At 36.8% G+C, this 72,089-nt stretch overlaps 2 protein-coding genes across 8 annotated transcripts; both read right to left on the bottom strand.

Annotated features, from left to right (window-relative positions):
* Positions 1-18,296: 18,296 nt before the first annotated feature.
* Positions 18,297-31,207, bottom strand: LOC121250480 (ribose-phosphate pyrophosphokinase 4-like). 2 transcript variants are annotated; one of them, XM_041149611.1, is made up of 7 exons: positions 30,980-31,204; positions 29,631-29,946; positions 20,955-21,050; positions 20,780-20,848; positions 19,843-19,971; positions 18,761-18,857; positions 18,297-18,680 (listed from the first exon to the last, which is right to left on the bottom strand). In XM_041149611.1, the coding sequence occupies exons 1-7, from the start codon at positions 31,105-31,107 to the stop codon at positions 18,547-18,549; spliced, it is 969 nt and encodes a 322-aa protein (XP_041005545.1). In that variant the 5' UTR covers positions 31,108-31,204; the 3' UTR covers positions 18,297-18,546. The 2 variants fall into 2 exon arrangements, with proteins under 2 accessions (XP_041005545.1, XP_041005547.1); XM_041149613.1 differs by lacking the exon at positions 20,780-20,848 and having other exon boundaries at positions 30,980-31,207.
* A 9,433-nt stretch (positions 31,208-40,640) lies between these two features.
* LOC121250160 (zinc finger BED domain-containing protein RICESLEEPER 2-like) lies at positions 40,641-57,109 on the bottom strand. 6 transcript variants are annotated; one of them, XM_041149139.1, is made up of 4 exons: positions 56,737-57,100; positions 52,444-52,600; positions 41,570-42,805; positions 40,641-41,452 (listed from the first exon to the last, which is right to left on the bottom strand). In XM_041149139.1, exons 3-4 carry the CDS (start codon positions 42,776-42,778, stop codon positions 40,808-40,810), a joined length of 1,854 nt encoding a protein of 617 aa, XP_041005073.1. In that variant the 5' UTR covers positions 42,779-42,805; positions 52,444-52,600; positions 56,737-57,100; the 3' UTR covers positions 40,641-40,807. The 6 variants fall into 6 exon arrangements, with proteins under 6 accessions (XP_041005073.1, XP_041005071.1, XP_041005070.1 ...); XM_041149137.1 differs by having other exon boundaries at positions 40,641-42,805; positions 56,732-57,099; XM_041149136.1 differs by having other exon boundaries at positions 40,641-42,805; positions 52,444-52,618; positions 56,737-57,099.
* Between the last annotated feature and the right edge of the window lie 14,980 nt (positions 57,110-72,089).

Raw genomic sequence — 72,089 nt, 5'->3', positions numbered from 1 at the left:
ATTAAACGGCATCCGAAGCAAACAGGAATTGAAAGGACGTTAATAAAGGCAGTCTCAAGATCAACGTGGAATCAACAAGTAGATCGAGACACCCACGTGCATATAATGTATGAGATGTGACAGGGGTCTTGCTCAACATCCAACACGGAGCAAAGTGGTGCTGCGCGGTAAGTATGCAGCAAAGTGGTGTCGCGCAGTAAACACGCAACAAAGTGGTGTCGCGCGGTAAGCAAGTAGCAAAGTGGTGCGGCAATATAAACACGCAGCAAAGTGGTGTTGTGAGGTAAAAGCTCAGCAAAGTGACTCAACGTAGTAAAAGCACAGCAAAGTGATGCTGCGAGGTAAACACACAGCAAGTGGTGTTGCGCTGTAAATATTTAGCAACAAAACTTAGCAAAGATCCCTATCAACAAGAAAGAGGTAGGCTCGAATTTCCCTCAAACAAGAAATAGACTACGCTTGAACATGGGTTCAATAATGGAGAACAACCAACTGCAACAAACAAAAAAAGAAGAAAAATCAAAGGCTTCAAATCAACCAAATTCAAACAAATCAGAGGCACATTCTTTTGTGGAGATTATCAAAATTACATCCAAAATCGATTGCAAGAATGGAAACAGAAAAACAAAAAGAAAAAGTTGAAGGCTAAGAATGAACATCACGGAAGGCCAAAGGCATGTCATCTACGCCCCAGGTCAACATTTCTTCATGAGCAGACTTATTCGGAACAAGTTCTCGAAGATTTAAGGTGTGAAGGTCGATCTTAGGATCTTTAAGTAGCACCTATCGGAGACGCTCAAGACCTTCCCTGTACCCATAAATCCAGGATTTATCACGCAAGGCATGAGCTTTTCTGAGTTGGGAATCAAGAAGGTCCTCATGAAGCCGAGCCTCTTCTAAAGAAGACACCAGATGGGAAACCCTGACCCGAGCTGAAGCTCTTATTTTGTCTCCTTGTTTGGCGATCCCCAGATATTTTTGGAACATCCGGCAACGAACTTCAATAACACTCATCTTTTCCTTCGCTAATGTCTCTATGACTTACTTGCTCTGCTTCAGCTCTTCTTGCAGAGGTTCTAACTCACACTCCAGCCTCTGCACTTCAGCTTGGACGCTATCCCTTTTAGCTAGGAGGAGCTCAGAGTGGACTTGGAGATCTTCAATCTCCTTCTGGGCAGACCCCAACGATTGGACCTTAGAAGTAATCTCTGTATTGCTTTCTTCGATCTCCTGGTCCCTCAACTGAATCTCCTTATCCTTAAGCTTGATTTCCAAAGCCATTTTCTCAAGCTTATGATCTAAAGCCTTTTATTTTCGTACTATCTCTTCAATTTTCTTTCGTTGGGCATAGTTTTTCTGACAATGGGACTCATTCTCCTCCCTCAAAGAATTATTCTCCACGGTCAAGTTTTGGAGATCTTCGCCCATTTTCATCCCTTGCAGGTGCATAAGGGTGTTCAAAGCCTTCTGAGCTCTAAAGTCCTCTTTAAGAGCCTCCCACTCTCTAAAAACCATATCAGCAAGTTGGTATGCGACCTGAGAGGAAAGCAAAAGGTAAAATTAGGGGGCAGAAGGGCAAAAAGTGAAAATCAGCATACAGAGAAGAAACACTTACATTAGCGAACAAGGGCCTGAACTTTCGGGCCTGCGCTTCAAAAGATTCTGCCCGTGACTTCTTAAAACCTGGCCCGGGCTCCAACGAAGAAGAAGAAGGTTCTACGCGTACCAACAGCAAAATAACCTTAGTAGGTATGGAAGGCAGGCCGGATTCCTCCTCATGTCGAAGAGGAACTTCGACTTTGGGGGCTTGGAAGGGCATGAACAAAGAGCTTGGCCGTTCCTCAGCCTGAACCGAACTCTCACCCTGAGTGGTCCCAGAGCAGGGAGAACCGTTCCTAGATGAAGGGGAAGCAGATGAGGGACTATCCTCTACCATAACAACGTCTTCATAGAATGGAGGAGTGGTATTGGCTTGAGGAATTGAGCATTCCTGTAATGAGTAAAGCAACTCGGTATAAGATACAATGTATGGACTCCTCACAGCGCGGAGTCATGCAAACAAGTGTAAAAAGGGTGGGGGATTCAATTGAAGATGCAAGAAGCAAATACCTGAAATATTGGAAGAAAATGGGTAATTTCTGGGATTATTGGGGGGACCGACTCAAAAGGCAGTTCCAACACTAAGGAGGAGACCAAAACTTCAGAAGGAATCGGTTCCATAGTCTCCTTGGAACACGATTCCCCAGTCTGAGGCGGTTCCACAGGCTCCTTGAAACATGGTTCCACAGTCTCAGGAGGAGTTGCCTCCTTATCCCTAATAGGGGTAACCTCCATGTCCATTCCCACGGGCAGGACTGGAGGAGTGGTGAAAATTGTTGAAATAGGGACCACAGGTAAACTGGGGGAGTCAAACCTGAGGACTCCGTAGGCAAAATAGGCGAGTTAGTCAAACACTCCCCAAAGGAAGCTTCAACCTTAGCGAGACTTTCATCGAATGGAGTTGGCAACCTGCGCGGTGGAACCTCCTCTTGACTAAGAACCTCTTCAAAGGAGGAGAAAGCTCCCATTGCTGGACCAGAACCCCGAGATGCCGGTTGGTCAAAAGTCAAAGAAAAGAGAAAGGCAATGGTAATGTCAGCCTCATCTCCCTTAGCAGGACCTAAGAAAGAGGGCAAAATTATGTTATCTTTGGTTTAAACGAACGCAATAAAATTGAGGAAGGATCATAGAAATCTCAAGAAATTACCTCTCGGGTGGTTACCTACTGGAGCAACTCGATGAGAACTACTCTCTTTAGCAGCTCGATGCAAACTGCTCTCTTTAGTAGCTCAACGAGAGCTGCTTTCCTTAGCAGTTCGATGGGAACTGCTCTCTTTAGCAGTTCGATGCGGACTACTCTCTTTATCAGCACAGTAAGAGCTAGACTTTGGAGCCGCTCGATGGGAGTCCCTCTTCTCTTTATGGGAAACACTCGGAGGAGGGGGATGTGAGGGTTTCGAAGGAGCAGCTAGGGAAGACGTAGGTTGAATGGGCACAGAAAGCACCTTCATCTATGCGAGACCTCTTTACGTGATTGTCTTCAGTCGAAGGAACTATGCAGCACTTCTCCCTTGGAGGAGAAGGAGGAACTTTTAAGAAGTCCTGACCTAGCACATGTGCACGGTGGGGAAGAAAAATGTAACGAAGAATGTTCTCATCACTCAACAACGAATCCGACTCTGCAAGGGTTGGATTAGCCGCTGCCTAGGACATTACGGAAACAATCCTAAACTCTTCTATCTCCGATAACTTAATAGAGAGAGATTTTGTAGTCGGAACCTTACCCAAGACAGATCGGAAAGGAAACTCCTCATATTCATGCTCTTCTTCTAGGAACTCCCAGTCAAAGCCTCTTACAAAAAACAATCGCCAGTGCCAATCTTTTATTGAGGAATAATGCCTATCCAGAGTAGTGAAACATTTTTTCGGGCTATCTGTTGATGCGGTACACAGATAGAAACTCATGAGCAGTAAGATCGAGGTAGTCTTCTGAGTCACCCAGAATGATTCGAAAGGTCGGGGCCATAATGAAACGCCAGGCGTTGGGGTTGAGTTGCGCTGGGGCTAGTTTCAATAAATCCAGAATATCACGCACCGGGCAGCAAAATGGCAAGTGCAGTCCGCTGGAAAACATGTGGGGATAAAGGGCCACCTTTGTCGCCAGTCCATCCTCACCCACCATCGAAACGTGAGGACTAGGGATTTCAAGAACTGTTTCTAGAGGGATATGGTACTCTCTGCAGAATGTACGAAGTTCATTACTAGTCATGGCCGACGTCCAACCCTTCTTGGCAAAATATCTTAAGCGGGGATCTTTCTCGCCTCGTTTGATCATCATGAAAGTATGCAAAAAGCTTAGAGTATTGTTTTTCATAAAAACAAAGGAAGGCGAAACGGAAATGACAAGAAGAAAAGAGAAAAAGAAATGAGGGGAAGAAATGAATAAAAACAAATGCGATGGAATGGCTAGGTGTCTGAAACGATGGCACGAAGTATGAAGGGATACATCCGCCATGGAGAAATAGAATGATGCTTAACCACCACACGTGTGCGTGAAACAGACCAATCCCAAGCAACGTTGAAGTTCACTCCAGGGAACAGCTTTAGTTAATAGAGGCAAAGTGAATGATTATTCATTAATGGTAGAGATCGATTCGCATCCCTCAGATATGGGGGAAGACAGATAAGTGCATGCAAACCCGTTCACCTCCCATCCGTTCGCTCAGGTTAGAAATCTTCATAGGGTATAGTGCCAAAAAAAAAACAACTTCATCTTTTAATTTCCAGCCCACAAGTGTGCTAAAAATTCGTGGGATACTGTGAAGGGGGAAAAATCCTTGGATTAGGGCTAAAGGTAGGGCCCAGGTTAGAACCCAGATCTTGGGTTTTAAGCTGGATCGGGCTGGACATAAGGCCTAGATTAAGGCCCAGGTGCATAATATGGCCTGAGTTGAACGATAGCACCTAGGTCAAGGCACTGGTATAAAACCCAGGTTGGATCTTACTTACATCTTAAGCCCAAGCAAGGCTTAAGAGGGAAGGAGCATAGCATTCAATGCCAAATGAGAAAACTTGCGACATTCATACCCAGCATTAATGAGATGGAAAGGGCCCAAGGCAGAATATACGCAGCATTCAATGCAAACCAAGGCTCGAACAACACTCAGTGGCACTAAGCACTTCATAGCTCGGTGAACTGACGGCAAAGGGATAGCTCGGCTAGATGATAACATAAATATATGATCTCCTGCTATACAACGCTCCACTAGTGTGGAAACCAGGTCGGCAAGTACAAATAACACAACCAACAACACAGGTGGGTAATCTAACATAATCGTCGTCAATATACTTCATCTTCAACCCATACTGACTTAAGTATTGGAGCATCAACGGACCATGAGGTCCCCCTTTTGTCACTATGCATGTGATCATACGAGCATTGACCGAGTGGAATTGCCCAGGCTTGTGAAACACGACATCAACAAAAGTGATATTATAAGTATTAAGAAAACATTATCAGAATATTATTAATTTAATTATTTACTCATTTACTCGTATAAAGAAACCTGGGCCATGGGAGAAGTGATTATCAATTTAAAATTGTGAACTTATTATTTTTATACTAACTACATAGAAAACGAAGCGACTAAGGAATAACATAAAATGCTTCGTTTGGTTACACAATTCAGATGAGATGAGATGATATCTTTTGTTGAAAGTTGAATAAAATATTATTATAATATATTTTTTAATATTAATATTATTTTAGGATCTGAAAAAGTTGAATTGTTTATTATATTTTGTGTGTGAGTTTAGAAAAATTGTAATGATGAGATGAGATGAAATGAATTTGTATATCCAAACCGTAAGAATGCTATGTAAGTAGAGATCCATAAATTAGACTTGTAAGCTTTTATTGAAGTATTTATTTGTTCTGGGATTTAATTATAGATGTTGAGCCATAAAATAATATAATTAATGAAAGGATATATGTAGGGGTGTGCATCCGAATTGGATTTTTTTTCGGTCTGGTCCGGAACTCGGAAACCTGGATGAATCCGAGTGGTTATCCGCTCAGATTGGACCCTGGTTGGTAGAAATTCTACCTACCTGAACCCAATTACAGATCCGGTTATTTATCCGATTATCCAAAGTCGGGTTCTTTTTTTAAACAGATTTTTTGTTTCAAAACGACATCATCTTGAACTCGGGATTAATTCCCCAGTCGAAGTCAGTTTCCTCTCTCTTGAGTCACTCTCACTCTCAGTCTCCTCTCTATCTCTCCTTGAAACCCTAGCATCCCTAAACGAGATCCATCGCCACCGGGACCCCGGTCTTGTCCCTAACACTAAGGTCCACTAGCTTGCCTTGGTGAAGATGATGACCGAGTGATCTTGCTATCTTGCTTGGCTTTCACCAAAGGAATGGTGTTTGAGTAAGTGAATGATGAAGATGATGCACTTGGATAGGCTAAGTGTTTAGGCTAAGGCAAATCAATGTGGGTGGCTAGACTTGTTCTTGAGTGAGGTGCCAAGATGATAGAGGCTAGGGTTGAATGGAAGAGATGAGGTTAGGGTTTGTTCTTGGAGAGTGGCGCCAAGTTGATGGAGTGGGAGCGTTCTAAGAGTTTATTAGGGTTGTTTGATGCAATGGAGATGGCTTGGGGGTTGCCCTTGATGTTTGGGCCACTTGGATGGAGATTAGGGTTGGTATAGTGAAGTGTAGCTAGGGTTTTGTGAGGTGGCTAGGGTAGATTTCAAGATTTGGATGAGTTGGCTTAGGGTTGGAGTTTAGGACGATACTAGGGTTTGGGAATGAGATGGAAGAGTGAGGCTAGGGTTTGGTGGCTAAGGTGGGCGGATTGAGATTGACTTGGTCTTAGGAAGATTGGCTAGATTTGGTTAGTTTAGGAGTAGATATGGGAAGTTTGTAAGATGGAAGGAATCTTTGAGTGAAGAGGGAAATTTGAATTTGAATTAAGATAACAAGTCAATAGTTGACTTAGAGAGATTGTAGGAAGAGTGATTTAAGGAATTGAAGATGATTTGCAATTCCTTAAATTAAGGGATTTGAATTTGAATTTGAATATGGTTTTGAATGTGAATTTGAATATGGTAAGAGGATGGAGAGATTTTAGGGATTTGATTGGGATGAATCAACTTTTCTAAAATTAAGGAAGTTGACTCAAGAGGGACTCTTGATAGATGGCTAGGTCAATGGATACGAGGGATGAAGGGCAGTTATGGGAATGTGATCTATTATGGAAAGTAGGGCAACGCGGTTGGTCGAGTATGGTAAGTGGGGAAGATGGCTAGGGTTTGATGGAGATTGTGGCTAGGTATTTCCGCTAGGGCAAGTTGGATGGTGGGAAGGCTTTATGTAAAGTGTGTCAATGTATGGAAAGGATGACAAACAAGATGGTGGTCGAGTATGTGATATGGAATGGATGAAATGAGCAATAGAATGAATGAACACCAAGAACAAATGAAGAACACGATGAACAAGTGATAAAGAATCAAGAACAAAGTGAACAAAAGATAGATAATTCAACTATGATTCACGTATTGCACATAGATGAAATAAACCTCTTTATTGATGAACTTGAAAATAACAAAGAGAACAACAACTTGGATTCACAAATTGCACCAAGTTGCAAGAACAAGATAGATTGAACCACACCTATTCATGAATTGCAAGGTGTGATCCTCTCTTAGGGGATTCACGTATTGCACCCCAAAAAGCCCAAGTGCCTTAGCACCGAATGGTGATCTCAAGAACAAAACAGTCTACCCATTAGGGAATTTGCCAAAAAATGTAAATCCAAAGACTAAGGGTCCTATTTATAAGGATTACAACTTGGAAACCTCCAATAGATCTCTTGAAAAATAAATAATTAAATAAAAATAAATAATAAAAAATAACATAGTTGGCATGGGCCAAGATGACCCATGGCATGCATGAGCCCATGGGTGGGCTAGGCTAGCCCATGGTATGGGCCATGGGCATGGCTAGTGGCTTGGCCATGGGCCACAACACATGGGTTCCTACCAGACTAGTAGTGGCCGCCATCCTTTAACATCACCGTAAGCCCTAGATTTCTCTCTCTCTCTCTCTCTCTCTCTCTCTCTCTCTCTCTCTCTCTCTCTCTCTCCGTTGTTCTTCAAACTACAAGTTCTCAACGATAGTCTATTTCACAGTTGATTTTCGACAGTTCTCCAGGTCTTGTCACTCTGTTCTCACACCCCCTTGTGAAGTCCGATTGAGTGGTTTCTTGAGAAATCCTAGATTTCTAATTTGAGCTTCAAATAGGAACCCTACTTGCAAAGGTGATTTCTTGTCATTTCTTGTTATTTGCAAGTGATTTATGGTGATTGGAGGAGTGATTTGGATAACACTTTCCTCTCCCGTTGGTCGTTGCCCACTTTGGCTAGATTTGAGTATCTGTGTTTGTAGATCGAAGTTTCTGTATTTGTAGATCTGCCTTTTTAGGTTTCTTTATTTTTAAAATCTTCCAGCAAAAACTTAGTGTTTTTTCATGAAGTCCGATTGAGTGGTTTCTTGAGGAAGTACAAATGGTTTGCTTTTGCTTGGAGAGTAAGAAGTTTAGTTTTTGCTTTTGTTCTTAGATAGAAGGCAAATTTTTTTTCTAAAGAGTTTTAGTGTTCATGTAATGAAGCCCAAGTAGTTGGGCCATGCTGATGGAAGAAATTGAAGTCTGAAATAAAGGGGCCAAGGGCCCATACACGAAACGGAGCATTTTGGAGCAATTGAAGGCAGAAATCGTGGGATTCCAGCTTTTTTGCTACTGGTTCACTATCCTGCACCTCTTGAGAATCGAAATAAAGTTCTTCTCCCTTATCATCCAGCTCCTCCTCACAACCTTGGAGCACATACACTTTAGGGGATTTGCACACGTGATTAGGGTTCAACTTCTCTTCACAATGGTAACACAGTCCCCTCTTTCTCTTCTCATCCATCTGAGATAAAAGGATTTTCCTTCTTGCCCTATACAACTTCTGTCCAGGCCCCTGAAATTGGGTAAAATGAGACCCAACCCCAGAACCTGAGCTAGATAAGGGTGGTTGTCTGTCCCGCCAACCTTTCACTGATTTTTTGGAACTGGTCAGGTACTCTTCTTGGATCTTAGCGAGGCCAAATGCTACATTAAGAGTCAAGGGATTGAACATCTGCACGGGAAGGCGGATTTCATCCTTCAACCCACTAAGAAAACAACTTAGCTTGTGTGCTTCAGGAAGTCCTTTCAATCTATTAGAGAGAGACTCAAAATGGGCTTTATAATGTACTACTGTGGGCACTTGTTTGAGTCATGTGAGGGTTTCCATGGGGTCGTTGTATGCCTTAGGTCCAAATCGTAGTAACAAAGCTTTAGAAAATGTATCCCATGTATTAAACTGACCCGTTTCAACTGCATCTTGGTACCATAGGGCATCCCCCTCCATGTAATATGATGCCATTAACAGTTTCTGTGCAGGTGGTGTTTGGTGACAGTCAAAATAATAGGAGGCTTTGAAAATCATTACACTACAAGCAGTACATTACGTCGATTTCTTCCTTCAGCATGGCTCCTATAATGACATTCTTCATATGCTATTACAGTCCATTTAAATCAGTACACTACAAGCAGTACATTATAGTTCATTTTACAAATAAAGTCCGATCCTTTCAAAATATAGATGGTGGCCTGGCTGCTAACAAGCTGTTTATCATAATCGAACCTTGGTTTTAGAAATATGTTTAGAAAAATTCTACAACCTCACTAAGTGATGATTGCTGCCAAAGAATATATGGAGTTTTCAAATAATCATGTCTACAATTATTTCTGATGTAGAGTCTTACCCAGTCCTTTCCTCTTCTTTTTCATCCATGGAGCTGATTTTGTTTCTCATTTCATCTTCATAGTGAAGTTACAAGGAAGAAACATGATACATTGAAAGGGGGAAAAAAACAGTGGGATCAACTATTGATGCAACAGCACATTCATGGAGTCTTGTTGGGGCTCATAATTCTGTTTATTTTATCTTTTGCTTGCTATAAACCTTGTTCATTTTTCCCTTATATTACAACATGCATTGGAGGCTGTTATATGGGAAAGTGAGTACTTCCAGCCTCTTGTATTGCTTTTAAGGCTTCTGATCCTAACTATTCTGCATTGCTTCTTCAAAGAAACATAAAGGCCGGTAAAAAAAGCCTTCTAAAAATTGTTAAACAAATACAAAAAAAAAAAAAAAAAATCCTAAAAACCATAAAAGAAAAAATAGATATCTCGTAGAATAATAAACATAAAAGTGTTAAGTAGATAAGAAAAAGCCAGAAAAACCATTAAAAATATATATATATATATATATATATATATATATATATATATGCCAAATCCAGATATCTGCCCAAATTTTGGTTGGGTTTACCTGGGCAGACATTCACCCACTTTTCAAAAGGCAGTGCTAGAGCCACCGCTAGTGGTTTTGGACACTGCCCACTGAGAAGGCTATTTTTATTTCTTTTATGCATTTTTTTAATCTCCTTACACATTTAAAAAAAAATACAACATCATTAAAAAATACTTACTTAATCACAGAGTAAAACAAAAAAAATAAAAATACAAAAAGGGTATCAATAGATGCTCAGAACCCAAAATAGAGACCCCAAGCATTTACCCTTTTCAAAGCCCGAATGTGAAACTCGATATTTCTTGATACCCGAATCCGTGTTCGGATGCACACCCTTAGATATATGTATATTTGGTTAAATTGTTGATTGATTGTGAAGTTAATAGACTGAAAGCCTTATCACATCCCTATGTGCTAGGAAGGGCAAAATCTCAGTGGAAGTTCTTGACTATCTTAGAGTGAGTAAAAATGAAGTGATGCCCCTCAATTTGATGATATATAAATCAACTACCTTGGACGGGGTGTACGGACTTCAAGCCGAGAACTATGTTAAAATGAGCTCCGGGCCGATAACAAAGACACTAAAATGATTTGCAGGGATTGTGGCAATGTGGCTTAAAGTAAAGTAAAAGTAGGAAAGAAAGAAAGGACGTGAATGAAATAATGATTTATAATATAAGTGTTTACGATAAAGGAAAATATTTGAGACTTGAGGTGAATGTAAAGGGTTGGTCTATCTCATCATCTTATATAATTATTACAATTTTTTCAAATTTTTATATAAAATATAATAAACAATTTAACTTTTTCAAATCTTAAAATAAAAAATTATATTATATCAATATTTTATTCAACATTCAACAAAATATTTTATCTCATCTCATATGAACTGCGTAACTAAACGAGATCAAGTGATGTTTATGAATATCAAGACAATAACCTCAATATTTAGGATTTGTTTGACAACAAAATAGTTCTCAAGTATTCTAATAAATTTTCAAATATTCCTTCCCAAACATCACTCAATCACAAAAATATTTGTCAATTTCAAATTTTTCATTTTTCATTTTTCATTTCATCATTACCTAATCATTACAATTTTTTCAAATTCTCAAATAAAACACAAAAAGTAATACTATTTTTTCAAATTTCAAAACAAAAATAATATTTAAAAATAATATTCAAATAATTTTTTAACTTTATAATATTTTTATTTAATTTTTTCTCTCTCATTTTTTAAGACTCAATAAAATATTTTAAATTAAATAATTTTACTACTATTTACAAATATATTAAGATATTCTAAATATCGCATATACAATTTGAGGGGTAATGCAAACGTGGCTTAAAAAAAAAAAAAAAATTGAACAAGAAGGAAATGAATAAAATAATGATTTATGATATAAATGTTTATGATAATGGAAAATTTTTGACACTTGAGGTGAATATTACATGTTTATGCTTATTACTCATTCGATAAAATTGTGCTTCCCTGTAGTTAAGCATATTTTTATTTAGTTAATGTTTATGCTTAAAAATTGGAAAAAATGAAACCCAGTGCACACATGTAGAATTCATTGATCTGAATACTAAAATGCAAATCTTTGGAGTCCCACCTGCAGTAGTACCGGATTCCGGTTTGGGCATACCTGAGTTTTCGAGTCGGAATTCGGATGAACAGTTCTATGTAGTACTGATAAAATAGAACAACAGATTTTATCGTAAGTACTGTTCACTCTACTGTGGAAGGGGATAACAAGAGGAGGTTGACCCTGAAGATTAATATGTAATCTAAAATGTGAAGTCATTTACGGACTTGTAGAAACGGTGTGGAGTGGTAACCTATTTGAGAACATTGCATTGTCAATATTTACGTCTGTCCGATTTTGAAACTTAGATAAGTTAAGGGACAATGATAGACTCACCGAGAGAGTCTACTAATTTTCTTTACCGAAATGTATTTTTTAGCATTTGTATTTGTTTATTTTTTAGTATTGTGTTTGTTTATTTAAAAAAAATACACAAAAAAATGCTGTAAAAAAAATTTGGAAAAAATGTTTAACACTGTCGTACAAAAGCTCGGTAGCTTTTGTCGGTAGATGTAGCAGCGTCCTAAGTTTAAGTGCTTGGATTGTATGTATTTGATACTAATAACTCATGTTGGCTTAACTTGTATTGGAAATATTAATATTTGTATATGTACAATTTATATTACTTATGGTATTAGTTTTATTTTTCTGCTACAATCCACTTTGTAGACTGTTGAAGACGTGTTTCACCTCTTGGCACTCTCGATCTCCTGCAACCAAAGGATAAGAAGGCTTGGGGTAGAGAATAGAAACCTTCGATACCTAAGTCAATAGTTGTAGGAGTAATCTCAAAACTAATTAATGTTCTGCCTTGTTTACATACCTGGTCCCTTTATATAGACCTTTTGCCTTCTTCTGATCCTTCGATTTTAAGTACCTTATCTATCATTTGAAACTTGAATTCTCGTCCCTCAGAGTTATCTACCTGTTATGAGTGAATAGATACCCTTAATCGTGCCAAGATATTTGGTAGGAATTCTCTTTATCAGTTTAGCTTGAACCATATCGAGTTAGATGAGTATCTAGGCCTCAGGTGTTTTGCTAGACCGTGGAGGGCCAGGCTTAGGTAAATGCCCTACGGGCCTTTGGGAGTATTGGAGCCCTTCCATAGACATTTGAATAATTCTATTGGAACTGAAAGCTTAATTAAATAGTTCATATATAGGGATGTAAATTCAAACTGAAAAATTGGAAAATCGGTCCAGATCGGACCAGACCGGTTTTGAATCGGTCCGGTCTGGGACCGGTGCTTAGAATGTGAAAACCGGCCAATTCCGGTCCGGTTCCGATTTTAGGATTTTTCGGATTGGACCGGATCGGTTGATAAAAAATATATATAAAAAATAATATTTGTATTATTGTATATATAAGTTTTATATATTATGTGTAATTATAAATTTTTATGTGAAATTTTTATATATAATATATATAATTATATATATTCATATATTAAATAATTTCTTATTATAATTTATAAATTATTACATAAAATGTTAATACTAAATCACTAAAAGTTTATAACTAATACTAATATTAAATATATAGTTTATAACTAATACTAATATATAACTTATAACTATACCAATAATCTAATATTAATACTATTATATAGTCTAACATATTAATAAAAGTATAAAACATATTTTTTTAAATCAGTTTTTTTTTCTTTTTTTTTATAAACAAATTTTTAATGACAAATTGTGAAACTTATATTTTAAAAAAAACCAAAAAATCGGACTGGACCGGACCGGAAACCGATAAAACTGGAAGTACCGATTTAGGAGGGTAACCGGTGCGTAATAAGTTTTAAAAAATATAAAACTGGTACATATCGGTTCGGTCCTAAATTTTGTCTAAAATCAGACCGAACCGGACCGGTTACAAGTTATGTGTCCATCTAAAGATAACGTAAGTCAACGGATGACTGCGTTGAATAAGAGTTATACAACCACGGTTTAACGGGTGCAGACCAAGTTTGCAAGAAAATTCAATTGGGATAAAGCTACAGCCACCGATGTTTTACACCGTTTTTGAGTCCCGCTTGACGTGTCCACGCCACTATGGCATTTTCCTTCCTCTTTTTTTTTTTTTTTTTCTCATTTGCTTCTTCCTTCCTTTTTTTCATTTGAGTCCTGCACCCGTTTCCATTTCTTTCCTCTGCAGTCTGCACCCATTCTGCATTGCCACATACAGATTTCTCAACCACAACAAGTCTCAACAGCAAGTTCTATAATTTTCATGCAAAATATTTACAACAGAGGTCCACCGAAATATTTACTGCAAAATATTTACAACAGTCATCCCTAACAACAAGTTCTATAACGATGCCAGAAATGATAGGATGCGGAAATGGGTGCGGAAAGAAACCAACTGTCGCCAGAAATATTTTGTGATAAAGAAGAAAGAAATCAAGAAATATTTTGCGGAAATAAACCAACCGTCGCCAGAAATAATAAACAAGAATGGTCCACCAAAATAATTCTAGAAAAACAATAAATCAATACCAGTAATAAAGAAGAAAGAAATCAAGAAATCTAGTGTGCGGAAATGGAGAAATCTACCGTGAAGGAGACCAAATTGCAGAGGTTTTATTTCCCGGGGTTGAAATGGGTCACTTGTGCCGGTCGGAGATGGGTCTCTTGTGCCGGTCGGAATGGGTCTCTTGGGGCAGTCAATTGGGAAAAAGAAATGGGTCTCTACTTGTTTGGGGAAAATGAAATGGGCAATCAATCGGGATTTGGGGGAGATGGGTCTCTTGTGCACTTGTTTGGGGCAATGCAGAATGGGTGCAGAGGAAAGAAATGGAAACGGGCGCGAGAAGGAAAAAAGGAAGAAAGAAGCAAATGAAAAAAAAATAAAAAAAAAAAGGAAATGCTACAGTGGCGTGCACACGTCAAGCGGACTCAAAAACGGTGCAAAACAACGGTGGCTGTAGCTTTATCCAATTGAATTTGCAGTCTTGGACCTTGGTACAAAGTGAAGGCGTGAAAGCATTGAAGTTAATTTGAAATCTTCTTGAAAAAAGGTTTACACACATAGGAGTCAAGGGCCTAGGCTTTTAGAATCTCACGTATTAATTATGAGTGCTATTACGCGTACTTAAAAAAAAAAAAAAATCTTCTTGCAAATAATTTTACATATTAAATCGCATATCAATATAAAATGTAAGGTATTCGTTTAATGAAATAATATGAATTGAAGATGAAAATAATTTTCATGAGACATAAAACTTTATTCTTTTCTCAAAAAAAAAAATTCTTTTATTTTTCTTTATAATAAAAAAGAAAACTTAAGAAAAACGTATAACGTGAGTGCATTGAAAAAGTGAAATAAAAAGTAAACGGTAAAGTAAGAAATTGGAAAGCAAACGTAAAGTTAAAGTTAACGGAAACTAAAAGAAACGGAAAAATGCCATAACCCATCATCCCACCCAACAACGCCTCTTCTGACAAAGAAAATGAAGAAAAGATTTTAGTGAATTAAAATTTCAGATTTTATTGGAAACATGACGAAAATGAAAAATAAAATAAAATAAAATTTCAGATTTTCCTAATTTTTTAAATAATGCTAAAATAGAATTGTTAGATTTAGTTATATCCTTATAAAAAAAAATGATAGATAGGAAATTGAGTCAATTCTAAGAATCTATTATATTAAATCACAATAAAAAGAAATTACAGTTGAACCAGATTTGAGTTTATACTCTAAAAATAGTCAACAGTATAATTGGAACCCTTTAAAATCAATACATAACGCACTAATAATAACAGCAATCTGAATTCTTAACACAAAAAATCACCCAAAAATTAGTTCAATTGTTGAGTACGTGATACCTTGATAATAACAGAACCTGAATCCTCAACACACTAAGTCACCCAAAAATAAGTGCAATTGTTGAGTACATGACACATTAATAATTGCAGTAATCTCCACTCAGAATACATGATATGACAATTACATATATAGTATTTTTCACTACATAACAGGGGCATCATTATGTATCCAAGTGTCCACCACCTTGACTTCCGAAATCATGAGGCCAACATGCAAATATTACAAAACACACAAGATAAAATAAGTACCAAAATGAGTGGGCCAACTTGAAAATAAGGTGTTTAACAATATTAATATCAGTCTCATGTTATGAACGAAAAAAATACACATATTCACATTTGACTATAGTGTTTACCAATATTAGGATTTACATCTTCACTCCATATGTTGCTCATCATCTTGTATGGCAGAAGCTGCACCAAGATGTGTACTCGCTTGACTCCAGATATAGTGATCCTAAAAACAAAGAACAATTACATCTTATTAGTGATCCTAAAACTAAATAATAGTGATTCTAAAACTAAAAAATAGTGATATTAAAATATACTCTGGAAAGACTTAGCTGATGTTGTGTTTGATACATTGCATGTTGCATTGAAGGTGCGTAAAGGTTTGCTTCCTCAACGGGCTTTGGTTTAGACTGCATAGGCACACAAAGTTATAAACCATATAGATTATATTAGTCTACAGAAAATGAAATACAATGAAAGCCAACCTTTTTTTTTTTTTGCCTTCGATTTATTAACAGTCTTTTCCACAACGAAAGGCAAGTAGGTTGTGTCGAATGTGATTACGTCTCCAAAATATTCGTATGCAATCCTACTTCGTGCATCTACCCAAAATACATTTATGAGATGACAATCATCATCTACATCTATTACATAATAAAAACGATCATTCTTCTTTTGCATTCTCACAAAGTACTTTCGAAGTGTTTCGGCACCTCCTTCACCAAGTCGAAGCGGCCTTACTTTATCAATGAAATTGCGACAATTTTTTTCTCCAAATATAAGATTCTCATACCCACCAGCTTCAACTACCAAAGGTTGAGAATTTTTGCTAACGCCTATACCAGCCTTGTCTAGATTTTCCAGCCTTTTGTTTGTAGTTGAATCAATTTTCTAGTTGCATCTAAAAAATGTAGATTTGTTTGGACTCAATACATGTGCATGTTCAAGCACAACAATAGAAAGTATATATTTTCCATCGAGACAGAGAGTTGCATTAATTTTTATCTTACATCCCACTCTCTCAATTGGTCTTGGCCTGAGGGGATTAGAACTTGTAGATTTTGCCTTGCATTGTCGAATGCAAGCTAGCGTAAAGTATTTTAATCCCCCATCATCTCCAGGTCTAAAGCTTTGTTTTGACACCCCAAAACCCATCGATCTATCATATTTTGTATAATATAATCTGATTTCCATTTTCCGATGAAAAAGTCATTCCAACCATTGGTTCTTCCACCTTTTCATTTTGTTATGTGTTAGTATTTACATCACCATTATTACCATCCATGTTTATCACTTGGTCAATGTTCAAGTTCTCTACATGACCAAATGTTCAATATAAATATACTACGCCAGAGATTTCAAATAGAGCAACAAATCACAAAATTTCTAGTGATTACAGACAACCTTTCATACTGCTAATAACATTAAAAACAAATGCAACAATCTACCAAAAGGTAATTAGTGTTTGATAAAAATAAAATGCACAAAGGTTCATAGCACTAATAATGTATAAAAATCCATAAAATACACTACTAAATACATCTTGTAAAAGTTGGGACAAAGGAAAAATTTCACACACAAACACCCCCATTCAGATTTGTTACTAAAAATTAACAATCACCAACACCAACAATAACATTGTCTAAATCAATTCAAATAAACCCCACAAACAAAAACCCTCTTCCAGACTTGCTCAATTTAGCAAATTAATCTAAATAAATGCCTAGACTATAAGAGGAAAAAAATTTCTTACCATCGGTATAAATGTTTATGAGTGGAGAGATTGAAACTCAAAATGGGAAAAATATATTGTTTGTGGACAACAGTTTGAAGAGGTGCACTGTGGTTGGAGGCGATTGAAGAGGTGCATTGGTTTCGGATTTTCGTTAAGTACAAAATGAAAAGGTGGAAGAAATCTGAAAGGGCAGCTTTGATGGGTCCTCTTCAATTCTTTTTAACTTTTTTCCTTTTGCTTTCATTTCTCACTTTTCCGTTCCTTTTAAGAAAACGTGTAGGGTTTTAAGGTAGCTATCACTTTTCCATTTGCTATCATGTGGTGTTTTAAGTGTACGTTTTTTCTTGAAGTACAAAAATCATTTCTCTTGGATACAAATACTCAGAAGTGTATTCCTGTGTGACGTAGGCAGGGTGTTCATTTTGATATTATGTTGCATGATTGTGTTGTTGCATGATTGTGCTTCAATTTTTATGATTCTATTATCTATATTTGAATATTGATTATAGATGAACTATGATGATATTATTTTTGTAATTTACGTTCTGGATTTAAATTATCTTTGGTATTTGGATTGTGGTAGCTTAGTTAGGCTAAAAAATTAATACTGTAGAAATATAAAACAGATGAAACATAAAAATTGAGAAAAACGAATTACGAAAAAGAGATACAAGAATGCCCAAAAATAGGAAAAGACTAATGTTGAATTCGGAAAGACTCATACTGAATGTTGAATTCGGCCAAACTCCGAAATAGACTCCAACTCCGACAATTCCAATAAGAGGCAAAGTGGGCTCATAATCGGAGTCGAAGTCAAAGTCCCAAATGATGTCTGCCTCTGATTTGAGTTGGAGTCCGGAGTGGGGAATCCAACTCTAGAGCCCAGCCCTACAAGGACATAACTGGGTTTTACTTTATTTTTTTATTTTTTTTAGTCCAAAATAAGCAGTACACCAAGGTCTAGAAGCAAATCAGTACTCTTGTTTTTCGCATTACTAAGAAAAAAGCAAGCTTTATTTGCCTTGGCTTTGAGAGTGACAACCAAGCAAACATCTCAGAAACATGTTTTCTGTTACTAATAGGCTTTATTATTCGGCTTCTTGCTTACCGTTCTGCCAAAAAATATCATTCATCAACCGAGTTAAATTTCATCAGAATTGCCATAGATGTATTTCTTCGCACTATATCTGAAGTCAGTTACAACGATCTTATCAAATCTGTAGAGCATCGGCAATTGATGCCGCAAGACTCAACACTTCAAAAGGAGCTTTATTTGCTATGGCTTTGACAGTAAGTGGGCAAGAATCTGTTATCCAAAAGTAGGCAAACGCCTTTTCCGACACTTCTGAAATTGAAAGTAAAATGGCAATGAAAATCATAGCAGTTCAAAAGAGAAGCATGGGATCGGAACAGGAAAGTACGTACCATCCTTGTGAATGAATCGCTCCCATGAGCGCTTAGGAAACACTCCATGGGTCACGTAAGCGCTCACCTTTGCTGCACCATGGGCTGCCAAAAGTTTCTGGCAGAATCAAGGGGGGAGGGGGGGAAAAAGACAAATGTTATGCCCCAGGATTGCTAAAACATGCATAAAGGAATGTACATTTCCATCATACTGCCCAATATGTATCCATGTTGAACATAGTGAGTTAAAAGAAACAATTGGAACCCACTTTGATTACCTCTGTGGGAAGATGAACATATTCATAAAGAACGACATACAAAGTTCAACTTCAATGTAACAATAAAACATCTCAAAACCCCAAGGGATTGGCCTAAGTGGTGAAGACATTGGTCTTGGGGTATCACTCCTTTCAAGGTTTAAGATTCAACACCTCATGGGTGCAAGCAATCCTTTGGGACCACACCTCCTGGTGAAAAGCCAGCGATTTAACTAGTTACGTATAGGAAAGCTTTTGAGCGTGCGGTGCACAGGACCGGGATTTAATCTGCAGGGGTGGGTTCGAAGGTTCGAAGGGCCCTGCCTTAGAGAGGTTTCCCGACATAAAAATAAATAAAATAAAAATAAAACATCTCAAACTGTAACATAGGAACTTAAATAGAAAGGAAAAACATATCTCAAAAAAAGTTAGTATAGTCTGAAGTATGTATAAGGATGCTTGACTGAGTAAATCAATGAGTTATAACTACAGGGTTTTAACAGTTATTTTTTATTAAAAAGCGGACACACACAATCCCACTTTCTGTGTTATCCCATATTTCGATGAATCAGTGTTCACTTATCCGTATTGTTTCACGTCCTTATCAGTCCCACATGCTTGAATTTACATGGGTTACGTGTGCTATATAAAAGAATTCAGGTTTGGTGCTGATGAGAGATTTTGATGCTTCAATCAGAATGACAATATATTAGAAATACAATAAAATGACTTAAAATCTTGAGTGAACATAAACTTATCCAAGTCCTGAAGCACATCCTCAAAAGACTATGAATACAAAGGAATGAAAAGAAAATGCCTATATAACTAGGGCTAACTGAAGGATACCTGGCACTCAATCAGGGTGCCTCCTGATTGGACTAAATCATCAACAATGACTACATGACAACCAGCAGGATTTCCTTCCTTGAGCCGAACTATCCTCTTATCACCCTCACGAACCTTCGTGCACACCACCTCAATACAACAACATAAGAGGGCAGCATATAATACAAGCATTGGATTATAAATTTGATGAAACTTTTTGGTCAAAAACCTACCATGCTATGGGGTACTTAGATTTAGGACACTGCAATCGTTTTTAGAAATAACCCTCTATGTATGAGTTAATTAGGAAGATGTCCTTCCGTCAATTTTTCTGTCCATTAATGCTAATTAAAATACATATCATTTTCACAGATTACCATGTGGCAACTTTCATTTCTTTTAAAGATTAAAATGAATTTTTTAAAAAATAAATAAATACATTTCTTAATAAATAAATAAATGCATTTCTTAATAAATAAATAAATATCTTTTATATTTTAAAAAAATTACAACTGTTTTTTGTATAAAAAAGACCACCCGTGGTGGCTGCCACCATGGGGTGGCCAAGCATCGGGTGGCCAATGGTTGAGTTTGCCTCTTTCTTTGTTTTCAAACAATTTTAACATTCTTAAATACAAAATCCATTTTTACTTTACCATGATTTAAAAAATAATTTAATTTTTTAAAATGATTTTTTATAAAATAATAAAATAACTTTTTCTTAACAGAGTTTAAATTTCCATGTAGTTCTATAGAATGCCACAAGTTTTTGGTTAACTTCGGTGGACGGAAAATTGACGTAGGGTCCTATTTATAATTAACACATACCATAGAGGTCATTTCTCAACAAAAGAAAACACAAATCGCACATGGCCCTAAATCTAATTACTCCATGGCATAAGGGGTGTATGACCAAAATTTCCTAAACTTAATCATCACTTTATTTGAGGAAAAAAACCATGGGGAAAAGATCCAACAGCTTGTGGAATCGCTTCCAAGCTCCATCATCAGGAAATGCAACTACAATCTGGATGGGGTGTATTATTAGAATGGGGAGATATAGTAGAGAATTTACAGGCTAGAATGTATTGCAAGAGCTGCTATGAAATCAAGAACTAAGCATAAGCACTCACATTGTCAGCATCTGGAAGCTGGTGCAGACGCTGCTTTAAAAGAGGAATGCCAGTCTCAAACAATGGCAAAACATGGTCCCCAAAATAAAATCTTTCCTGTATAATAATGGAAATGAGCACACGTGGATGTTATTGTCGCCCTTATCTCACCTAGAACTAATATCAAAGACAAGCCTAAAGGGTGCAGAACAAGAGAAGTAATATTCCCCGGTACACTGAAGCTTAGTTCAACCATAGTGGAGAAAACATATTTTGTAATCTACAATTAGTGGCAAACACTTCTGCACATTGGAAACAGAGGATCTATCTAACAACACATTTTCATTTTGGGTAAAATGCATCAACATTGCCTGCATATTTTATTATATTCTGTCAAGGCCCTATGTTCTTGATAATAAGGTGTGTCCATACAATGACATTGATGATTACTTACATGGACCATTACATGATTTATGGATTAGTAAAATAAACCTGTTGTTTTATCTATGTTATCAATATAAAGAATGTTAAAAATGAAACAGAAAAGGCATAATCCAAAGATAGCCCAAGCCGCATATAAGCCTTTTATACTCCAAAAAGACTAATCAATGTTGCAATTGATAACTCATATAGAGCAGGTACATTATAAAGGTAATCATGAGCGCTAAGTCCAGCATTGCCTGCTTGCTAGGTAGAAATGGACTTCATAAGTGATACTAGGGAAGCTTCAAATTGATTAGTCTTTTATGGCATAGATGTGGTTAGCATTTTACCTAGGTCCCTGAACAATTTAAAGCCTAGTTCTAACCTAGTAAGAAACCAATGTGGGACTCAACACTCGATGCACCATTATCATATTCATTCACCTCTATCATACTTCTTCCACCCAATGTGAGATTTAATAAGTGAGAGTATCGCAAAATGTAAAAGAAATATGGAGGGATGGAGGGATAGGAAAATCAGACTTCAACCAATCAAATGCACCACAATATATATACTTTCAAATGCAATGAAGGAAAATCTTGTATTTCTGAATATTAAATTAAAACATTGTTAAAGCCCCTAGGAGATGCAAACAAAATCAAATCAACGAATAAACTTCCAAATCTATTTTTTTTTTTCATTAAAAACTCAGAATGAATAACAGAATCTAAACAAAATACTAAATAACATAAATATTTTGTGTAACTCATTAAATTACACACGCATTCGTATGTGTGTGTGTAAAGACTAGAATATTATCGTTTAAGTACCAACACCGCAAGAGTATACACAACATCATTTTAATACTAGTCTTCTCCCTTTCACTTTCTCTGTCTCTTCAACCCCACTCTATCTCTGTCTCTCCCACTCTCCATCTCTTTTTCTTTTTTTTTTTTTTTTTTTTTTTTTTTTTTTTTTTTTTTCTATCTTATATCTGTTTATCTTATAAATGTCACTACAATAAAAAAATGAAGGGTGACTAGTTTAATAAGTGCTATTTTTTCAGCCCATAATATGTGATATCCACACGGTTGACAGCAATCACCAAAACTATGGATAAAAGGACTCATTAGAACAATAAAAGATTGACAAGTGTGATTAGAAAAATCAAAAGCCCATTGGCCTTGATAGAACACCTCAATACACAGGAGCTGTTAATGCAATTCACCCTTGCATTTTTTCTTTGTATACAACTTATTGGTGAACTTGGTAGAAGTAACTGCACAGTTAACAAGAACTTTCAATTTTCAAGAATTTATAGATGTCAAATGCAAGAGGGAGTCTTGTAAAGGCAGATACCGCCCCAACTCTAACAAAACTCTAAATTAGATGGTCAATAAAGGATGATGATATCAAGCTACCAAAGGTGCATAATTTGCAAATCTGCCAGGATGTACTAGTCACAGCAACACAATGCAGGAAATATCTCAATACTGGTAGTGTAATGCATATCAATAAAAACTGGGAATCAACCTGGACATCTCAGGTTTGAGTGACAACCACTATAATATGGGTAACTCCTAAATTAGGATTGATGATTATTAACTACCATAAGTTTCAATAATGTAACGACACGACCCAATAATTCTAAGGTCGAGATATTAATAATTTTTATTAGGCCTAAATTATATTTAATGGGTCATATTAGATAAGCCCACGAGCGATAAATTATTGAAATTGATTAGGAGTTTTAATTAGGCTCAATAACTAGGTTAAATCCCATTTATTAATTATTGAATGAGTCAGACTCATTTTAGAATTTAAATATCAGTCATTAGAAATTTATTTCAATTTAAAATCATCACTGATTGAAGTCTCCTACGCAGTCTCAGTCACTACCAATCCTACATTGAATGAACTACTAGATCATGTTTTTAAATTCAAACTCTCTTCTTGAATGATCATGACCGAGTCCAACTCGAACTCGAACTTGTCGGCATCCTATTCCAATAGGGATACAACTCTACAGGTCATCTTCACATTAAAACTCTTTAACCAAGTCCAACTCAAACTGCTCGTCACCCCCTCCCAAATCTCTCTATAAATATCTCTATTCTGTGTTATTTGGAAAAAAACTATAAACCTCCCAATTCAGCACCGTGATCGATTTTGTGTCAAAAATTTTAAGAAACAACACTACAAGGTAAGTAGCTTGATCATAAATTAGGATTAGAATACGTTAGCTAATTATATATATTATTATTAAAACTAGTTCTTTCGAAGCCAGTGTTTACGTACTATGCATGTCATGATATTTGCAAGCGCACCATTTATCATGTTTCATTTTGCATATTATAGTTATGTATGTATTATGCATTTCATGCATCTCACGTTGCATAAGACAAGTAAGCTTTCATAAGATCAAATGTAAGATAAACTCATAATAGTTAATCAGATGGCCATTCAGATGCATGGTACCAATGTAGTTTCAGGGTGGGCGTGCAAGCCACGGACTCAAGTGTGGTCCACTGTAGTACGCCAGAGTACTGCACAGTCGGCTTCCTTTGCTGCGCCAGAGGAAGTTAGTGCACAACCTTGCACATAGGGTTAAGTGTGTTGGCCAGCTAGATCAGCCAGATAAGTCAGATCAATCAGTTAATTCAGATAAATCAGTCACGCATAGCATAAACATCAGTATGATCTGTCATAATTTTAAGTTCTCAACATGAAATATTTTATGAAAAATCTTATGTTAAGTATGTTTATGTTATGATGGGTATCTTACTGAGTCATCGACTCATTTTAGTTTGTTTTTATGTTTTTAAACCACCCCAGGTCAAGATAATTATGACGATAAAGCTGTAAGTTGAGACTTAGTCCAGGGAGGCATGACAGTGGCCTAGATCATGTACAGAGATTTTAAGTTATGATTTTTATGGCAAGGGCTTTGAGAAATTTTAATAAATGCTTTTACGCACTCTCTTTTATGATCTCAGTATTTTAATAAAGAATTATTTTATTTATAGAATCTTTGTACCTGGCGCTTCCTTTAGAATAAAAGAAAACATTTTTAAGTCAATGTTCAGTTGTAGCACTTCAGCTCCTGCGAATTTTTAAGAGTGACTTTATTATTAATTATGGGGAGCGAGGTGTTACAAATGATCTCCATTCAGAACTTTATGTTTATTGTGCAGCCAGTAGACTTGGTAGGACCCCATGTTTTGTGGCCCATGGCCAAGCCACTAGCCATCTCATAACAAGGCTGGACAGCCCCACAACAGCCCCATGGGCATGCCACGGGGCCTGCCAAGACATGCCCAGGATGCCCAGTGAGGCTAGTGACTAGGCCAGCCCGTGCAGCAAGCCCAGCCTGCCCAGCGCGCTCAGCACGCGCATGTTAAAACCCCTAGAAAAGTAGCCTCGGGACAAGCCTCGACACTGCCCTTGGAAGGCAATGACAGCACCATGGCTAGCCTACACGCATGCCTTGGCCCGTGCCGTGACACGCACGAGGCGCCCAGCATGCATGCATGCCTTGGCCCACGCGTTGACACGCACGGGATGCCCAGCATGCAGGCCAGCGAGGTTAGTGCCTGCGCGCAGCCCCTGCGCGCACCCCTGTGCACGCCCCTGCGCTCGCCCACACCCCTGCGCCCGCGCCTGCTCCTGCGCGCATGCCTGCGCGCACCCACGCGCAAGCCTACCCACGCACACGCCCCAGCATGCAGCCCACGCCGCACAGCAGCCAGGCTAGTGGCATGCCCTCACAGGCATGCCATCCAGCGCACAGCTCCAGCCCGTGCCTTGCAGGCTAGGCCAGTGGCATGCCCACCAGGCATGCCATCTAGCACATGGCTCCAGCCCATGCCTTGCAGCCCAACGCCCAGGCCACCAGCTTGGGCCATGCAGCACGCAAACATGGCTCACCATTAGCAGGCCTTGCATGGCACCAGGCCATGCCCACCAGCAGGCCCGTGCATGGCAACATGCCATGACCATCAGCAAGCCATGTTGTGCCACCTAGCCATGGACCAACCCGAAGACCGCCATGCACCATCCTAGCCACCATTGGCTCATGCATGCCACGACCAACATGGTCCATGCCTTTATGTTATTTCTTTTTATTTAATTTATTTTTATTTATTTATTTCCAAGGGACCTATTGGGGGTTTCCAACTTGTAACTCTTATAAATAGGACCCTTAGTCTTTTCTTTTCCATCTTTTGACAAATTCCTTTTGGACGGCTTTGTTCTTGAGATCATACTTTTCGGTGCTTAGCACTTGGGCTCTTTGAGGTGTAATTCGTGAATCCCTAAGGAGAGAATCACACTTTGCAATTCGTGAATAAGTGTGGTTCGGTTTATTAATCTTATGAGTATTATTCATTCAATCTCTTGTCTTCCATTTTCTCTCCATTGTTATTCTTATTTTATGTGCATTGCTTGTGAGTTGTTCTTGAGTTATTCTTGAGAATACATTGTGTTCTTCGGATTGTTCATTGGCAAATTCCATCATTTAGTTCATTTGATCCCTCCAAACACTATTGTCGCCCACTATAGTGTTTGCCTTTGGTCCACCTTCCATACATAGCCTTGCCGCCTCCCTCATAAAACCCTAGCCTAGTGCCCACTCACTTACTCGGCATTCCTATATTTACCCTTCTACCATCCTAGTTTGCCCTAGCCGAAACTTCCTCACATTTGAACCCAAGTTCCAATTTCGGCCAACACTTACCTTAATTGACTCAACCCTAGCGCCCATCTCTTATTCCATATTGGGGTTCCTATAATTTAGGAACCCTAGTTAACCAAATCTTCCCCATAACCGGCCATATCCTTCCTTATTGGAGTTCCAAGATTTTAGGAACCCTTCCTAAAATCTCTCATCAATCAATCAAACCCTACCTTGTTGCCGTCCACCCTAGCCGCCCAACACCTAGCCCTAATTCCATCTTCCTTCATCCAAACCTAAACCTAAACCCTAAGGCCCAGTTTGGATTCGCAACTCATCTCAACTCATTTCACTACTATTCATTACTATTCATCAACTTTAACTTACAAATCTCACTACTATTCACAACCCATCTCACTACTATTCACAACCCATCTCAACTCATCTCAACTCATCTTCGAATCCAAACGATACCTAAGTGGCGCCAACCCTAGTTTCATCTATTGTCGTGCGCCTCCATCAACCCTTGCAACCCTCACATGCCATCATCAATCCCACCAACCCACACGGCCACTCAAGCCTAAACACCTAACCTCACTCTACCAAAATTGCCATCTTGTGACATTTGTTCAAGAACCAAGCAAGAGAGGAACGGGCTCTCGGTCATCACAAGGAGATCATAGGCAAAGAGATCATAGTGTTTAGGGACTTGACTGAGGTTCCTAACAGCGCAGCCCAGCGCGCGCAGCCCAACGTCCAGCGCCCCACGCGCATGCCTAGCAGGCGTGCGCCCCTGCCTGGGCCATGCCAGCCCGCCCAGGCAGCAGCCTTAGCGCCCAGGCCCCTGCCTGGGCCATGCCAGCCATGCCAGCGCCTAGACCATGCCAGGGCCCTGTCAACCACATGCCTACAGCCATGCCAACTATGTCAGCCATGCCCATGACCCATGCCATGGGCCAGCCTAGCCCACCCATGGGCTCATGCATGCCATGGGTCAACTTGGCCTATGCCAACTATGTTATTTTTTATTTAATTATTTATTTTCTAAGGGACCTATTGGGGGTTTCCAAGTAATCTTTATAAATAAGACCCTTAGACTTTGCATTCACATCTTTTGACAAATTCCCTAGTGGGTAGACTATTTTATTCTTGAGATCACCATTCGGTGCTAAGGCACTTGGGCTCTTTGGGGTGCAATACGTGAATCCCCTAAGAGAGGATCACACCTTGCAATTCGTGAATAGGTGTAGTTCAATCTATCTATCTTGTTCTTTTTATCTTTAGGGTGCAATTCGTGAATCCCTAAGGATCCATTAATCTTATGAGTATTTTCCATTCCATCTCTTGTCTTCCATTTTCTATCCTTTGATCTTATTATTTTATGTGCATTGTTCTTGAATTGTTCTTGAGTTGTTCTTGAGAATTCATAGTGTTCATCCACTCTTCACTGCCTTCATCCACGCATTCATCCATTTGATCCATTCCATATCACATACTCGACCACCACCTTGTTTGTCATCCTTTCCATAAATTGACACACTTTACATAAAGCCTTCCCACCATCCAACTTGCCCAAGCCGAAATACCTAGCCACCATCTTCCATCAAACCCTAGCCATATTCCCCACTTACCATACTCGACCAACCCTAGTGTTGCCCTACTTTCCATAATAGTTCACATTCCCATAATTGCCCGTCATCCCTCGTATCCATTGACCTAGCCAATCCCATATTTCCTACCAACTTCCATAATGCCCACTTACCATATCCAACCATACCAAAGTCGCCCATCATAAGACCCTAGCCCTACCATCCACTTACCAAATTCGGCCATCCTAAAGTCATCCATCCATCAAGAGTCCCTCTTGAGTCAACTTCCTTAATTTTAGGAAAGTTGATTCATCCCAATCACATCCCTAAAATCTCTCCATCCTCTTACCATATTCAAATTCAAATTCAAATTCAAATCCCAACCCAAATCCCTTAATTTAAGGAATTGTCAATCCACTTCAATTCCTTAAATCACTCTTCCTACAATCTCTCTAAGTCAATAGTCTCTAAGTCAACTATTGACTTGTCATCTTAATTCAAATTCAAATTCCCCTCTTCACTCAAAGATTCATTCCATCTTACAAACTTCCCATATCTACTCCTAAACCAACCAAATCTTGCCAATCTTCCTAAGACCAAGTCAATCCCAATCCGCCCACCTTAGCCACCAAACCCTAGCATCATTCTTCCATCTCATTCCCAAACCCTAGCATCATCCTAAACTCTAACCCTAAGCCAACTCTTCGAAATCTCGAAATCCACCCTAGCCACCTCACAAAACCCTAGCTACACTTCACCTTACCAACCCTAATCACCATCCAAGTGGCCCAAACATCAAGGGCAACCCCCAAGCCATCCCCATTGCATCAAACAACCCTAATCAACTCTTAGAACACTCCCACTCCATCAACTTGGCGTCACTCTCCAAGAACAAACCCTAACCTCATCTCTTCCATTCAACACTAGCCTCCATCATCTTGGCACCTCACTCAAGAACAAGTCTAGCCACCCACATTGATTTGCCTTAGCCTAAACACTTAGCCTACCCAAGTGCATCATTTTCATCATTCCATTACTCAAACACCATTCCTTTGGTAAAAGCCAAGCAAGATAGCAAGATCACTCGGTCATCATCTTCACCAAGGCAAGCTCGTGGACCTTAGTGTTAGGGACAAGACCGGGGTCCCTAACAAGACTCTAGCATTTAGGTTCACGTTATCATGACCGAGAATCTGAAATTGATCCTTCCATTTCTCAAACTAGCTAGGTGTTAGCTAGGTGTTTGTCAAACTAGCTTCCACAAGGAAAAAAAGAAAAGAAAAAGAAATTGCAAGCTTGGATTTTAACCAAAAAACCCAGATCAACAGATGATTCTAACACTGAATTACCTACTTCTAAAATTTTTAATTCAGTGTAGGTCACATTATCTAAATTATATCTTCAAATATATCCTGTATTAAACAGAGTTTAGTTAAAGACACAAATTCTCCAGATGCATAATAAAAATAATGAAACATTGGATTAAATAAAAATTCTTAAATAAGTAAAAAAGCTAGTGATAACATCAAACATGAATACCTAGGTATTCTGAAATATATATCACCATCCTAATGTTCACTTTTTCTCTCTAGGTTCTAACTACTAAGCCATCAGCCTATGATCCCACCTCAAGCCATCTTAACCCTCGGCCAAAAGAAAGGCATTCCTTAAAACCATAAAGAACTGCAGTCTAATTATCCAATTCTTACAGAAGGAAAGGGAAAAGAAATTGCTCCAGATGAAAAATTAAAAAAGAAAAAGAAAAAAACAGTCCATATACACAAAAGGAGAAAGAATAGATAATAATAAGCATGCAAATATCATTTATTAAGGCAACAAAATAACTTGAAACAATCTTATTAGCGTCACATAATTTATAGTAAGTTCGAAAAGGATGCCGCTTTTACAAAAGAATAAAATTAAAAAAAGTCAACAAATTTATGTGATTCTAAAAGCGCATCGAAGCACCAGGACAATAGAAGCAAATCTAACTACTTCCAGAATAAAGAGTACCTGCAAAGCATGAATATCATAGATGACTAGACTAGTAGGGCCACCTCTTGAAATGGGTATATTTGTCAACATCCTTGATAAGGTAAATGCAGTTGCCACATCCCCTTCATCTTCCATTCGCTCAAAGGAGCCGGTTGGAAAGAAGGGCAACACCAATGTGAAGGAAGCGACAAACAGCCGTGGGAGTAAATATGTAACGGAGAGCTGCTCAAAGATTACTCCAGTGGAGCTGAAGGATGCAAGAAAGGCAACATGTTGACCTCGCAGATCTTGAGCGTTGTTAATATAAAGGTTTGGAAATCCATCATCAAAATTCCTGTAGATGACTAGAATTTAATCAGTTCTCCAATGCATCCTTATGTAAAATTAGCTCTAATTGCCCCCACAATTCAACTAAAGATAAATTTTAAATTACACACAAAAAAAAAAAAAAGAAAAAAGACTAGGAAATTTTGTTTAACTATTTATAAAGTAGAAAATTATTTTCCTTTTCTACCTATCAAAAGAAAAGACTAATTTTTTTAAAGTCCTACGCAGATTTAGGAGCAACCACCGACATTTTATCATCTCTTCGTCAACGAAACAACATTTTAAGTTGCAATGATTATTTGTATCAATTCTTGCAGGCCCAACTTCAATGTTTTGTGCAAAGCCAGTGGCAACCCAGCCTCATATTAGGTACAGATCATCAATCTCAGATTCCCACAAACCGTTAGATATGGAAACAAAGACACAAGTGTGAAACGGAGAAAAGCACCAAAGGTATATCGAATAATAAATTTTGAATAGAGGTGGCATGCATGCTAGTGTAATAATCTTGATCAAGATTAATACACTAGCATGCATGCTCCATAAGAGCAGTTTGCGTAGATAGACCAGGTCATCATATCAATACTTGCAAAATTGCTTAGACTAATTGCTTGTATTGTGCAAATACAAGGATCGTGTTAACCATAGTATGCGTAACACTACAAAGGTCGAAACCATGGAAATTGATCAAAGTAGACGACGATATATAACTAATTAGGGAAGTGATTCCAACTTAAAATTTAAAAATGTAAAGCACAATAGCTCAATTACCCTTCATTCTTATTTTTCTTTTTCTTCACAATGTCAGATTTTCCGCAACAAAGTCAATGTCCATTCTCATAGTAATTCTATCTTCTTATTCATTTTCCTCTGTTTTTTCCTATTCATCTCCTCTTTCATTGTATAGCTAAATTTATTAGAAAAAAACTACCCATCTCAGGTTTACAACAAAATAAAGAGATCAGGCACAGTACCAACAAGAAAAAGTGAAAAACGTGAAGATGTGATCTTAGAACTTGAAAAAGAAAGAATAAAGTGACCTCCATTTGATGGTTTGGAGAGTGATACTGTTCGACTGAGCGGCGACGTTCCGGGCAAGGTCCTCGCACTCTGGACAGTAGAAAAGGTGCACTTGCTTATTCTTCGTCTGAGACTGAGACAAAGCCATTAGCGTCCAAACCCCGCACTGTCGTAGTCTTTGCAAAAGGGGTTAGGGACATCGATATATTCTCGAGAGATGTTTGCATATTTATCATCCATGTACACTAATATTTGAAACTTTCTTATTAGCACAGTATAACTCCCCGGGTGCAAATCGGTCGGTTTGGTCTAATTATATTTTTTATTTTATTTTATTTTAAAAAAAATTAATTAATAAAAAATTTTAATTTAAAATATTAAATTAAAATTAAGTGACTTATTAATTTAGATTATCTAACTAACTCAATAAAAAAATATTTTATATAATCAATGATAATAAATTAGATGAAAATTATATTATTAATTTATATAATTAATATATAATTAGCTAATTGATATTATGTATTAGTTAATTGATAAAATATTAACAAGTGTTAATAATATATTTAAAATTTTATATTATTAATGGTGATATGTTAGAAAAAAATTACCTAATAAATTGTACAATTATTGCATAAATAATATATATAATATATTTTTCTTATTTTTCATTTGGTCCAGTCCGGGATGGAAAAATCTTAGACTGGGATCAGACCGAAACTTTTCAGTCCTCTAAAATATGGATCGAGATCTACCGGTTTCAGTCTGGTCCGGTTCGGACAGACCGTTTATCACCTCTAAATATAAGAATGACAACTCTTATGGGTTGAGAACAATGACAGGTTGAGGCGTGAGAAAAAAATAAGAGTTGTGCCACATCCATCGAGAGTATAGCCCGATGATGAGTCTTGATTAAATAATTATATTTTATTTTTTATTTTTTATTTTTAAACATTTAAAAAAATTCACAATATCATTAAAAATATTTTTTTAATCATTAAATAAAAATAAAATTATATTTGGACTTATCCTCAATACAACTAGCATTTTCCATAAAATAAAGAAAAGATACATTGGAGTCACCGCATGCTTCTCATGACTGATTTGAGACTAGAGACATGAATCGTATAAGTTATCAAATTGATTAAAATCTTTCTTCATTATTTTTAATTATATTATCTTTAACTTTATAACAATCTTATATTTTTAAAAGATGATAAAAAATCATATTCCTAATATTATAACGAGTGTTACTGATTTTTATATTTGTTATTTTCTCTTAAGATCTTTTATATTGTTCATCAAGATTTTTAATTCAAGTCTTAAATTATAATCTAGACATTTTAACTCATATATATCACAAAAATCAGTACTATGAGTATAATAATTATCCATCATAAACCAATAGCTATGATACCAAAGGTGTAAATTCCAAGTAATTATAAATAGATAGTAATAATAATATAATATTAATAAGAATAATATGCGGTCAAACCAGCTATATGCATAATATCAAATAGAGCAGCCGTACATACTAGTTCACATGTCCTTTATTGTGTTAGTTTATTTTTAGTGACAGTTGATACTGTTCTAAATTCAAACTCAACTCGTATTAGAATAAAATATTAAACTAAGAAGATCACATAACTCAAACGGCCTCAATTACACTTTCACAATATTTACTTAAAAAGACAGTAAGAGAACAGATGCAAAAGATTCTAGCCCAATCCGTTAGATAGAGAAATATAGCATCCACACGAAATTTTATAAAAGTAAATTAATAAATTATATTTAATTTATTATATATTAAATTATAAAATTCATTTTATAATAAAACATAAGTTATCATATCAAGCAACTAGTTTATAAATTAACGTAATTTTGTTACACAAATTATTTTATCCCATCTCATCTAATCATTACATTTTTTTTAAGTTCTCACATAAAATATAATAAATAATTCAACTTTTTTAAATCTTAAAATAAAAAATTATATTTTAATAATATTTTATTTAACATTCAACTTTTTATAACACTTGAAAAAAAAAACTTTTTGCTTATGGAATGCCACTTTTGCATTTTAGATATAATAATACAAAGAAAAATTCTACTTATCATCTATGCACTACACACCACACATGATTTTTTTTCCTTTATCAAATATGTGGTATATGGATAATAAGTAGAAGAACTCTTTTACTTTAGCAAGAATAATAATAATAATAAATGTGGTGTGTTGTTTAAGAATGATGAGTAGAATGGCTCTTAACCATTAAGTTTGTGAAGAATAAACTAAATTTGATGATTGTGTTACATCGCTCCTCACGGTTAAGAATAAAGTCACTTTTAAAAACTTTCAAGAATCGAAGTATTACTATTGACCTTGGCTTAAAAACATTTTTATTCTTAACACCAAGTACAAATATTCCTTATAATAAATAAAATTGTTCAAAATATTGAAGTTATAAAAGAGAATATGCGGAAGTATTTATTAAAATTTCTAGAATTTTATTACTATCAAAACCACAACTTAAAAGTTATGTGCATGATCTAGGCCTTTGTCTTGCCTCCATAGGCCAAGTCTTGTTCTGCAACTTCATCCTCATAAAGATCCTCACTTGAGGTGGTTGAAAAATATAAGATAAACTAAAATGAATCGAAGAGTTAGTAAAAAGCCCATTATAATGTAAACATAATAAACATAAAAATTTTCATAAAATATTTCATACTGAGAATTTAAAAATATGATTATTCATACATATGCTTATAACATGCATGGCTTAGCTTATTTATCTTACTAGCCAACACCAAAGTGTTGAATTTCGTTTCAGTAATCGCTCTGGTCGAGGCACTGAAACGAAATATTTCAGTATTGGTATGAATAAATTATATATACGTATCTGAGAAACTCAATAATATTTTTCAATATAAGTCTTAAAAACACACATAATTATAAAAATTAATAACAATTCTAGATTCTCAATCCAACTGTTAAAAAAAATACTCATCTTCATCAATAAAACAATAAGGATTAATATTTGAAACATTAATCAAAATATTTTCGTCAATGTCACTACCATCATCATCAACATTAAGATCAACATTATCACTGTTTTCCACATTTAATGAGGCTAACATCTCCTCAATACGTCCCTAACCCAAGTCTTCTCCATTAATAAGCTATGATTCTTCAGCCAACCATTCCTCCATCTAGCCAATGTTTTCAAGGTTGATTGGATCCAAAGCATCTAGCGAACTAGAGTATAAATGTTTTTGCCAAAATAAAAGTCACACATAAATGAAAACATTACATATTTTTCAATAGTAAAAAATATTATTATTGAAATTTTTTACCTCTCGCAGCTTCAAGTTATAACGAACAAATACTAAATTATTCAAACATTTATACTCTAGTCTATTCTGCTTCTTCAAATGAATAAACTCAAATGTGCTCCAACTTCTTTCGCAACCAGTCGCACTACAACATTGACTTAGTATGCGAATTGTAAACTTTTGAAAAGTTGGAACCTCACTTCCAAACTTAGTCCACCATGCAACTAGCAAAAGTGCAATTATAAATTAGTAATTAAAATTATATAAAATTTGAAAAAAGAAAAAAGAAAATATATATTTACAGTATTTAACAAATGATATTGATAATACCTAGACTAATTTTTTCACACTGGCGGATTACTAAAGAATGTTCAAAATCACTGCTTTCATTCTTATACAATTCAAGTTCTTCAATGATCTTGTCTTGCTTATCAGGATCAAATTCCAACTTTACCATGCAAGCCATAAACCCTCTTGAAACATCACTTTTTTTTTTTTTTTTTTTTTTTAAAGTAAGGATTAAAGAAGATTTCAGGGTTAAGAAAACAACCCGCTACATGTAATGGACTGTGAAGCTGCTTATCCCATCTAACATCAATGATTCTGATGAATGGCATAAATGTAGTAACTTTATTCTTCAATCTTGCTTTTATATTCTTCTTGGGCGTCATACAAGTATCTCATTGTAGGCTTCTTATCTCTGTCGACAAGTCGTAGGACTCAAACCAAAGGGTTCGCTAATTTTTACAATAAATTGACATTGAGTCCAAAACTATTTATCTTCTAGAACAATCCCGGCTATCTCATTCCCTATGTTGCTTTTAGAATAACTTCATGCAACCCATTTATCACAAGTACACATTTGTTTAAATTCTTTCTTAAACAAAAATAAGTATTGGATACTTAAAAAGCTTGTTGCAAACCTTGTGACTATAGGACGACATAAATCACGACATTTGGTGAAGTATTTTCTCATCAAAGCCAAAACCCAAGCATGGTTATAAATGAATTTCGTAATCTTTCTTGCCTTTTTTAAACTTTCATCAATAATAATAAAATGTTTAGGATTAGAAAAATTCTTTAACATTAAATCTATACAATGAGCTGCACAAGGGGGCTAAAAGAAAGATCCATACTTCTGTTGTAACTTTTTTCCAGCAGCCTTATAATTTGCACCATTGTTCGTAATGAACTGCACAATATTCTCAACCCCAACTTCTTAAACAACTTCATCAAACATGTTAAATAATGTTTCGGAATCTTTTCTAAGGCCTAATGTATCAATAACCTTCAAGAACATTGTACATTTTGGACAATAAACTAGAAAGTTGATTATTGGTTGTTGCCTGCCTCTGGTTTGTCCAACCATCTACCATTAGTGAACAACCACTCATTCCAAAACTTTTTAATATCTAATAGATAATTATGAACCTCATTCACACAATTCTTCAATAGTTTTCCTCAACACATGTAAAGAAAGACTCTTGAATCCTAGCCTAATAGCAGCTATGGCATTTATAGCCGGTTGATAAAAATTAGATTAAGCTGCATTGAAAAGTAGATCAACATTGTACCACCAATTTGCTATAGCCATCTTTACTTTGTCAATCATCTCCTTTGAACATAGCACTCTTAATAAAAGGTTGAGATCCAGGAGTTGTTCTTGGAGTTGAAAATCTATTAAATACCCCCATTGACTTTCCACATTCTTTCTCCTTCCCTTCCATTTTGCACCATGATAGTGTCCCTCATTATCGTCATCAACATCATCATATGGTAAATCTACAAGGCTTCCAATCTCTGAGTTTATTTTCCTTTTTCTTCTCTTTATTTTTTTTCAGTTCATTGACCAGCTCCTTCATTTGCCATTTTATATCATCACGGACCTTTTTCATGCTTCTACATCACTTCGAATCCTAGCTAGATGATACTTCAACCCAGTGACTCTGCCACCTCTAATTGTTTTGTTACAATAAACACCTTGAATACTATTTCTTGCCCCTAGCACTATGCGTGCATGGGCCCATGCTGGATCCTCTGATCTTGCAGGAGAAACTATCATAGATGTAGCACTATTTGATTGACAGTTAGACCTTTTTACACCCCTGAAATGCAAATAAAAAAGTCTAAAAATGAACTGCACTAACTTATTATATGTCCTTTCTCAAACAGCTACAATCTCCTAGTCAACTGCAGAAATATAAGCAGGAAGAAATTTGCACAAAAGTTCAAAACGCCAGCAAGAAATACAACCAAATTTGCATGAAAGAAATATTTTTTCATAAAGTCAAATTTGCACGAAAGAAATTTGCACAAAATACACAGTTATGAGAAACACAGCCACAACAATGGAAACAAGGCTTTCTTGTTTCTACACAAGAAACACCATGTTTTGATAAGTGATAAACAAAACAGCAATGGAAAACACAGCCAAATGTTATAAACAACATAAACATAAGCAGGAAAAAGTTTGCACGAAAAAAATATGCACACAACATAAACGCGACAGAAAATTTTGGTTGTTGCTTCTTCACTGATATACATTAAAAAATCCCTTTTATTCTGGAAAATAATAAAACATTTCTACATTCAAAGTTTGTAATATCTTGATTTAAAATTTTCATCCAAATTTAAATTCTTCATTGGTAGAAGTGGTAGAATGATTCCAAGTATTTTCGCTGGAACAGCCATGTACGTTTTAGATTTTCTATTCACTCAGTAGTGTTTTTTTTTCTTCTCCTGACCACCACCGACAGCCTTAGCTTTTGTGACTTCCGCTCTAGAAATGAGAGTCAAGCTGTGAACAATGAAGAAAAAAAAAATACATATTGAGACGTCGGGGTCTAACTTCGTTTTCCCTTGTCGTCCAGTTCCTTCCTTTGGCAGGAAGCCTTCACTAGATTTTCTTTTGAAAACCCTTGCTGTTAGGTAAAAAAAAGAAAAATCTTTCTGAAAACAATACATGAACCTACCAAACCATAAAAAGGAAATAATGCTAGGAAATCTAAAGAAGTAGAAAGTAGAAACAGAGGGTTTTATGAAAGAAAATCTACAGAGTACAAACTAACCTATAGACAACAAATGGGACAGTGTTTGATGGAGTCTGCGATGGCGTTAGTAGGCTCGAGCTACGACGACGTTGATTGTGGGGGGCGCCGACTGTTGGAGTGTGGCTGGTGACTGGAGTGGAGACAGACAGAGTGTGGATGGTTAGGGAATTGATTTTAAGAATTTGATTTCGCAAGGGATAGGGGAGTAAACAAGAGAAGTCGACCACGGCACGAAATGACCATTTTATCTCTCATTTTCCAAGTTATTTACAAAAATGCCATTAAGCGACATTTTAGACTGAAATTACCATTCAGTCGGGATATCGGAATTCGGCCGGAACTGACCGAAATTAGCCGGAACGTCCGGAATTTGACCCGAGATGGAATAGGTACCAACCCCGACCTGGTTACTTTTCTGGCATGAAAAATTATGGCCGGAATGGGACAAGTTTTAAAACTTTAACCAATACACTTAATTTTATGTGCAAGTTTATGCATTAACTTCACATCTTGTGGCTTCAAAGAGAATCGTAAATAGTATTCTAGTATATTATGATGGATCATGTTTAAGTCCATAACTTATACATTCATCTATAAATCGCGTTGGTACCATGTATCATTGCATCTAAATAACAATCTTATTGATTATTATGAGCTTATCCTACATTTGATCTTATGAAACTTACGAATTTTATATAACTTGAGATGTATGAGATAATACGTACATAACTATAACGTAATGAAACATGATCATGAATTATGATTAAAGCTATATTTACAAATATTATGACATACATAGTAGATAAACATTGACTTCCAAAGAGTTGGCTTTAATAATAATATATCTAACTAGCTAATATGTACTAATCTTAATTTTATAATTAAACTACTTACCTTATAACACTTTTTAATATTTTTAGCATGCAATAAATCACCTATAAAATAAGCACGTAATTTACATAAATCTCTTATTAAATACATATTTTGTAATTAAAACCTAAAATATTAAAATAATCTACATTTCCTAAAATTTAAAATTCTCGTAATCTTAAAATATCGCCGCTCACCAAATATTCGCACGATTAACCCTAAAAATATTTTTACATCCAACTATCCAAGCGTTTATGTTCTCTTGATTTTATTGTATGAAATCATCGTAAATAATAATTCCTATGATCAATACTAATTGGGCATGGATATTTTTGTAAGTTGGTTATCTTAGTGGGGACAAAGAGAGGACAACACCGAGGCAAGGTGAAAAATAATGTGCAGAGAGACAGAGAGGGAGAGTGTTTGACGTTGGCAGAAAGTGAGGGACAGAGGAACAACGACAGTAGTTGGGGCGACGTGGGAGGCTTGCTTTCCATGGCTGTAGCAGCGGCTCGAGGCAGTGGTGGCAATGGCTGAACGGTGCAACCCTCGTGATGGTTGGGCAGCTTGCGGAGGAGCCTTACGTAGTGTAGGTGCTTGCTCTGTTTTCGTGTGGTGAAACAGGGGCGATCGTGCATGGGCTTGTTTGGAACGTACAGTGGCAACGTACGTAGGAGGGGTGGCGGTGCAAAGCAAAATGTACGTAGGAGCTCGTGGTTGCTGGACATGGAGTATGCATCGACTGCTTCTCGTGGCTGTGACGCTGGGAATGGTGTCGACAGTTTGTTGTGTGCGTGGCTCGAACGTGAGTTTGGTGGTTTGCGGTTGGTGGCTGGCCAATGTGTGCTGTGGCTGAGGGAGGAGGCTGGGCGTGTGGCAACGTGGTGCACGGTGGTTTACGTCTGAGAGGGGAGAGACAAAGGGCTGTCAGCATGGCGGGAACGACTGTTTTACCTGGCCATGGGATTAGGCAATGGTGAACGTGGGACGTGCACATGTTGTTCTGGTTATCTTGGGTTCGGCAACTGTTACTTGATTGCACTCAGCTTCGGTTCAGATTTAGGCTCGTTTCCATTAGAAAATGTTTTATTTCATTTAATCTCGTCATTACAATTTTCTAAAAACAATTTAACTTCTTCGAATCTCAATTCATTTTTTAAATAATAATATTAAAAAATAATATTCTAATAAAATCTTTTTCAACTTTCGTCTTTCATGTAAAACTATTTCATCTTATCTCTGAATCCAAACTAGCCTATAACTCTTCTAGTATTCAAATACATAACTTTCAAATTACTAAACTCATCTCAAATCAAAATCTCTTTACACGTGAGACCTATAACATTTTTCAACTCAAAACCTCTTTACACGTGGAACCCTCAACTTTTTTCAACTTCTCATAAATACATCTAAACTTATTTTAGATAAACTCTACAAAACTTACTCCACCATCTCAACTCATTATTATTCATAAAAAATTCAACTCAATTCAATTTACCTCAACATTTAAACGCAACCTAAAATGCTGAACACTCGCAATCCACAGAGAAGAGAGTTCATTAAAACATAATGTACCAATTCATTTAATGTAGGACTGAGAGTGACTAAGATTGTGTAGGGATCTTAATTAGTGATGACTTTAAAATGAGAAAAATTCTAGACTGAAGATTTAACTACGTTTATCTTTTAATAAATAAATTAATAATAATAATAATAATCTGAATTAAAATGTTTACGATAATATCAAAATTAATTTTAGACATAGTAAAATTATTCCTATTTTGTCCTTGGAATATTTCACCGGGCCGTTACAGTGTTAGCTACAAACCAACAAGTGATTATTGTTAAAGTTTGTAATCTACTTGTAAGTATATATTCAAATAGTGGATTGGTACGTTGTAGGTGGGATAGTTTGGAACTATTTGAAATATATACCTCGTAGGAAGTGTGATTAGTTAAGCTAACATGGCCGAGTATCATTTCTCGGCCTCTCGTTTATTTTCACAATTTTTTTCAACTCATTTTATTTAATTATTACATTTTTTTAAAAAAATTTCACATAAAATAAAATAAACAATTCAATTTTTTCAAATTATTTATACTTTAATCATTAGTTATACTTTTGATTTTCTTAATAATATGTGTCTATGATTAAATATATCTCAATATGAAACTGAATGTACGAATTTTGCCATGTCTAATACCGTAGGCCATAAAGTAAAACTCACTGATGTAGCTTGTTTTCCTGGGATAAAAACTCATCTATTTATCCCAAATCACAGAAATTTAGTGATAACTAGAACATAGGCAGTCCTCTACAGTATGGAAAAAAATAAATAAATAAAAAAAAAAAAACAAATACGCGTGCACAATTTGAGCAAGAAATAGTTTATTGCCACCCCATCTAGACTGATGTAAAGATGGCAAATATTGGAATGGATAACCTTAAAATTGACTCACTACTATGCATCAAAATATTGGTACAGGGATTAGCTTGATCCTGCCATAGATGAGCTACAGAAATCCAAGAAAAAGAAAGCTCAGTGACAGATAGAATTTACCAAAAATGAGATTTAAAGGGGAAAGAAAAGAAAATTAACTTTCTAGTTCATTCCGTATCCAATCTTGTGAACACACCAACGCTTGGACTGTATATGGACTCAGTGAACTCCAATTTCGGCGGAGTACCCTTCCTCCGGTGTTGAATGCAAACTCTGAAGTAAATTTGGACATGGGAACTGCTAACACATTCCGCGCCATCATAGATAAGATAGGATACCTTGGAGTATGTACTTTCCACCAATTTAGTATGTTGAAATCTACATTACGAGGAAAGAGGGGCTCCTCTAGATACTTGTCTAGATCCGATTTCATGCCTTCACTATGAGCAGTTTCATGTAGGTATTTGTCAAACCCCATCAGCCTATCCCTTGAAGCAGGTGAGGAACCACCCACTTGCCAGGACAGACCTTGATCATGAGAAGCTAGTGGTGAGCAGATTGAATGTTCATTGTAAAGTTCCTTGACACAGTGAAAGACATCATCAACACGTTCTGAAGCACTGCTACCATAGATTTGTGGATAGTAATACTCTACCAGTTTCATCTTAAATCGAGGATCTAAGATGGCTGCAACTGCTAAACCAGAGCTGCATCTCTCCCAATATTCTTCAAACTTATTTCTCATCTTCGATGCCAAAGAACTTATACACTGATCTGAATTCTGGCACCATTCAATCAACTGCAAGTGAATATCACAGAGCTCAGGAAAATATATATTTGCTGTTGGAGACTTGCACTTTGTCAAAACATTCGTAACCTCAACAAAGAGCTTCAAGAAACTAGTAACAACACTCACTCTCTCCCACTCTGTGTCAGATGGGCACATTGTGTAGACACGGTCATTTTCTTGCAAAAGAGAGAATGCCTCCCTGTATTCCAAAGCCACTTCAAGCATAATATACGTGGAGTTCCATCGCAATGAATTATCTAGACATAAGGACTTTTGACTTTGAACTTTAACTTCTTCAGCCACTTCATTGAACTTTGCTTGCATTGCTTGCGTACTTTTCAAGTGTTGAATACTTTCCCGAATCTTATGGGTTACATCCGATAGTGCTTCCAAGGCATCCTGAACCATCAAATTGATAACATTTGCCACACAGCGTACATCAAAGAATTGACCGTTACAATAAAGAAATCTGTTCTGGGACAGCCGGTCTCTGATTCTAAAGACAATGTTGTCGTTGGTAGAACAACTATCAAATGTCATGGAAAACAACTTGCGGTCAATATCCCAATCCATCAAACATGTCATGATAACATCTGAGCGCATGTCTTCAGTATGGGAAGGATCAACCAAACTAAAATTTAGAACCATCTTCTTTAACAGCCAAGATTCATCAATGTAGTGTGCTGTCAAACACAAGTACTCAACGTCGCCATATGCAGCCCACAACTCTGCAGTGAGGCTGATTTTTCCAGGCAATTTATCCAACACTTCATTCACCTTCTGTTTCTCTTTCATGTAAATTTCAATACAATCAGCCTCAGCTTTACTAAATGTCACGAGCTCAAAAAGTGGCTGCATATTCTTAACAAAGACTCTAAATCCAAAATGCTCAACCATGGCCAATGGATACCCATGTAAAATGATCATGCGAGCAAGATCAAATTGACTTCGCCTTTGATCAAAGCTACCCGTTCCACTGTTAACAAGCTCATCTTTCATGTGTTGCTCTTGCTCAAATCTAACATTCGCAAGGCTGAGCATTTCATCCTTTCGCTGCTCTTGATCCAAATTTAAATTTGCCAGAGCCAGTGTCCTTTCCTTTTTCTTTTCCCTCGCTGCAATATATTGAGGTATGCCATGATTAGATCTTCTCTGGCACCTGATCAAATGATTCCTCAAATGCGATGTTCCGCTTGTACTCGATCCACTAAGTTTCTTTTTACAATGCCTACATACAGCCACACAGGTATCACCTTTCTTGACCCTATCAAAGTCATTCCATACAACTGATTTCAAACGGCTAGAATTGACTATTACAGCATCTGACAAATCCATAGCATGAACCTAATCTTTCACCGATATCTGAAAATCGAAAATATATACAAATATGTTATGTTGATAAATAAAAACTGAAAGAAAACTGACAAAATCTATAAACTGCAGAACAAACAGTAACCTATGTAAGACATCATCGCCAAAAAAAGAAGACACTAGTTTGTTCATTTCCTATACAGTACAAAACCATTTCTGAGAAACATGAAGCAAATTTATTGAAATCAAATGTAAAGCATAGAAGACAACAGGAACCAAATGGCAAATATAGATACAAAGGATCCAAGAAAAAAATATGGTACAGTTACTCAAACTTTAATAACAATTAGGAAAATTAGTACTAAACACGATTTTTTGTCGCTGGTTACATAGAAATGTTGATTAATTATAATATGAGGAAAGAACAGGAGACAATTATGAAGAGAAGGGTGGGGAGATGGTAAGAGAGATTTAAAAGAAACGATTCTTAAAAATTTTTAAGCATATTCAATGCATTAATGGAAAGCTTACAAAAACTCCCAAGATCTTGCACAAGATTATCAAAAGATGTCCCTAGATTTGGAAAGAAGATTAATCTGAATTTTTAAGCAGTCTCATCCAAGTCTCTTTTTTTTTTCATCTTTTTGATGTAAGTGAAATACCGGGTTTATTGGTAAGTCTAATATGAGCTCAAGAAACATGTCACAGAGAAGGTTATTCATTAAAGATTTGCAGAAACAATGGATGAATAAGAAGGTCTTGCAAAGGATGCCAAAACGACAATTAACTCATCCTAGAATTAGATTTTCTTTCCTATATATGTTTAAGCGAATAGCCAAGTCAATTTGGGAAAGTGTTCTAAAAAAGATGGACATCGGTTGGTTGGATGAAAGAGGATATATTTGTCCAAAGGTGATAGAATAACTCTGATAAAGAGCACCCTCTCTAATCAACCTGCCTATTTTAAGTCTTTATTCCGCTTCCCTGCAGGTATCCAATTGCATTGATAATTTACAGAGGAACTTTTATGGGGTGGAGCTGGAAGCCTGGAATTCCACCTAGTGACTCCCCCAAGATGAGCTCCTAAATATATCTAAGGGCAGGTGCTACCCCATCCTGATGGGCAAAACAACAGTGTCCTGAGGGAGGAGTTTAGTGGCCTTATTGTAGCACGAACTTCTTTTTCTTTCTAGGTCATGCAAAGGGGGCCAGTCCAAGATCGTACTGTTGGTAATTCTACTTTCTAATAGTTGTTAATTCCGCAGCTCTGGGGAGAAGTCCATGATTTAAAAATGGGATAGAGTTAAGGGAGGATGCTGCTGCTTTAAAAATAAACTAATAAAGAGAATGAATTCCATGAATTAGGAGACCTAATCCTTAAACCCATCTCTCATTAGCGAAAGCTACCAACCTCATTTTGCTGAAGGCCTGCCAGACTTGAAAAAACGATTCAATTCAGGCTGATTCAAAATTGAATCGATAAGAAACTGAACCAATTTTAGTGAACATTTTGAATTGTTCACTGAACTGCTTCAATCGACCAATTCTAGCTTACTTTAGGCCAATTTGAACTGATTCGAAATATTTACTTTTAAGTTGTCTGCCTAATAACTGAGTTTTTTTTTTTTTTTCTTTTTCCTTGTACAAAAATATGATAGAACTAAACATATATTAACATTTTCATCATTATATTCAATAAGAATCGTAGAAAAATTGAAAGATAAAACATTTAGTTCTTTATTTTCTTTAGTTGAAAAAAAAAAATTAGAAGATGAATGAAGATTTTTATATTAAATTTGTGGTTGTGCATAAAATACTACATTTGTCATGTGCTTATAACTTAATGGTCTCTATTTTCTTCGTATATGAGGCAAAAAAATGTCAACAATTGAGGTTAAATACATAAATTATATATTTATTAAAGCTATTTAGATTCATATAATACTTTTATTGAAACTAGTTCATGAATTTATATTTTATACTCTTTTATACATGATATAAAATGCATGAATTGCACTATATATAATTTTTAATACTTTTTATCAACATTAAAATAACCGATTAAAAATTTTTATGAATCGTTCAATTCAATTTGTTGAATCACTCAACTCATTGAATCGGTTCCTAATCGATTCCGATTTTTCAAGCCTTGCCTGCCAATATAGCATGGTGCTCTATTTTAGAGTCTTTCTCTATATTCACTGAACACATCCAATACCTCATCATGCCAATTTCACAGCTCGATTATAGCAACTCGACTTTCTTTGCAGCTTTTGAGCCCCATCCGTATTATTAGCAAGATAGAACGCTTGAGCGCTCTTGCAAAATACAGCTATAAAGCCTTATCTTGCTCGCTCTTCTTTTTAAAGAAATTGCTTGAGCGACTTTAAAATCTTACCTTTAGCAGCGACAGGAGTCTTGGGGCATAAGAAAGTTTATTACATTCAACCGGGCCCTCTTAAGAAAGTGGCTATGGATGTATTGTGATACCCCTCATAAGATAAGGATATGGGTAGGTAGTGTATGAGATCCCACATTACTTGGGAATAAGAAGTTCTTGCTCTTTATAAGGTTCCAATGGGGCTCCAATTGTATTATTGATTAGTCCTTTTGGAATATAGACCATGTGATTTGGGCCTTCCATTGAAGGCGTTAAAAATGGTATCAGAGCCTATCCTAACCAGAAATATGGGACTTGAGCTATGCTAGCTACGACGGACTAACTTGATGAGGACGTTTGGAATTTAAGGGGGTAGATTGTGATACCCCATACGATAAGGGTAGGTGGTGCATGAGATCTCACACTGCTTGGGAAGGAGAAATTTTTGCTCTTTATAAGGTTCCAATGGAGCTCTAATTATATCATTAACTAGTTCTTTTGGAGTATAGATTATGTGGTTTGGGCTTTCCATTAGGGCTTTACATGTATGCCACAAAGAGAGAACCTACAGAGAATGGTGATAAATGTGATATGATAGTTGATGGAGCTGTAATGAGGTGAATGGAACATATAGGGTTGGAACATGAAAAAATATTACAATGGGCTCAAGGGTGATTTCAAAAACTATCATATAATTGGTGGCCGATGGGAGATGATCCAAAATAAAGTTTTGATAGGATGTGTGGTGTGAAAATCACCCTCTTACTAGGGCATTCCCATATCTATTTTTCCTTGCTCGGTCTAAGGAAGCCTTTATAATAGAGAATATAAAGCTTCCAAATAGACTTCATCAATGAGTAGAAAATTTTAACAAAGCAGCACAAGATTGAGAAATCATTCTACACTACTCAATTGTATTGTGTGTTTGAAAAAAAAGATGGGCTCGACAAAATGCAATGGGTAGGGATGTAAGAATTTCCATCCAAAATGAAAAAACAGACCAATTTTAGTCAGTTTGGACCGAATCAATTAAGGAACCGGTCGGTCTCAGTCCAAGAAAGTAGAGAAAATTGGTTTTCGGTCCCTAAACCCAAGACCGGACTGGATCGACTGAGTTTACAATATAAATTTTTAAATGTTTTTTTATATGATATTTTATAATTTTTTTAAGTAGTTGTATAAATTGAAAGCAAGTCATTATGTACCTTTCTTCTAATTAATTATAAGTAATTATGTAATTTTCTTCTAACCTAAGTATTTATGCTTAAATTATAAAAAAGATTAAAACACTAAGAATTTTAAGACAGGGTATTAACTATTAATTATTGATAATACACATATTGATAACATTATTAATTTATTACACTTAATTAAAATACATGATTAGTTAATTATATTCTAGGTTAGAGAACTTAGATTAAATCATTCACTTAATTACATTTTTTTATCATTTTATACACTTTTTTTTTTTTTTTTTGATCAGTAAAAAGTAATTTTCATCAATATGAATGAAAATAGGCATGGCCTATGTACATAGAGAGTATACAATAGAAAACACCTAAGTACATTCTTAAAAAGCTAAATTAGAGCTAAGAACTCATGTACACTATTTCCATTAAGAACAATGGCTGAAAACCATAAGAGTAAAGTGTGTAGAAAAAAATTCTGAAGCTCCTCCATTGCTCGCTCCCTATCTTCAACGCATCGTGCATTCCTTTGCATCCAAAGACACCACATAATGCATAGGGGGATCATCTTCCAAGCTGCTGCTACTTGGAAACAACCTTGTAGACCCTTCCAACAAGCAAGCAGGTCAGCCACCTTTGCCGGCATAACCCACGCAACATCCACCCTACTAAATATCCCATTCCACAATTCTCTCGTCACCTCACAATGCAATAGTAAATGGTCCATTGACTCTCCATGTTTTTTGCACAAATAACACCAATTCATCACAATGAGGCCCCTCTTCCTTAAATTATCCGTGGTTAGAATTTTTCCAAGTGCAGCAGTCCACACAAAAAAAGCCACTTTGGAAGGTATGCGTGACCTCCAAACACTTTTCCACGGGAAATGTGCATTACCTTGTGATGCCAAAATTTTATAATATGCCTTGACTGAGAACTTCTTACTGCCCTTGCACCTCCATTGTAGCCTATCTTCTTGTGTCATTAATCTTTCTGAAGAGTATATCAAGCTAAAAAATTCTGAAACAGTAGACAACTCCCAATCATGGTTAGCCCGAGTGAATAAAATATTCCATTGATAAGAGTCTCGGGCAAACACTAATAGATCTGCTATTGAAGCCTCCCTATTAGCTACAATGTTATAGAGAGCTGGGAAGGCCCTCTCTAAAGAACGCTCTCCACACCAGACATCCTGCCAAAACTTGATGCAAGTGCACTGTCCGACTACAAATCTAATATTATTTTCAAAGCATTGCCATCCCCCCCTTATATATCTCCACAAACCCACACCATATCCCCCCTCACTTCATTAGTGCACCAACCCCCCCAAGCACCTCCATGTCTAGAGTCTACAACTTCCTTCCACAAAGACTCCCCTTCTTCTTGATACCTCCATAGCCACTTCCCCAAAAGAGTTTTATTGAAAGTCTTCAAATTGCACACACCTAAACCACCACTCGAAACTGGGGAGCAAAGTTTATTCCAATTAACAAGATGGAATTTGGTTTCTTCCCCCAAACCACCCCACAAGAAAGTCCGGAATAACTTCTCGATTCAATGCGCCACCCCTGCCGGCAATGGGAATAGAGATAGGAAATAGGTTAGGAGGTTAGATAAAGTGCTAGTGATCATGTGAGTCGCCCTCCCTTCAATAGATACAGCCGTTTCCACCCAGCCAACCGTTTCTTCACTCTCTCAATAACCCCTTCCCATATACCTCTAGCTTTGAAAGTAGCCCCCTAAGGAAGGGCCCAAATATTTCATAGGCAAAGAACCCACTTCACACCCCAACGTTTCTACTAGTGTATTGATATGGGGCACCACACCCACCACCACCACCACTCAGATTTGCCCAAGTTTACCTTGAGACCCGTTACGGCCTCAAAGCACAACAAGAGTGCTCGTATGGCTTGGCTTTGACCTACCTCCGCTTCACAAAAGAGAAGTGTATCATCTGCAAATAAAAGATGTGAGATCATGATAGAACCATAAGTACCATTGCCTACCAAAAAACCCACTATATATCCTCCATCTATCACTGCCTTCACCATTCGGCCTAGAGCCTCCATAACAATTACGAATAGAAATGGAGACAACAGATCCCCTTGCCTCAATCCGCATGAACTATTAAAGAATCCCACCAGAGTACCATTAACTAGCACTGAGAAATGCACAGTAGTTATGCAATATCGAATCCATGAAATCCACCTGTTACCGAAACCACATCTCCCAAGTAAGTAAAGGGGAAAATCCCAATTTACATGATCATAGGCTTTCTCCATGTCAAGCTTACAAAGTATGCCCGAGTTACCCTTCTTTAACCTCTGATCCAAACACTCATTGGCAATAAGAACTGAATCAAGTATCTGCCTCCCCTGAACGAAGGCATTTTGAGACTTCGTCGATTAGCCAGAACTTTCGAGATAATTTTGTACCCCACTCACTAGGCTAATGGGACGGAAATCATCAACTTCCAACATTCCTTGTTTCTTCGGAACAAGGGGCTATGAACGTCGCATTGAAGCACTTTTTGAATTTTTGGAAAGCATGGAATTCAATAAAGACCCACATAACATCACATTTCACAATCTCCCAAAAACCCCATCGAAACCCCATCCAGCCCGGATGCTTCGTCTTTGGCCATGCTGCTAATGACCTTATACACCTCATCTTCTTCAAAAGGTCTTTCCAACCAGCTCGCACTCTGCATATCAATGGCCTCAAAAGGCAAACCATCGAGCTTTGGCCTCCAACAAGTCAGCTCCGTGAGCAGATTCTCATAGTAGTTCACAATATGGTTTTCTAAATCCGGGGGGGGGGGGGGGGGGAGAGAGAGAGAGAGAGAGAGAGACCTTGATTACCTGCCTTAAGAGTCTCAATAGTGTTGTTGCGCCTATGAGAATTGGCCACTATGAAAAAACTTTGTACATTTATCCTTCTTTTAGCCAAAGAGCTCTGGATTTTTGGGCCACGATGTTTCCTCCATCAACAAGACTCTTCAGGGGTGTTTCCCATCAAACACTGTTCCTCCAAGTCCTAAAGCTCCTCCAATAGGATAGTCTTCTGGTTGTCAATATTGCCAAAAGCTTCCAAGTTCCACCTCCTTAGGTCTTGCTTTAAAGCTTTAAGCTTACCTGTAAGGATGAAACTAGGGGTACCAAATAACTAATAGGAAGACCACCAGGTACAGACTTTCTCAGCAAAACCATCCACTGCTAACCACATATTTTCGAACTTGAAATACTGGCGACCCCTATTAATGCCTCCACAGTCTAACATAATGGGAAATTGATCTGAGCAACACTGAGCCAGCCTCTTTTGATACAAGTCCAAATAGTGGGTTTCCCAAGAAGGAGAAACAATAAACCTATCTAGTTTCGACCACCCCCTACTATTGGACCATGTGAACTCACCCCTAGCAAGAGGAAGATCCATTAGATCCAAATCAAATATAAACTCGGAAAACTCCTCCATGGCTATTGAGTGGCAAATATTCCCTGATCGCTCGCTTGGAAAACGAGTGATATTGAAATCCCCACCCATACACCACGACACATCCCATAGATAATATACGCCTGCCAACTCCTCCCACAACATTTTCCTTTCTCTATCTAGATTTGGTCCATAAATGCCTACATATGCCCACTCCCACCCATCTACTACATTTTTGAATAAACAAGCCACCGAAAAAGTCCCAACACACTCCTCCACATCCCTCCACAACTCTTTTATCCTACATCAAAAGCATCCCACCAGACGTTCCTTCCGAAGCCAAGTATGATCAGCATAAGCTACGTATAAGTCTTCGATCAACAATCCTTAGTTTTGTTTCTTGAAGACACACCACATCCAGCTTCCACATACGCAACAAGGATTTTATATGAAGGCGCTTCTTGCGATCATTAAGCCCCCACATGTTCCATGAGAGAACCTTAGGTTTCATGGACAATGGTCACTCCCCTCCCTTTCATTCTATCCCTACCGCCACTTCCTTCCTTCACTTCATAATTTATAGAGCATTGTAGTCTTTTAAGTTCCCTATCTCTCTTTGTAGTCGACTTCAATCTACTCTCTTCAATGGCTATAAGAAGAGTCCTAAACTGCTCTTCAAAACCTAAACAAGACACCCTAGCACAAACTTGCAACTCCACTTTCTTGAATACCTAATTTGAAATAAACCGTTCCGAATTGGGATTAGGAGGGAGCAATCATAATGGTTCAGCATCTCATCTATCTATGCATTCCCCTTTGCATATGACCAACTGCATATCATCTCCTTCTGGCTCCTACATAAAAGGGTCCTCTGTGGTCTTGTCTGAGCTTGCTTCTCCATGCTCCCGTAAAGGTGATGGTACTAGATCATCACTGTTTGGGTCCACGACTTCACCAACAGTTGGTGTCGATTTCTGCCTAGCAATGATTTCTCCAGCCGCCACTTGAGTTGTGCCTGAGGAGTCGCTGTCGATCCTCGGGAGTTCTATGCATCCCCCATAGTTGGCCCCTATAGCAACCCACACGTGGGAATGAAACCAGTGAAAATATTCTCCTCAATCGCAGAAACTTCAAACCCCAAGGACATCTTAAATGTGCCACCAGCCTCCGTCGCACCTTTCTGTGTGAGGTCCGAGACATTTGCATCAATGTCGGCAGTGTTATCGCACACTCTTAGGGCATCAGACACTGTTACGATTGCTGCCCGAGCTGTTACCTCCACCGTAGGGACTACCACCTTTGGCAAGGTTGTCTGAGGCAACGCCGGGAATGACAGCTCAGCCCCACCCCCCGATGGGCCAGCTTCCTCCTCTTGGAAGCGATGGCTCATCTTCCTCCAGAAAAGGCCAGATCTCTTTTGGGCCTTACTGGGTTGAAGCCCAACTTCACTGCCCGTTATCTTTCCCTTCCCCTTACCTATGGGCTCCCAGGCCCAGTCCCTCGCCCGTTGGTCTTCAACTTCCCATCCCTGGCCCAGGCCCAACCCCATCATTCCTTTTAATTCAACACATCGTTTTAACCATCCCACTCTATTTGTTAACTCTCCTAGCTGCACTTCCATTTCGCATAGAGCCTTCAACACGCTTTCTTCTTTCAGCACAACAAAAACTTTGCCATCTCCATCCCGCAACTAATCATTACCCAAAGAAGTGACAGGACCTTGCTTCAACAGACCTACTTTCTCTGCACAGTTCACGTCTTGAGGCCTCTCCACCTCTCTACTACCTCGAAGAACATCACTATACGATAAAAAATTTGAGTTCTGCGAAGTCGTGGCTGGTGGTACCAGTCGCCTTGAACCACCAACACTTCCAGCTTCCTTCAACGCCACCACAAGTTTTCTCCAACCCACTCTGTCCCTGCCGCCTGGTATGAAGATTTTTGACGTCCCCCTCCACCATACTCCACCAACGCCATATATTCTCCCCTAGAATTGGTGCATCGTTGAGCAATATAGCCCTTGTCCCCCTCCACCATACTCCAACCCACTCTGTCCCTGTCACCTAGTATGAAGATGAAGTTCCGACGTCCCCCTCCACCATACTCCACCAACGCCATATATTCTCCCCTAGAATTGGTGCATCGTTGAGCAATATAGCCCTTGTCCCCATCCCTATGGGCAGTGTAGAAACCCTTTCCCTCTCCCTTCAAGCACTCTTCCATTGCCTTATAAAACCAACATACTGTCCCCAATCCCAGTTCCATCTTTTTTATCACTTTCCATCCCTTCTCTATAAAGATTACGTACCTCTCATCCCTTGACACCTTGAACAGTTTTGATTAAATATTGATCCCTTTTATGGATAACATATTTTTCCAATAAAAACAGCCTTTGAATGCACCATCAAACACCCAAAAGCACCATCGGAAGCAATACGGAGGAAAACAAGTCGGAAAAGAAAGAAAATATAATCGCAAGGTGTACGGAGAGAAAAAGAGAGAAGAGAGAAGTTTAGTAACCTGCTTTTTCCTATAAGAATGATTTTTATACAACTTTTATCAAAAACTTGAAAAAATGGATAAAAAAATACCCGAACCAAAATACCCAGATAAGACAGACCTGACCAAACCAAATTGGTCTGGTCTGGTGTTTTGGTGGACTGAAAGAATTGGTCCGGTTCAAAATTCTCCTTTAAGTGCTTATCGACAAGACATGCTGTGATGATTGAATCGTGTTGCACGTGCAAAAAGGTAAAGGAAATAGTAGATCATCTCTTACTTCATCATCAGATAGCTTGTACTTTGTGGCAAGCAATTTTTGGCCTCTTCAAGTTCATCTGAGTTATGCTGAGATGGGTGGTAAATCTATAAGAATGTTTGAAACATCAATTCGGGAGTGAACACATTAGGCTATGGTGGAAAATGATTTCCAATATGCTTATTGTGGAGATTAGCATGAATGAAATGATAAAATTTCAAAGAACAACACAAGGATAATGGATGAGCTCAAAGCTTTCTACTTTACTAAGCTATACTCTTGAATGATTGCTTATTTATGTTTCTCTATCTTTAGCTTTTCAGCCTTTTACTTTCTCTAGATAGGTAGATCCAATGTATGCTCATGTGTATTTAGGAGATGCTTGGAGAATGAGATGAAATAAGAATCTTGTGAATAATAGCAAGATAGTTTGTGAATAGTAGTAAGATAGTTTGAGTTAAATATTTATTGGGTTTTGGGAAATGAGAGATAAAAAATTGATTTTCTTTTATAAAGTTAAAATATTATTTTTTAATATTATTTTTGTTTTGAGATTTGAAAAAATTGAATTGTTTTTTGTTTAAAAATATGGGAAAGTTGTAATGATTAATTTGAAAAAATTGTAATGATTAGTTTGAAAGTGTTTGTATTTGAATGATGTTTAGGAAGAAAATGAGATGTGATGAGATGAGATAGGATGGGATAGGATGGGATGAGATATGTTTCCAAACATCCTCTTAGATAGTGCCTTTATGATCATTAATTGAACTTATCTTACTTGTAAAATAAAATAAATTTAAGCTAATAGCACATAGCTGGACTAGAAACACATATCCTAACAGTAAACAATTAATCAATTCAGGGTTCCAATCTTAGCAAGCATAAAATTTAACTATCCAAAAACTTTACCTAAAAAAAATTCTCACAAAGGCCCACATCCTAAAACTACTAGAGCAAAGACCACAAATGAAGGTTGTTGTGTAGAAGCATTAGTGTACTCAAAAGGTTTGATGTTCCTTAAACCCCAATATCAAATACATGATCAATATATGGTAAAATCTCATTTCTTTGGCTACACAAAGGGGGAAGGGAATGTTGAACCCCAACTCTGAAGGTGAGAACCAGAGCTTGGTGCTAGTGTGGCAGAAGGGCCCCTAACCGATCGATATATAATTTATTCAAGCATCAATGTGATATCCCATATGATAAGGATATGGGTAGATGGTGTATGAAATCCCACATTGCTTGAGAAGGAGAAGTCATGGCCCTTTATAAGGTTTTAATGAGACTCCAATTGTATCATTGACTAGTCCTTTTGGAGTATAGGTTATGTGATTTGGGTCTTTTTTTAGGGCATTACAAATGGCATCAGAGCCTATCCCAACTAGAAATGTGCGACTTGAGCCGTGCCATCTACAATGGACTGGCCCGACGAGGACGTTGGGAATTTAAGGGGGGTAAGTTGTGATACCCCATATGATAAGAATATTGATAGGTGGTGTATGAGATCCCACATTGCATGGGAATGAAAAGTTCTTGCTCTTTATAAGGTTCCAATGGGGCTCTAATTGTATCATTGACTAATCTTTTTGGAATATAGGCCATGTGATTTGGGTCTTCCATTGGGACGTTACAATCAATGACAATTCATATGCTAAAACCATAAGCTTGACACCTATATAGAACCTTCAATGCCCTATACGACATGCAAATAACTAAAGTACTTCCATCCTTTGATATTCTTAATGAGTGTCTCTCTATCATTTTTGTAGCCACCCAAGCATGCCCCATTAGTTTAATAAACCCTACTACCTTTGAAATTCAAATATATATAATAAGCTTAAATTTAAGGCCCATCAGAAAAAGGCTATAGGCTTAGTAGATGACTTTCCATTGGAGTTTGCAGCAAAGAAAAATCAAGACTAAGGATCCTATTAAGTAATACCCCAAATTGAGCATACAAGGGTAGGAGGGTGGTGAATGAAATTGCAATGTCTGGCATAGAGAAATTCTTGTGCTTTAAAAGATTTCATTGGTATCCTATTTTAACTCTGACAAGTTTTTTTGAAGTATATGCTCATATGTAGTTTGGACTTTTCTTGGTTTAAAACTAAATTTTGCTGACAATACGGGGATGGATAGCATATGCAATCTATAATGAGATGGGCATTATAACTAGTGATTCAAAACATACAATTATTTTATGTTGACAAGTGATTCAAGGTGTGAATTTATTAAATAACCAATTGTTTAAAGAAGACCCTCCACAAAGACTTAGGCCATGTTTGAGAAGTGAGATGAGTTCAAAACATCTCATCTCATCTCAAATTTTTTCATAATTTCATTCCCAAACATCACTTAAACACAAAACATTTTTCAATTTCAAATCTTTAATTTTTTTATCTAATCATTACCTAATCATTATAACTTTCTCATACTCCCAAACAAAACATAAAAAACAATACAACTTTTTTTAAATTTCATGACAACAATAATATTAAAAAATAATATTTAAACAATTTTTTAACTTTATAATATTTTTATTCAACATTTTCTCTCTCCTTTCCCAAAACCCAATAAAACATCTTAACTCAAACCATTTTACTACTATTCACAGAATTCTCTTGTAACGCTTCAATGAAAGGCCCAAACCACTTGGCCTATACTCCAAAAGGACTAGTCAATGATACAATTGGAGTACCACTGAAACATTATAAAGAGCAAAAACTTCTCATTCTCAAGCAATGTGGGATCTCCCATATACCACCTACTTTATCCTTATCATATGGGATATCACATCTCCTCATATCTCATTACCAAAATATGCCATTGATGATGAAAATAGAAAATGTATAAGAACAAACTTAAAAAAAAAAAAAAAAAAAAAAAAAAAAAAAAAAAACCTATATTTTATATCACATGATTGAATTTAGTCATGCCCGAGTGAGGGGCAAATGAATGATGGAACAGCAATTTTCTACGGAAATCTCGACCAAATATGTGATACATGAATTCAAAGATCTGTTACTGAGTAAATACCAGACTTTTTGCGAATGCTTGCCTGAATAGATTTTTTTTTTTTTTTTTTTATAAGTTCTTGCTCGCTTAAATAGATGAAATTTTTTTAGTACTGGAATACATAAAGCTTCCGGTTCAAGTGCTAAAATTAGTAAACATGTTGACTTGTGGGTTTAGGGGACACCATAAGAGCACTTTCTCGGTAGAACAAAGAGGAGGGTGCGATAGTTGTTCAAAACTCACTGTTGCATGTGTACCTATTTTGGGAAGTAAAGTGCATGTAACTTACTGACAATACAACCAGAAAAACAAAAACAAAAACAAAAGATTATTAAATACCACTTCCCACTTTACATTGATGATGCATATAAAACAAACTTCAATGTAAAATTCATGAAACCCTTTGCTTTTGCATGAATATGGAAAGACATATTGGTCATCGTCAACATAAGTGTAGAGAAAGATATATTTTCCCATGATTTTCTTGTCTCTTTTTTGTGTTAGGAGTAGTTCCTCTTGTATACTTCCTATGTGCTTGAGCTACACCTTAGGCATTTCTAATAAACTTCCGATTACTTAAACAAGAGAGAGAGAGATGAGGAAATAAAGAGATGTTATCAGTTCTTCCAATAATACACTACTGAAAAGTGAACGGAAAAAATATCCTCAAAACATGCTAAAATTTTCCTCGAAATGAAAAGCCTACATTTATAAGTCTTAATTTGATTTAAAAATCCGACATAACCATAACAGGGACAGCCGCGACCAAGAAAATTAACAGAATAAACTGTAAACTATATTTTTCAGTTTTGCACTGGGAACAATTGGAAAACCCTTGGTCAAACGACTATTCGACTCCACACTAGGAATTCAACAGGTTCAAAGCAATAATGAACCACAACAATGGGAATTGAATCAGAAAACCAAAAACTAGACATATATAACGAAAAAAAAGAGAACCAAGAAAAAAGGATGTGCCATTAGTGTCAACAGAATCTGGTTTGTTTTCCCACTCAATTTATCCTCATCTTTAGGGCTCTCTTTTGTTTTTACATTAATTTTTCTGATTTCAGTTCGATAGGAACTGGGGGTTTTTAACCATCCGGTATCAGAGCATGAATAATCTTTACCTACGGATTTCTTGGTAACCGTTCGAATCCATTAAACACAAACAAGAACAAGAAAAAGCAGAAGGTCCGAACCATACGCTGTGGCAAGATGAAGCTTGTGAGCGGCGTTAGGATGCTGTGCGAAGTGGTGAACCGTGGGTTTCCGTCGGTAGTGGCGCGTGCGGTGGTCCCGAGCCGTGCGAATAGAGTCGGGTTCGTGGGTATTGGTGCAGCGGAGGAGTGAGTCGGTGCTTTTCTGTGAAGCGGCTGCGCGTACGTGCCGCCGTACGTTTCGGTTGCTGTCCTGAGTCTCCTGACGACGGCGTGCGACGTGGTGCCTGTACCGCTCCGAGCTGGGGAGGAACGGTTTTTAAACAATAGAAATCGTGAGAAGTGTCTTGTGGGAGGAGCCCGTTTGGCAGGTGGTTTTGTACTAGGAATATCGTAATCCTATGATACGCTAAGCGACGTTTAGTGGCACGCATAGGGTGAACCGCGTTCCCTTTTATCTGTAATTTGGCACAAAGCTTCTTCCAGTTAAAAATTCAGATTACTATATACATTTTGAAGTGTGTATACATCTTTCGAAAAGAAGTGAGAGTTATTATTGGTAAAAAAAAAAAAAAAAAAAGTGAGAGTTATTATTATTATTTTATTTTTTATTTTGTGTGAGTATTAGATTTATCAATTTTTATCAAAAGGAATACATGGGGATTGCTCTAGGACTGTAAATATTATTTTTCTAAACAAAATCCTTGAAGACAAAAATGATAATATATAGCCCTAGAGTGTGTAGTTCTTACGCTACTCCCTCTGAAACAAAGTGGGAGCTACTATTAAAAAAATAATTTTTTCACATGAGTCTTAAATTTACCTACATTTTTTAAATGGAGTACGCCGGAAATGCAAATATTATTTGTCAAAAAAACAAATACCCTAAAATATACATACTAAGTAGCGGTGTAAGAAAAAATCAAAAAACCGATCAAACCAACCGAATTGAACCTATTCGGTCCGTTTTAATACATGTTTGATCGGTTTTGGTTCCTAGGAGACAAAATCAATTAGAAACCGGTTCGGTACCTGTTTTCAATATTGTAAAACCGAATTGAATCGAACCGAACCAAAATATATATATTTGAATTTTGACTCGGGCTACTATGCCGCCTAGAGTAGCCTGCTCAATCTGATCGCTAGGCTAAATGTGAGTTTTTTTTCTCATATTTTTTCAACATATTTAAATATTTCTTTTTTAAAAAAAATATATCAATACATTGAAAATTATTTTTTTAATCATTAAATAAAAAAAAATTAAATACACAAGCGGTCAAAGTGAGGGGGCAAACTAGCATATTCCTTGAATTTTATATTATAGATATTATAATTTTTTAAATTCGTATACTTTATATTAGGGGTGGGCTCCGATTCTGTTGCTTCGACCTCCGACTCCGACTAGGGTTAGAGGCTAGGTGGAGCTTCAACTTCGATTGAAGCTCTGGAGTCAGAGTTGGAGGTCGAAGCCCAACTCGGAGTTGCACAGGTCCAATGGTCCATTGTGTCGGGCTAGGCCAAAACAACCTCAAGAAAAAAAAAAGAAAAAAAAAGCTTAATAAAATGAGGTGCTCTTCTATTACTTTCTACGAGCCTATAACTCGCGCAATGCGCAGACCGTTATTTATGCTGAATTTTATAGGTATATATTTAGATATTCGTCTATTGTACTATCTCTGCTTCGTTCACCATCAATACACATTCTTGTTGCACTTCCTATATTATCTATTATCGTTAGTCTTCTACATCGCACAACTATGTCATCCCTACTTTGTTCACCATCACGACACATTCTTCATTCACTTCTTATATCATTTATAATTATTTGTCTTCTAGATGTGCTAGTCTAGCATTTTCCATTTTTAATTTTACTGAAGAATAGAAATAGTCACAAAACTATTAAAACTATCACAAACTATTAATTTCTGTCTTGATCTAGTTGGATATGTTTTTTTGAATTAAATGCATGAGACTTTATTGGTTTGTTTTTCACATGTGAGTCTCCATAATCCACATGCCTGACAAATACAAAAGAATGAAAATTGAGGCAGTGGCCAAGAGACCAGAAATCATGGCATGTATTTTTTTTTTTTGGAAAAAAAATCATGGGATGGAAAAACAAAATCGCACCAACTTTTCATTAAATGTCTTCACTTACACTACACATTTCGACTGCGCATTGTAAAGTCCTTGCTAGTAATTATAATAAAATGGTAATACATTGATACATACATATTCATCAAATAAATTATTGTTAGAGAGTTGCTAACAAACATAAAACTAATAAATACATAGTTTTAATCAAAAAATAAATATCATATGCGTTCACTAATATGCTAATCACAACTCCATTCCTCAAAATCATTTTAAGCCTCAAAATTATCCCAACTAATCCAATTCTTGTCAATTGCCCTATTCGATGCCATTTCAAATTTGTATTGACCTTGTAACAAAGGTGGATAGTTTGGAATGTTGGAATATAAGGTTCTGGATCATTAAAAGGGTCATGATATATTGGATCTGATTGGCGGCCTTCAGACTTTACATTGAGCATTCATCTTGTGTATTGCTCACTGACCTAGATCGATAGCTTGGACCAGGGTCAACCATTGCTTTTATTTTTGCAGTTGGAATATCATCACTAGGTATGTCAAAGTCAAAACGCTGGGTAGGTAGTATAACACGCATTCTTGCTTTGGTCTTGATGCACGAATTAAACTGTGTAGAGTGAGATGCGGTGTCATATTGGGGATTCCTTAATTCATTTGCTGCAACATCATTCATTATAAAACCATGCTTCCGTGAACCATTATCTGATATGAAATCATCACAGTTATGTGCATTGGATTCCCATGATGATGTAAATGGAGTACCACTTTCATGGTTATTTAAAGACATTAAAAAAACAGAACGTCGTTTAGTGTCACACCCATCATAGTCAACGTAATGTCTTGTGTAGATGCCATCATTTTGACCATCTTTTTTAGTATGACCAACTTCTTCGATCCTTGGTAGAGGGGTGTTTTGGTTGTCTATGTCATTACTACCTTCATCCCAGTTTTCCTATGAGATTGCATAGCATGAACAATTTTTTCTCTTAGAATACTTTTTCCAGTATCTTTCTTCATGTTCGAAATTCTTTATAAGACTTTTCAAATTTTCAATATAGTGGATTCCACCCACAGTAGCTTTCAATGGTCTATCATTGGGATCTTGAAGGGATCGGTGATAATTGTATAGTGCAATCATTGTTGATGAACTCAGAATCTGACTCTTTAAAGTTTTCCCAATGTCTTCTAGATTGGATTTGTTTTTCACTTTCCCATATTCTAAGAAGAATACATATACCGGATATATCTTAAAATTTAAATGCATATCTAAAAAAAAAAAACAGTGTATAAATAGAAGATGTGACTATTAGTTTAACTTAATATATGCAAATTATTCAAGTCACAAATAAATACATGATGACAATGATCACCATGAAATGTATTTAACCCATCTCTCAAATCAGAAACTTCAAGAGAAGTGAATAAAACTATGAACTACTAACCTGAAATGGGTAGCTATAAGAACTATCCAAAGTCCGAGCTCCATAATCCCACACTCGATTCATGAAGATTCCAACTTAACTCGAGATCGCAAAAAATATATATTTAAACATGATCTTTATCTCACTAAATTTCCAAAAAGACGTGTCACTAACTGAGTATATTGTAGAAAATAATTTTAAAAATTTTGATTTTTTATATAGAACTAATAATAATGTTATTTAAATATTCTTAATATATCTTATTTTCAAATTATAACGTAGCGAATAGTTATATTTTATCTAAATCTATTAAAATAAGTAGTAGAATGCTTAAATAAAATCCTTTGCAATTTACTATAGTAATCTAATTATAAATAAATACATAGTAATATATTTTAACTGTCATAAAATATAAGTGTGATTCTCATAAAAACAAAATCCAAACTAAAACAAATTCAAGTGAAAAGAGAGAGGAATCGGCGTGGTCTTACCAAGAGAAGATTGGAGTGCGATGGTGCCGACTGGGCCGGAATTTTCTAGTAGCTCGAATGGTCTTTCGACTCTCCCTATGATGTTCAATGGCGAAGCAGGAGCAAATCCCACAAATTAAATCACTATTGTAGATGAAAAATTGACAGAGTAGAGAGATAGGGCCAACGCCCATTGTGGAGGAAGGGAAAACTCACCTTTGATGCCTTCTGAGTTTCTCCCGATGGCGGTGATATAAGTGTTTCAGTTTGAAGAGAGATTACTACAGTGGCCTTGTTGAGTTTCTCAGTTTTTCTGTGTAAGGCTCTGTTGGGTGGTCTATTTGATATTGGGAAATAGGGACTGTATTTTGAGGACTGGATGGAAAGCAAGTTCTGGTAGCTTGTTTGAACGGCAAGAAAGAAGTGATGATTAAGAGGATTTTGTTGGCATGGCTTTCGGATAGTTTTGCCATGGGTTTTTGAAAAGCCAGAAATTGGGTCCATTTTGTATCCGTGAGGCATGAAACGTTGCAAGGAAGGAAATGTTGCGATGCTTTGAGTTTTTGTCGAAATTTCGTTGCCATGCTTCGAGTTTTTACAGAAACGTTGCAAGGAAATCAACACAGTTTTCATAGAAACAATATACGGTTGTAACAGTTGGACTGCTTATCTCTAAGTGCAAATAAACAGTTTTAAGCTGATTTATATGGGACAAATGCCAAGTAAGCAAGTTTTATCATGAGTTTTGAGATGGTACTGAGTGAAACGGTAATGATTGACAAAAAAAACCGCTCATGTGAAGCCCTGCAGTTGACGTGCTATTGACACCATGCATCCGGTGGTTTGGGTTGGGCTGCTCTCGGCATGGCCTAAAGAGGTGGACTGCGTTGCTGGTGGGGGTGCCCAAAAGGATTTGTAGTGGCTATATGCCGTGCTTGGAGGAGCTATTGATTGCTCTGTTTTTAGTTGGAGAAACAGAGGTGTTTCGTGATTACAATGGAGGTCATGGGGAGGTGTTGGGCGGCGGTAGGGTAGTTTCCAATTGGTGGAGGATGACCTTGTAGTGCCCTCTGTGGTGGCTTCGGGTCACAACAGAGAAATTAGAGATAAGAGTTGCAGAGATGTTCTTTGAAACATGGTAAGGCATTGCTTGCATAACTTTTCATATTGAGTCTCCCTGTGTCTCTGACTATGTTTGTGTTTGCATAGCTTCCATGAGGGTTTTTCTCGGTGGGATATCAATACATGTTTGTGAGGTTGACCTTCTGGTTTTTCGCGTCAACTAATAAGCCTAAAAATGGAACAAAATGTTAATAGAAGAAAGAGTCTTTTCTAGATTCATGTTGGTTGCTTCCATGCCACTAATAGCTGTCTGATTGAAGATTATATTTTCTTTCTTTCTGTCATTTATTTTTTATGACTTTTCACAGTGTTAAGAATCCATGGAATTCAAAACCTTTTTGAGTTTGACATTGATCTTACCTGACGACTTTTATTGTGCCTACTGCCTGTATATCTCGTTGAGTTTGACATAGTCTGCCTGTATATCTACCAATTTCTTTTTCATTTTCTTGGAAAGGGTGTCACGAATACATGAGGGTGGTGAATTGCGGGGAAGTATCGGGGCTGAGAGGGAATGAGAGATGAAACGTGAGATCTTGAGAGGCATGTGACGAACTTGGGGTGCCAGAAACTCTTTGGTGGCGGTTTCTGTGGGAACCTGATTTGGTGAGGTCTCACTGATGGTGGCTTGTAGCGGTTCAAGGTGGAGAAGGCTTGTGCTTTGTTTTCGGGAGTTAGGAACAGAGCTTTCGCATGTGGCGTTGCTATGTGTGGGAGTGGTGTTTTTCGACGTGTAGGGTGCCATGAAGGGGCAAGGGTGGTGATGATGGTTTGTTGGGCAGCTCCTATGGCAGTGTGTGCAACCAGTGGTGGTATGGTTCGGTGGGGATTTTTCTTCATCTATTTTCTTTTTCTTTGCTCACGGAAATTGAGTTTCGGGAGCATGTTTTTACCTTTGACATGTAAAATCACCAAAATATCTTTGCTTCAAAAACATATTGACTGGGGCATAGCATTCACCGCTTCACGTAACCCCTCTGGACTCACTGCTTGGTCACTTCTCTTTTCACTTGGTGCAAGTCTCTCTCACCCTTTCATTTTTGAATTTTATAGTATGAATGCCAAGTCAACAATTGAAAACTTTTATATAATTAAATAGATTACTACATATCTAAAACAATAATTCCGTCCTTGACCTCTTTAAACTCCACAAAAGAGAAATAAAATTGGATGATTAATAAAACCAACAAACAATAATAAATTAATAATAGATGATTATTATTAGAACCAACAAACAAACAAGAAAACATGACATCCATAATGTAAATTAAAAGACATCATCATCATCAATAAAATTATAAATTATATTATTACAATCTATCTATAATAAAAAAGCAAATAACCAAACATAGATAATAGAATCATAAACATTTAAACAAAATCATGCAGCACAAGATGTTAATGCACACCCTTGCAAAGTACAAACATCACACAAGAACACACTCACTAACGAGTGTTTGTTGCTGTAGAAGATATTACAAAGTTACAAGTTACAACTCCCTTTGGGATTCCCTTCCATAATTACATCAATTTAACAACCAAAGTTACAAACGAGTGACACCACAACCATTCAAACGTTACAAAGTATCATAATTGTTTTCAAAAAAATGAAACTTAACAATCTCAACTACAACTGCATCCAAATGCATAGCTCCCACTCGGTTGCCAAATCCAACTCCAACTCCAACTATCATGCATTGTTTTGAAAATTATATAAAATTAGACATTATACTACATAACTAAAGGATAATACTTTATATATATATATATATATATATATATATATATATATATAACTAAAGGATAATACTTATAGTAAAGTTAACATGAAAGTTAATGATACCATTCATGATTCACCTATCAGACTCCCTCCCATAATGTCACTATCTCAGTCCTCCGCAATTTTTATGGGGTTCACAGATAGGTCTACAAAACAATAAAAATTATAAGCTAAATAATTAAAACAATAAAAATATCTAATTAGTCATTTAAAAATTGAGGCTAAAAGTTAAAAGTTAAAAGTTAAAAGTTACCTGACTCAAACCTATAGCTCTCGGCATCATTAATACTATATAGTCCAATAGGCATTGACCTTAGCCAATTTTATGTGTAGATAAAGGATTCCATGGTTCTAAGAGCCAATCAACTCCGATAAGAATTCAACACACGACGTTTAGTACTAAAAGCCTACTTAGAGGTAATCTTAGTGATATGAATGATCAACACAACCTGGGCTACTCAGGAAAGGATTAGAAACTTGGTGGAATGGACATTCAACCAAATTAAGATATTAAATATATCACTAGGTGCCTCGACATTATCAATAAAATATCATTCAATCTTAGATTTACACTGCATAATATTCCTTGATGGTCAGATTTGATGATGCATTCGTATTAAAATTATTGAACTCGGAGCATGTATGTCATCTAAGGAAGAAGTCGAACATGTTAGTCTTGAGGAATTTCCACCAATGCTTGAAAACCAACCACTGTTGTTGTAATGGCTATATAAGGCTTTAATATTATTCTTCAATGTTCTAATGAATTGATCAACCTTCTCCTTACTGAATACATCCCTAATCCAAAACTCTACAATAACCAACTTATATTAGGGATTAAAAATCGCATCCACAAATAATAACCTATTTATTTTATCAACATCTCCCTAATATTTATTGTACTTGGGTTTCATCCTTATAGCCATAGCTATTTAACAACTTCACACTACTTTCACAACTCCTTTGCAAGTGGTCATAAAGCCCCGACAGCTCCTCAAAGTACAAGTCACAGTACAATATAAACTACTAGATCCGTGAATAGTGGTATCATAAAGCAAGGTAAAAAGCTGAATAAAGTACCTCACACTATCCCAATCACAAGTGTCTGGCAGTCCGAGCCCCTTTCTCCCCACTATGTCCTCCAACAAAATATGATATAGACCTCCATCCTCTCGGAGGCTCTCTGATACTTTTATGCTACATCCAACATCTAGTGGGAACGTCCAAGGTCAACATACTAGCACATGTGATTTTTAGTCATTCGACACAGATCTTAAACTTGTCAAGCTTTTGGGGGTAAGCCTTGATGTACTTGATAATACTGCAGACCTTGATAATTGAGTCATCAACTTCCTTTAGACCCTCATTGACTATGACTTTGATAATGTGAGCACAACATCTAACACGTATAAACTTGTGGTCACGAATTGTATCTTCTAAAGCTATATAATTTCTCTTCAACTAATCAATTGCGCTAACATTTCAACTGTGATGGTAAGACATGTTTTAATTCCCCAATCGGTCATATAATCATCCAACTCCCTTCCAATACTTGCCCCTTTGTGATATTGAACCGCTTGAACACCAAAATTCACTTATGCAGTGTCCACTCATTGTTAATGAAATGGGATGTGATATGCATATAACTTAGGATCTGAATTGACGTCCACGTATCAATTGTAAAAGGAATGCTTTCCTAGTGCTTATGAACATATCCTTCATGCGGGCCTTTTCAGTTACATGCATCTTTAAGCAATCTCTCATGACCATATACCTTGAAGGAATGGGAAATCAGGGCTCAAGATTAGCTACAAAATTATGAAACCTTTGTCCCTCAAAGGTGAGAAAAGGCATCTCATCCATTATAATCATGGTTGCTAGCAACTCCCCCACTCTCTTCTCATTGTAATGAGGGATTGACAGTTTTTTATTGCTCATACCATGTTCCGCAATCGTTGTTTTATAACTTAGCTTCTTTTGATTTTAGCCACCACTTGTGTATTTTGTACTACATACAATCATTCAAATGTGTGATCAAAGTTGATGCCTTGCTTCTTAGAGTGACAACCAAAATAATCCCCACAGTAGTGACACCTTACTTGCGGGTTCTCACAATCATTGTCGATTTTCGTGAAATGGTCCCATGTCCATGACCTTTTCTTATTAGGTTGTGGTGGTTGATTGTTACCATGCTCAAATTCTACTATTCATTAGGTTCGGGACCTTCAGATACTCTACTACTTGCACAAGAACTAGCTGCAGATGTGGGTGTAGGGGTGGATATCTCTGTCGCCTGGGTAGGTGTAAGCATTGAAGTATCAACATTAGTACGATTGTAATAGCCTACCAGAAATTCAATGAAAGAATTTCTTAAGGGTTTAGAAATCTCATGAAAACCCCGAAAGTTTTCACGATTCGACCAATCGCGTAGGTTTTACTCTATCAGCATAATCAATGTTACCACTTACTGTGGTGCTAAAATCACAATTTTAGTTATTTGAGGTACTTAGATGCATTAGAATGAGAAACAGTCTACACCATTAGACTCAGATGAATATTTATGATTTTATGGCATAATAAAATAATTTTTGATTTCCAGAATAATGCTTGTTCAAAAATAAGTTTTGAGTTTTTTGAGTCACTTCAGAGTTAAATTTTGATAAACGATTTGCACTTCAAGGTTAGTATGATTATTTAAGATTTCACAGTATAAAGTTTATTTTTCAATTTTTCAGAGTGAATAGTAGTCTCGGTGTTAGCACCTAGACCAGTGTTTTCAAAATCACAGTGTAGAATGTCCAAATTAGGTTAGAGAACTTTTACTTAGACAAACACTTGACAAGATTTTAGTCACACTTAGTGAATAGTATTGGACACTTGGCATGAAGAGGAACCATGATATGAAAATGTGAAGGAAATCAAGCTTTGAGATCATGCTACCTAAGCAAAATCCTATTACATTTAACCATCTAATTTGTACCAAACCAAAGAACGTTTCAACTCTAAACACTTGGAATCCAATTAAAACTCCAAAATCTTGGTGAAAACTAAAACCCCAAATGGTTTCCCTAAACCCCAAAAGCTTACCTCCAAACCCTAATTGAACCTAGTTTTAGCTTACTGTTCAATCACTTGATTTAATAACTTTCACATGCTATTAACCGCTTAAATTTATGTTATTATATCATTATTTATTCTTTTAAACCTTGGTAATTTTATTGGATCAAGAAAAATTGGATTTGGACTTGATAGTAACCTAAATCCTATTGAAATCCTAAATGGAAGCCCATTCAGTTAAGGCCCATTAAGGTCCATGAAATTGAGCCACCAAGGCGAGGCTTGTGGAGAAAGTTCCCCCCCTACCATGGCAGTTCTTTCATTGCCCAAGTCCGCACAAAATAGTAGTTGATGGGAAGGCCAAGAGCCGCCTCACCCCTTCCTCTCTCACATGGCAGCAACATGAGGAAAACCATGGGCAACAACACATGGTTTTGGCTAACACCCCATCACTTGAAGCGTCTTTCACACACCTCATATCACCCCTTTAGATGCTTAAGTGTCATCCTTGTCCATTCCCCTGGCATTTGGTCACTTTGCAAACTTTTTCTTGGAGAGAAAACCCGAGAAGCTCTCGAACAGTTTTTCTAGCTTACCTTGCACGACTTTTTTGAAGCTGTTGTAAGTGTTTTCTCACAAAATACCCTCACATAAGTTTTTCCTCTTTGGTATGTTTTGTGTTAATTATCATGGTCATTTGATGGATGAAAATTTTGTTTAACCGTGAAGAGGTCATTCTGGGAGATAGTTTGGATAGTATGTGATAGATATTTTGATGATTTTGACCAAGTTATTGGCTAGATCTTGGTCTTATTTCTTTATGGTTTATATTTAACATGCTAAAATGCAAGTTTGATGAAGATTTGTTGTATGTTACAAGACACGGTTCAGGATGGATGAGTTGCCTAACCTCATTGAGGACGAGTTTACCATAGAGGCTAGATACCATTTAGTTATTTCTTGTTTAAAAACAACCTCACGTTTTCTCAAAGAGATTCATGATATCCTAAACGAAGAGTACATGCTGCACTGGGCACCCGAGCTTGAAGAAGCTCTTACTCTGGAGAATCGATTGGATTACGTGAATGACTACATAATTCAGGCATGGGGGTATATGGTAGAGGTACAAGAAGTCACTAGAAGTTTTGAGCTATAGCTATCCGAACCCCATGCCTCACAAGAAGATAGTTCATTTTGTTGAAATTGAAAACGTGGTTTTAAGGGTTGTGGTTTAAAACCCTCAGTTATAATTGGAATTTTTTGAACAAATACTTTTGGGATTAATTAGTTTTTATTTGGTACCATACTTTAATTGCTCAATTTGTACTTAGATTTGAACTTTTTCCGATGCAATTTTTGCATACTACTAGAAGCATGCTAGATGCATAGCATGTTGACTGTCATAAACGAGGGGTGTATAACCTTGAATTGCATGTCCCGACACTTCAGTCTCTGTTCAATCCCAAGCGGGGTCTAGAGGCGTCACAATAGCCGAGTTGCATGAACGACTCAATGATCTAGTTCAGTAGTTGTGACGCCTAACCTCCGCTTGGGATAGAACAGAGAATTAGAGCATCAGGACATGCTACACAAGGTTACACACCTCCGTTCATAACAGCTAATATGCAATGCATCCTATAAATGCATCTAGTAGTATGCAATAACCACAATGGAATAAGGGTGAATAAAAACTTATGCCAAAATAAAATAGAACATCCCAATATCATTCATAACCATCATAAGTTCAGATCATAAGGTAACATAATCTTAGTACAAATAATTAAGATAGGAAGTCTCCATAGCTAAATCAATTGCTTCATGTGTACTAATGCACGAAGGGTTAGGGCTATAACATCAGAATGAGATCTAGTCTTTTGTCGAGGTTCGGCTCCTCTTCAATCAATTGGATCCACTGGTCCATCTGGTCCATCCTTGTCGAGTCCTGACACAACTTCTATCATTCCGAGTGGTGGCTCCATAAGAGGTGAGATTTACTTGAAATCTCAATAAGTTAAACAACCAACTTGCATAGAGATAAGATATGCATGATTAATGATAAACATGTGATGCATGCAATGATATGCAGAAAAAAAAAATCCGTATTTGTCTCCCATCTAGATTCCTTAACATTTTTAGAAAAACTTTGATGCACATTTTCTTAAGAGAACATTTTTCACTTCAAACGTCAAAAATATATATTTCATTAGAACGTTTCATCATAATTGGAATTTAATCATAACATTAACATCATAGCGTATCGTATTGTCACAGTTTCCCATGTGCACTGTGAGTACCTACTAGTGATCGTAGTACAACTCACGTTGAGACTACGTTGTTTGTAGATTCGTTGTCAATGCATTGATAACATAACATAACATCATCATAACATCACAACATATACACCCACCAGCCTTAGGTGCCATAACATTTGACTTCACTCTAGCATTCTTTAAAAAGAACCCATTCGAAACCTTGCCTGTTCTTCGTCAACCTAGAGGGTTACCACTCTATTTTTACTCACTCCAGAGTGGATAAAAGAGTTCCACTAGAATAATTCCCCATCTTAGCCTTTGGAGCTGTGACAAAAATTATTTTCATGCTATACTTGAAAAATGTAATTCATGATATGTGCATATGTAGCAAGATTTCATGTGAAAATGATATTTCTATGCAATATACTAAAATGGAGAAAATGTCACATGTCATGTAGGCAAGTAGTCATGTACTCAATGTATCATATAACATGATGTTTCATGCTCAAAATGACAATTATAATATGAATATGACATTTATCAATAAATCATAAATAACTTATCGGGGTGTAAATTAGAGGCCAACTTACAAACTGCTTGAGTTTGAAAAAATCATAGCACCTGTAATAAAAGTCGTACTAAGTTAGGAAGTATATTATTAAGGAAGATGTTCATAATCAAAAAATTTCAAATATGGGTGTTTACAAAAATAGTCCTATACTTTCGAAAATTGTCACTAAGGTCTTAATTTTTCATCAATTGCAAATGAACTCCAAACTTAACCAAACTTCATAAACCCTATTTTCCATATTCTAAAATCATCAATGCCATTATAAGTCCAAAAATCAAAGTGAAATTAGCTCAAACACACTCAACTTGTGGCATGCACTCTAGTTGATGCCTAAGTGTAATTTCAACCATTGATCCATACGAATGCACGGATATTCAATTTTATTTAATTGAAAATAGTCACTATAATCCTTAATGACATGTTAAAGCTTAATCTTGGGTGAAAAGTTTATCCCAACACTTAATCATGACTAGAAACCTTAATCTCTATTAAACCAGTCCTTAAGCATGCATAATATTTCTTAATATTATCACTAATAAAAGTTTCAAAAACTATGTAACAAATTATGTCCTTTGATGGTAAATAAAAAATTACCTCACTCCTTTGGCAATCTATCTTAGTGTAATGCCTTGATAGCCAATCAATTCCTAAAATTAAATCGAACTCCATTAGATGGAAAATGATTAGGTCGGCGGTTAAGGTTAAATTAGGTCGACGGTTAAGGTTAAACCTGCAACTTCCAATGGACCGTTCTTAACTATATGAGTACATCGAACTATCTTCCCGTACGGAATAGCTACTAGGACCATTTTGGACAAAGGTTCCATATTCAACTCACATCTTTACACACAATCATAAGACACAAAAGATCGTGATGCTCCAGAGTCAAACAGAGCACATGCCATATGTTGCATCAATTTAACCTTACCTAAAAGGGTAACTAAGGTTACTCAAACATTCTCTACAAATACAAGCTACCAATTAGAGTAGGGTTGGAAATATTAATAGTGATTACTCCAATATCAGTTGCCTCATTGGTTTCCAAATCTACCTCTCCTGGCATGATAACATAAACTTTGGCCTTTACAAGGGTTTTTCCTTTGCCTCCTAGTGTTGTTGTTCCTCTAGATGTATTATGTGGACAATCTCGAATCATATGGCCAGTCTGACCACATCTAAAACATGCTCCCATGGCGAATCGACATTCACCGTTATGCCTTCGTTCGCATTTTCAGCATGGTGTTGGAGTAATGGGTACTACATTCTCGACCATTTTCCCTTACCCAAGGTATAGGGAACCCTTTTCTTTCCCATGTTCCTTCTCGGAGAGTAAGGCATTCCCCTTTTTTCGGTCCATGTGAACTTGAGAAATCAGACTCCATTGCTCTGCCTCTGCTATCGAAGCAACATTAACTAGCTCTTGGAAGTTCTCAATTCGCAGGCATGCGACTTGATTCTGAATCCTTGGTTATAATCCGTCTTGGAAATTTATGGCCTGCATCTTCTCCTTACCAATCAGATGAGGGCAAATCTTCCCAATTCCATAAATCGAGTTACGTACTGTTCTACCGTCATATTGCCTTGCGTCAAATTTGCAAATTCCGACGCCTTCTGCTACTTGGTCGTCTCTGGACAGAAACGACTATCGAATTCCTTCTTGAATCACTCCCAAGTGAGAGTAGCTACATCCTCCAATTCAAGTGCTAACAACTGTCTCTTTGTATCCCACCATATACTAGTTTCTCCTTGAAGTAAGTGTCCGACATACTAGACTTTTTGCTCTTCCGTACACCCACTAATATTGAAGGTCCTATCCAAGTCAATAAGACATTGTTGGCTCTTTGGGCTCCTTCTGTACCCAAGATGTTTGGGTATCTATACACCAAGAATCTCTCAAACGGACATCCTCGGTTATCTCCTCTAGGCGGTTCTTGCCTAACATTTTGTCCTTGTTCCATATGGTTTTGCACCACTTCTGTCATTTGGCAGATGGCTTCCGCGATTCCTTGTCATCCTTCTAGTCGAGGGTTCCTAGCCTCCTGATCTCTTGATCTTGGAGAAACATCCTCATGTTGTCTGTGCACCATCGATCCTTTTCCTGCTGAAACGCATAAAATCAATGGTCATCAGCTTTTTCTCATAGAGGAACTACTTCTTCTCCATTTCACAGTCGTAGTCTAAACTGCATACTTCCCTTCCAAGCATGCTTCCTTAAAGATTCAAACGTATAGCTATAAGATTAAAAACCTATAACTATAACATTTCAAACCTAATTTCAGGTAGCATGTATCCCTAGGACAACTTGTGGGTTTACCCAGAGATGTAATTGCTCTGATACCACTGATTTGTGACGCCCCCAACCCCCGCTTGGGACTGGATGGTGACTGAAGTGTAGAGATATGTAACGCAAGGTTACATACCCCTTATACATGACAAATAAGATGAAGTGCACCTATAAATCTAGCAGTATGCAGTAATTCGTAGCGAAAAAAATCTTCTAACAACAAAGGATTGGTGGTAATGTAGTAATCATGGTACTAAAGTGTAAGCATCCCAAAAGTTTGAACTTCATTTAGGTAATCCAAAAATAGATATTGTTTTCAAAAGTCTCCCAAA

Source organism: Juglans microcarpa x Juglans regia, chromosome 2D, assembly GCF_004785595.1.
Source record: "Juglans microcarpa x Juglans regia isolate MS1-56 chromosome 2D, Jm3101_v1.0, whole genome shotgun sequence".
Taxonomy (NCBI): domain Eukaryota; kingdom Viridiplantae; phylum Streptophyta; class Magnoliopsida; order Fagales; family Juglandaceae; genus Juglans; species Juglans microcarpa x Juglans regia.
The sequence above is the reverse complement of the archived record's forward strand: the minus strand, read 5'-3'. Positions and strand labels throughout refer to the sequence as shown.

Coding starts and splice junctions, on each gene's coding strand:
- LOC121250480 (XM_041149611.1), bottom strand. CDS start 31,107: ATGGCTTTGTCTCAGTCTCAGACGAAGAATAAGCAAGTGCACCTTTTC. Junction 29,947..30,979: donor CTCCAAACCATCAAATGGAG/GTCACTTTATTC, acceptor AGTCATCTACAG/GAATTTTGATGATGGATTTC. Junction 21,051..29,630: donor ATGATATTCATGCTTTGCAG/GTACTCTTTATT, acceptor ATTATTATACAG/GAAAGATTTTATTTTGGGGA.
- LOC121250160 (XM_041149132.1), bottom strand. CDS start 42,778: ATGGATTTGTCAGATGCTGTAATAGTCAATTCTAGCCGTTTGAAATCA.